A 72,089-nucleotide genomic window follows, 5' to 3' on the forward strand; every position below is an offset into this window, starting at 1 on the left:
TTGAGGTAGAATCCCTCCGAGAGAAGATCTCCAATGGGAAGGTTGAGAAGGGTTTGACGGTGTAGCCCGACCTGAGTGTGAGATACCGAGACCGTTTGTTCGTGCCGGAGTCTTGCCGAGAGGAAGTACTCCGAGAGTTCCATCATTCGCGCCTTGCGGTGCATCCGGGAGGTACTAAGATGTATCGGGATTTGGGTCGCCAGTTTTGGTGGCGGGGTATGAAGAGAGATGTGGCTATTTTCGTATCGAAGTGCCTTACTTGCCAGCAAGTGAAGGCCGAGCATCAGAGGCCGGCGGGTTTGTTGCAACCCTTGCCTATTGCCGAGTGGAAGTGAGAGCATGTTACCATGGACTTCGTTGTAGGTCTTCCGAGGACTCAGCGGGGTAGTGACGCTATTTGGGTGGTTGTAGACCGGTTGACTAAGTCGACGCACTTTATTCCTATGCGCGTGAGAGATTCGGTAGATCATCTTGCCGACTTGTATATTCGGGACATAGTGAGATTGCATGGGGTCCCAGTGACGATCGTCTCAGATAGAGATCCTCGTTTTACTGCTAGGTTGTGGCAGAGTTTGTAGAGTGCCTTGGGTACTAAGTTGACCTTTAGTACGGCTTATCATCCTCAGACTGACGGGCAGATCCTTGAGGATATGCTTCGAGGTTGTGTCCTTGACTTTAGTGGGACGTGGGAGAGGCACTTGCCATTGGTGGAGTTTGCCTACAACAACAGCTTTCAGTCTAGTATCGGTATGGCACCGTTTGAGGCCTTGTATGGCCGACCGTGTAGGTCTCCAATTTGTTGGGCCGAGGTGGGTGATGCACCTTTGTTGGGTCCGAAGTTAGTTAGGGAGACGACGGAGAAAGTTGAACTTATCCGTAGGAGGCTGGTTACAGCCCAGAGTCGTCAGAAATCTTATGCTGACCGTAGAAGGAGGCCTTTGGCGTTTGAGGTAGGTGATCATGTTTTCTTGAAAATATCACCTAGGCGAGATTTGATGAGGTTTGGGAAGAGTGGGAAGTTATCCCCTCGGTTCATTGGGCCTTTTGAGATCCTTGAGAGGATTGGCGAGGTTGCTTATCGGTTAGCCTTACCGCCGCAGTTATCCGGAGTGCATGACGTGTTTCATGTGAGTATGCTTCGGAAGTACGAGCCAGATCCATCGCATGTATTAGATTGGACCGACTTAGAGGTAGATGAGGATGCCTCGTATGAGGAGAGACCGGTTCGGGTCTTGGATAGACAGGATCAAGTCCTGCGTGGCAAGACCATTCCTTTGATAAAGGTTTTGTGGAAACATCACGGAGTGGAGGAGGCCACTTGGGAACGTGAGTTGGAGGTCCGCGAGAAATATCCGGACTTGTTTATTGATGAGTAATTTTGTAATGAAATTCTGTAATATTGTTGGACTTAAGAGCTTTAAATATGTCTTAAGTGTAAAACATTGGTAGTGTTTTGGTTTAATGGAAGTATGTTGTAGAACTTACCTTGATATGGGAATTTGATTATGATATTGCATATGTTGGCTATATTGTAGAACTGGAGTTGTATCATGTACATTGATTATGATATGAACTGTGAACCATGCATGTTGGGAATGGTTGGAAATGGACAAAAATTGCATGCTGAAAATGCACTTATGATATGTGTTGTGAAATGCCTCTTGAAAAGAGAAGGAATTGACCGGTAATGGGTCGAAATGTTTAAATATCGTGTCGTAATATTGTTGAGAATGGAGAAAACCTGTTTTTGAAAACTTGTGTTTAATTTCGGGGACGAAATTCTTTAAGGGGGGGAGGTTATAGCGATCCCGGGTTTACCCTTGTTGTACAGAGATCCGGACATGTGTCCGTGGATGATAGTAGTAGATTATTACCTGGTGTACATCCTTTCTTACTTTGTATTTGAGTTATAGGATGTGTTGGGCAGGTTTGGTACAGGTTGGTTGAGTTTAGAAACCAAAACTAGTTGCCCAGATTTTGACCTGTCCGCTCGAGCGGGGGCTTTGGCGCTCGAGCGGGAATTTCACCCATCCAGTATTTCCTGTGCAGTGTTGGACGGTCGAGCGTGGGATTGGCCGCTCGAGCGGGATTGTGTGAGTGCCGCTCGAGCGGGGAGTTGGACGCTCGAGCGGGAGACCCGTCTGCTTAAGTGCTGGGAGTGTGCATCCGGCGCTCGAGGGGGGGATTGGCCGCTCGAGCGGGAGTTTGTGAGTGCCGCTCGAGCGGGGAGTTTGACGCTCGAGCGGGGCGACTTTTATATAAACCCGAGATCCGACTTTTGGATCACTTTTTTAAGATCTTTTCTCTCTCTTACTTTTCCAAAAAGCCATTTTCAGAGCTTCTCACTCTAAAACCGGCCCTTCTCTCTTAGATTTGATCTAGTAGGAGTTGTTTGCTCACTTTTGGTCTTTACGAAAGTTGTGTTGATCGTCGAGGGCTACATTTTAATCTAAAAATTTTGGAATTCGGAGCATTTTGGTTTTGGTCTTCATCTCCATTGGAGCTCAAACTTTGAGGTAGGGATATCCTACTCCTCTCTATGGGTTTTGTCTTTAAATTTTAGTATTTTGAGATGTTGGGGTTGGCTTGGTAATTTTGTGAAAGTTTGGGGCCTTTGTGTAAATTTACAAAAGTTGGGGTTTTAGCTACATAAAGCCTAGATGCATGTTTGGCATGGAAAAAGTGAAATTAATGTTAAAACATTAATGAAAATGCAACCTAAGGGTTGTAATGTTAATTATGGAAAATGCCCTAATTACATTGATTGATTAATTTGTATAATTGATTGTTGGAAATGAGGAATTGAATTGAGAATATGGAAATTGGAAAGGGAAGGGATTAAAGAGTGTGGTTGGATTATTTGTCACTCACCTAGTTGAAATGTTGATTTAAATATCCATTTGTGCATTTATTTTCTGTTTAGAAATAACTGTTTTGGGCTATCGGTGGAGGATAGTCGTGATTGTTGTAGACAATGCATGATGATTAGGCAAACTAAAACTAATCGATTAAATGTGTCATAGAGCATGACGGTGGATTGAATACATTAATTTTTATGTATTGATTGATTGTGTATAGAACCTTTGTGTTTATATGCATTGTGTATAGAGGAGGAGATGGGGGATGTACTCCGCGGTTTAGGGGAAGATGGGGGATGTACCTCTAAACCGGATAGTGTTGAGAGGAGATGGGGGATGAACTCCGTAGATACAGCTCATATGCTTGTCTAGAGAAGTGAAGATACAGCTCATAGGCTTATCTTTGAGAAGTGTAGATACAGCTCATATGCTTGTCTAGTGAAGTGTGGATATAGCTCATATGCTTATCTGTTGATGCGTGATATGTTTATCTATTGATATGTGGATATAGCTCATATGCTTATCTGTTGATGCGTGATATGTTTATCTATTGATATGTTGATATAGCTAATATGCTTATCTACTGAATAAAGATGGAGAATGAAAACTAACATAGACTTGTATGTTATGAAACTGTGATGAGATATATGTGGATGTATCGGTATTGGCCATCTATCAATTGCTAATCTTTTAGTCATCGTTCATAGTTGGTTTAGTATATCTCTGCTGGGCTGTGGCTCACCCTATATGGGAATATCATTTTCAGGTACAGGTAGCATGCCACATCCAAGGACGTAGCTTGGGAGGCTAGAGGCAGGCGGACTTTTGTTGTTTTATTTCTTGATGTATTACATGTATATTCAAGCCAAGGGCTTAATGTGTAAATGAGTTAGCACTCTTTTGTTGTAACCAAGTGTTAACTTGGAAAGCTGTAAGCCCGTAGGGCATTTGCTTTTGTTGTTAACATGTAATACTTTTTTAAGAAACTACTCTGATGAATAGAAGAATGTTTATCTTTATTACCAATTCATGTCAATATTGATGGGTTTAATGTTATTATTTTGAGGGCGTGACAGGTTCCATGTCACCTCTTTTATAGTTTGTCATTTTTGCTACTTCAGATTGCTACTTTCATATTCCCATACCTAAGCCAAAAATTCAAGAGATGGGATAAGACCTTGTAGGCACCCTATTTTTGACCATTCTTAAGACTTGGACGTCATCATTTGAACACTCGATGATTATTTTTGTTTGTTTTCATTTTGAGCGCCCGGAGTTCTTAGCTGAGTGCCTTATCTTTGGAGTCTTTGAACCTATATGTTTTGTGCTTGGTTGTGGACCAAGAGCTTGTTGTTTCAAACCTGGAGGAGAGGGTGGCCTGTCGGCCATGACTTGTTCCTGTTGGCCACCATTGGTGGCCGGTCGGCCACATTGGTGGCCGGTCAGCTACTAATGGTGGCTGATGGCCTTTTGTCTCCTTTTTTCAAATATTTGTTTGCTAGCTGTTGCTTACTGAGCTGCATCTTCATACACGTGTATGATAGGATGAATACAAGCTCAAAGCTTGTTTTTCTATATATAGGGGGTGTCTTCCCCCATTTTTGAGGGTTAGACATTTTAGAACAAAAATTCTCCCTCTCTCTCTCTCTCTCGTCTTATTTTGTGCTCTGTAGTTAACTTTCTTTACACTTTTGCACGTAGACCCTTGATCAAACACTCTCACCTTTGAGCTGAGGTCCCTTGGAGCTTTGTTTGAGCCTTGGAAGGGGATTTGAGCTTGAGTTTGTGGTTGAATTGCTCTTTGCTTCAAAGGTATTGAACTCACCTTGTCTAAGCTTGTTGTGCATGTTTACTTTGCCATCCTTTTCAACTGTTTTGAGGTTGTTTTTAAGGTATAAAAAACTCTATTTTTAAGGCATAAAAATAGTAGTTTGAGTCTTTATGAGTTAGGGGGTTGTTTCCCCCTTTTGTTCCTTAGCTTGCGAAGCTTTTTGTGCCATCTTTTCTCACATTTAAATCAAACTTTTTGGGCCTTTTAACCACCGAAAATCAGAGTTATTTTAGTGACAAAAACCTTCTTTTGAAGTCCAAAATTGGAGGGGTTAGCCTCCCGTCCTTGTTGTCTTGTTTGCATGCCTAGTTGCCTTACATGTGAGCATGTTTTTCTAGCATTTTGTAGCCTAATCTCAGCATATTTTTGCCACTGTTTTGACTGGTTTTAGCTCTATTTTGAGCAGGTTAAGTCCCTTGAGCTTTGTATTGTATGGTTGTAGTGCAATTTCCTTTATTAGTTTGATGTTTTAATGCTTTGATCATCGTTTTTTTGAGTTGAAAGCATGTTTTAATGCTTTTTCATGCCTAATTCCAGCACATATAATATCTGCAACCTCCCTCATTTCATCACTTTTCATTTGCTTTGAGGGTTGGTTAACCTTCGGGTTGTGTTTAAGCTTGAGATAGAGTTTGTGCTTAATGGTTTTAATCCTCTTTCGAGGGTTTCTACTAACCAAAGTGTAGACACCCCATTTTTGACCGTCCTCAAGAGTTGGACGTCACCGCTTGAACACTCGGTGATTACTCATGTTTGTGTTTCGTTTTGAGTTCCCGGAAGTCTCGGCTACGCGCCTTGCCTCAGGATCTCTCAACTCGACTGTTCTCTGTTTGGTTTTGCACCAAACATTTGTGTTTTTGCTTCTGAGGGTAGAAAGTAGCTTGTTAGCTACCCCTGACACCCATCGGCCTTGGTTTGAGGCCACCGGCCATGTTTTGAGGCTACCGGCCATTGGTGAATTATACCATTGGCCGGTCGGCACTCAGTATGGCCGGTGTCCTCCTTTTCTGGCCGGTAGCACCTTTTTACCTTTTTCAGGCATGGTGCATGCCAGCTGTGCCAGCTGGAATGCACCAAACCTGCCCCGGGGCATACAGGCGGCTGTTGTGCCCTTTTTGCACCCTTTTGGTCAAAGCTTCTTGAGGAAGCTTGACCCTTTGCCAAAGCTTCCTCAAGAAGCTTGCCAGCTGTCCTAGCTTCCTCAGGAAGCCTTGCACCCTTAGCTTGGCTTCCCTTGTAAACCTTGACCCTTTTGAGTAGCTTTCCTTAGAAGCTTTGGCCAATTACCTTGCCTATATAAGAGCCCCTCCTCCTCCTTTGTTTGGTTCAGCAAAAAAATAGAGCTATACACATATATATCTGATATATATCATCCTCTCTCTTTATATCTCCCTCCCTCTCTTCATTTTGTGGGTGTTTGAGGGCCTAAAATGTGTGTTTGTACTTAGTTTTGCACTAAAACACATAGCATTACACCTTACTTCAACTTTGAGAGACATTGAGGGTTTGTTCTTGAGGTTTTGGACTGGTTTTGATCAAAAGAAGAAGGCTGCACTTGCTGTTCATCAAGGGTTCTTCAAGGGTAACTCTTTTACTTTAGATTCCCCAATCTTGCACTAGACTTTTGCCTATCTTGCTCTTTGTTTTAGACTTTGTGTATAACTGAAAAAAATCTTGTATTTGCATGCTTAAGATATCTCATTAAGGTTGTTTTGGCATTGGGGGTTGACCTCCCCCTCTTAGGCCTTCTTTGGCCCCTTTTTGTGCTTAATTTATTAAGTTTTGATTTCTTTGGTGTATTAGCCTTCTCACCACTGGAATCCAGTGGATTTTCAGTGGTGAAGAAGGGGGTTTGAGGTCTTGCATAGGGGAGGGACACCCCTCTCCCTTGGTCTCTCATTTTGTTCATGTTTTGGCTGATAAGGGTAACATGTATGCTTGGTTGTATTTGGCCCCATTTCAAAAGTTTTTGGATGTTATTTGGTCACTTATTGCCTCTGTTTTTGGTCAGATTTGTGGTCCCTTACATGCATAGTATACTTGCCTTGCATTTCCCCCATTTTGCCTAGAAGTAAGCCATGCATTTAGGCCATGATTCTTGCATGCTCTAGCTTAACTCCATGAAGGTCTTAGCATTATTTTGGCATGCTCAAGGACTGTTGGGGGCTGTTTTAGTCATATTTGCCATGTTTAGGGTAGCCTCTTTGCATTTTGGCTTGTAAGCCTTGAGCATGTGGGTCTCTAGCATGCTTAGCCTAGCTTATTCTCATGATTTGGAATCATTAGGGACCATGTTTTAGTCCATAAATCATGCTTGTATGCATACACCCATCATCTCTTTCATGCTTTAGGGGAGTTGTTTTGTTGTGCCTTGAAATGAGCATTGTACATGCCTATGTGTTTTAGGCTTTGAGTTGCCATAACAGTGGGTTTCGGGACTTATTTTGGTACATTAAAACTCTGTTTTTGGTTGCATGATGCATGTCATGAGTGTTTGGGGTAGTTGTAGTAGAATGCTCTTTGTTTTGGGCCTATTAGTATGCATGTTTGCGTGAACATTCATCCATCCTTTTTGGCATTTTTGGTTACTGTTTTAGGAGTGGGCTGAGGGCTGCCCTTTGTGTCTTAGGTCCACCATTGCATGATCATGTTGCATTAGTTTCATGTTTGCATTGTATCATACTTGCATGCTTGCATATTATTGGCTAGTTGCATTTCATGTCTAGCTTACATGTTTGATTGCATTGCATTGCATCTTACATGCCTAGTATTGTACATTTGCATATTTAGCTTGCATCACATTTGGCATGTTTTGCATCTTAGCCTCATGTTGCATCTTTGAGCCAAGTTTGTATACATACATTGCATTGTTTGGTTTGGGGTGTCAAACCAAACTTGAGGGGTGAGGAGTGTTCGTACTCCAAGTGACGAAACACATCTCAACCCTCGGTAGCCAATCCCCTTGACTTCAATATGATAGGGTGTTGGCACTCATCTCTTTTGTTGCATTCATTTACATTGAATTGCAAACTTGGCCTCTCAGGCCATCATGCGTCGAAATGCGCAATTGATGGCCCGAGGGTGAGCCACAGCCCAGTGGAAATATACTAAACCAACTATGAATAATGACTAAGAGATTAGCAACTGGTAGATGGTCAACACTTACACTTCCATTTACATCTTATTACAATTCCATGACGGTCAAGTCTAGGTTACAATTTACCTTCCATTTCTTATTCAACTTTGAGTTTGAAAACAAGGTTCAGTACTCTGGCCAAAACATTTGATGAGATTATAGTTCATCACTAGAACATTTTCGAAATTCAAGGTGGATACACATTTTGGTGTTGTATCAATAACACATAAACTACTTCCATACTTCACAAACGATGATGATATATATTTTAGTGCTATATCAAATCAAACAAACTTTTCAATAGATAAGCATATGAGCTATATCACTACTACAACAGATAAGCATATGAGCTATATCAATACTCCAACAGATAAGCATATGAGCTATATCAATACTACAACAGATAAGTATATGAGCTGTATCAACATTCCAATAGATAAACATATGAGCTATATCAATACTACAACAGATAAGCATATGAGCTATATCAATACTACAACAGATAAGCATATGAGCTGTATCAACATTCTAATAAATAAGCATATGAGCTGTATCAACACTTCAACAGATAAGCATATGAGCTGTATCATCACTACAATGGGAGAGCATATGAGCTGTATCCCTGGGTCCATCCCCCATATTCCCTTAACCATGAACCGGTTTAGAGGTACATCTCCCATCTTCCCCTAAACCGTGGAGTACATCCCCCATCTCCTCCCATACACAAGTAATGCATATAAACACAGAATCACATACGCAATCAATCAATACATAAAGTTAATGTATTCTATCAACTGTCTACACATAATGCATATAAACACATTGGCCATATGCACAATCAACCAACACATAAAGTTAATGTATTCTATCAACCGTCATACTCTATGACACATCCAATTGATTAGTTTTAGTTTGCCTAATCATCATTCATTGTCTACAACAATCAACACTACCCTCCACCGATAGCCCAAAGCAATTATTTCTAAGCAGGAAATAAATGCACAAGTGGATAATATATCAACTTTTCAACTAGATGAGCAATATAAGATTCGACTACACTCTTTAGTCCCATACATTCCCAATTTCAACATTCTCAATTCAATTCCTCGTTTTCTTCAATTAATCATATGCATTAATTAATTAAACCAATTAGGGCAAATTACCATAATTCACAAAAACAACCCTAAGGTTCCATTTCCATCAATGTCCCAACATTAATCTCATTTCTCTATGCCTAACATGCATATAGGTTTATATATATAAAACCCCAACTTTGGTAAAATTACACAAAGGCTCAAACTTTCTCAAAATTACCCAACAACCCCCAACATATCAAAATGCTAAAATTCAAAGACAAAGCTCATAAGATGGAGTAGCTTATCTCTACCTCGAATGATGGGACTCAACGACGGAGATGAAGCAACGGAAAAGCTCCAAATCCCGAAATTTTCAGATTAAAAGATAGCCCTCGACGATCAACACAACTTTTGTAAAGGCCCAAGGTGAGAAAACAACTCCTACTAGATCAATCCTAAGAGAGAAGTTAGGGTTTTAGTGAGAGGAACTCTCAAAATAGCTTTTTGGAAAAGTAAGAGAGAGAAAGGATGTTGAAAAGTGAACAAAAAGGTCAGATCTTGGCTTTATATAAAAGTCGCCCCGCTCGAGCGGCGGATGCACGCTCCTAGAACTTTTACAGACATGATGCCCGCTCGAGCGTCAAACTCCCCGCTCGAGCGTCAGACACAAACTCCCGCTCGAGCGGCCAATCCCCCGCTCGAGCGTCTACCACTGCAGACGAAATACTGGATGGGTGATTTCCCCGCTCGAGCTTCAACACCCCCGCTCGAGCGGACAAGCAACAACAGAGTCCCGCTCGAGCATCAAAAGCGCCGCTCGAGCGGAGAGACGAAAAACTGGGCAAAGATTTTACGTTTTAAAACACAACCAACTTATTCCCAACTTGCCCAACACAATCCGAAGCTCGAACACAAAGAGAAAGGGATAGAAAGAGGATAAGACAACAGCACCCTTACGAAACCGAATCTGGATTACAGTTAAGCACGAAAGGGAAAACTGGGATCGCTATAACCTCCCCCCCTTAAAGAATTTCGTCCCCGAAATTAAGGATACGCCAAAACACGAGGCCAATTGATCACAGAGCATTCAACAACCGAGCCCCAAGGAAAGAAATTACTTTCAAAACAAACCTCCGACTCACTCTTACCAAGGAAGAGACTAACCAAGGGAACACATTCTAAACGGCAACACCTTAGGTACGCAAGCCTCAACAAACCAAACCTCTCCCGAAACAACCGACTAGTGCTTCAAGTTAAGTCACTACTCAACAACACGACCAAAGCAAATCTTTAGAGTAGATAATAAGAAAACATTTTCTTGCTCAAGAGGCATTTCTCAAAGATGTTTAAATTTTCAACGTTAACGTTCTGGAATAAATCTTGCATTTTCCATACAAAAACTCAAAAGCTTTGGAAACATTTTTCACAATTACGGTGTTACCCAAAACGCAGAGTCACCCACAGTTTATTTCCCAAAAAGATTAATCTAGAATTCTTTAAAATCCTTGAATTAAATCAACTTTTCAACAACGCCCTCAGATGGCCCAAACACTGGGAAAATTTTGTTTTCCATTTCTTTCCAAAACAGCACTATCCACAACTATCATTCACATAGTGATGCCACAACCGACACAGAATATAACATTTCTATAATGATAGGTAATAGAAATAACAACAGTACTAACAACACATAAGGCATAAGAAAATCATGGTTTTGCAATTTCATCCCACCTCCCTTTACAAAAAAAAAAAATCATAAATACGGCTCAAAACCTGGCCAACAACCAAATGAGAGCACATCTCATCCCAACAATACCCCCCTTTAATACACAAATGATACACATTTTAGTGCTGTATCAATATCAAACCAAACATCATACATACATAATGTATAAAAAGCCAATCCTTCACAATGATCAATCAATACTCATATAAGATGTATTATTCCAACCGTTAGATTCAATGACAAAACATGTTCGATTAGTTTCAGTTTTCCCTAATCAACATACAAAGTCTACAATAAACGAGACTAAACTCAAGGTGATTAATGCCAACCCAAAACCCGATACCGGCAAGTCGCCTAATCAACTCAATAAACTCTACACCCAGTAATCCACACACTGATGTGCCACTCAAACCACTAACCCCAAACACGGAGTTCCCTACACAAACCACAAATTTTGAAATCTCACCGGATCTCCTAAAATTGAACCGCATCAACACTGCGTCTAAGGAAATCACCGTCCCCCACCATGACTGTCTAGCAAGCCTGCTCACTTCCTTGACTGAAGACCGACATGGTCAACCTCAATCACAACAACCCCAAACATGAAGGACCACTTTGACCAACGCTGTACTCATTACTCTAGAACACGAACTATTCTTCCTTCAAAGAATGCTACCGGCATCCACTCACAAACCCACACCCAACAATTGATAACCAATCACAATACGAACACTACCCCTATACAACCAATGGGGTCACCACGAACTCACTAACTAGCAAGGCCCAAAACACGAACCAACATACAGGTACCATTCCCACTAACTCGAGATACAAATCTCACATTCCCTCGAACATTCTCACATAGTCTTGCCAACACCGCACAACTCTCGAAACCATCACATCTAACACATTCAACCGTACTAGGCAAAACCTCCTTATTTTGCAAGCCCTCTTACTCCCACACCGAATCCCCCAATAACTCATAGGGTCCACTCGATACTCTACATCTTACTTGTCACTCATCTCGAGAGTACCATTAAGAGGCCCGGCCTCCGTGCTGAACCACTAGTCAAAACTACCGCTAGGCAACCATCATGAACCAAACCCCGACACCGTTACAAGTTGCCGACAAGGCTTTCAAAGATTCACTCTTCTAACTTTCCAGAGGAGTAAAAGTCCTCGCCTCCCTCGTCATTAACCCACATCTTCATCCGCAAACACCATACCACCGTGACTCCATCCACGGGTCACACTCTAACGACGGGCTATATACCCAATTAACCCTTCTGATAACATCCTCTGACCTGACCAGTGCTAAGGTACGAACCTATCACATTCGATCCAAATAAAGGAATTTGAAAACTTAGGGAAACACCCATTATACTATTGCCCGAGATATAGTACCAGCTACCCACAACACATCGCTCCCGATACAACAATCATAATCTTATATAGGGACTAACATCCCCTCACTTAAAACGGCCAATTAGTACACCTGCAATCTCGGCAATGTTACTTACCACGAAGGTACAAGTCCAACCTTAACAAAATTATGTGCTATGCCCCCGTAGGCCACCATATTAAACACGTGTTACATCTAGTATTAATCGCACACTTCATATCCTCTCAAGTTCACCCGACAGTAGACCAAAATCTATACCACGCACAAAATTTTAAATGGGTAATACCCATGAAATTCCACACACTCGGCAAGTAAAATAGTTCTCGCTCCAATATTGCCTTGGCTAGGACACGCACCCCTCGGTGGTTCTTCCAAATTTTGAAAACATGGCTCCTCAGCCCTCATCTTTCCCAAATCAAGTCACACGCATAATAAAAAAAAAAAGCATTAATACCAAAAATTTTATGGTTTTACAGCAACTTTATACATTAATAAAACTTTAGAGCTACAACATGCTCCAATTCACCCCCTCCAGGGAAATTAACAAACAAAGCATATATGTATATATATATATATATAGATAAACAAACAGTTTAGATGTTTCAACATTCCCAAAACACATTGGTTACACAACAAAACCCAATGATCACAAAACAATAATCCACTGATTACAAAATGGATTAGTCAAAACAAAACCATCCCATCGGTATTACCACCACTACCGTCCCTTGCTGGACCGCCGAAGTTGGTCATCCCCAAACATAAGATAACCTACGAGCTTACAAGCCACGGACAAGAACTACTGACGTGCCCCCTCTGTCCACACCTGGAACAACTACAAACTTCCCCAACTGAGGCTTGGGAACTCGACTCTACTGAGGCCCTCGCAATCTGGCCTGCTAGTCCCCCAAAACGATACTGTTCCTGCCCAGTCGAATGAAACTGAGCCTAGCTAGGTTGCAAAACCCCTAAAGAAGTCCCCAGCTGAGTACAGAAACGTCGAATATGACCTGGTTGATTACACATCCAACAAGTAGGCGGTGCCTGAGCACGAGACTGGTTCAGAATCTGGGCTGATGAAGACCCCAACAGCTGCCTCCCCACTGAGCATTTGATCGGCCCAAAACCCGGCTGGTTAGATGATCCTGGTGGTACAACTACTGGTTGAATTGCTAACCCTGCCCCCTTCCTCTGTAGGCAACCCGAAACCCTGTGGCCCAATAGACCACATTTGAAACAAAAGACACCCCTCTGTTTACGTTCTCCCGAACCCAAATCCGACACTGGAAGGGTAGTTCTAGCCCGACCTCCCTGTTGCGGGTTTAAACCCCTCTGCCTCTTAAAAGGCCTACTAACACCCTGAGTGACGGGAGTTGCTGAGATGGCTCCCTCCCCACTCTGCCCCATTGCTAGCACCGCAACCTCTACATGGGCAGCTGCCTCAACAAGCACACTATAACTTTTATGCCAAGACCCCGCTATCCTTACACGGATGTCGTCACGTAGCTTACTCTCAAACTCGAAACAACGCAAGTCCTCCGTCTCCACCAATTCTGGAGCAAACCTCGACAGGTTAGCAAACCATCTTTCAAACCGCACCAAAGGTGTAGTACCTTGGCGTAACTCCACAAACTGTTTCCGCAACTCTTCCCGAGCGGAAGGAGGAAAATCGTAACTTCCTCGCCTAGGCATCCTAGTAAAAGTAACAGAGACAAGTTAGCACACTCATACATGTGCCGAAGCTAAACACTCACGTCCTAATACATGGACAACTGTAATTCACTCCACGTAAGCACATAAACACATAGGCACTTATGGATTTCATTCCCGGATAATGATAGTCCCGAGACGTTACTAGAGTTCCGGTCAGAAACAGCATTGATCAAGTGCCTTTCCAACAGGACTCCCAGAAACCCAAGGATCCAATCAACATCCAAGAAACTACATCCCATACCCAAATAATCACATAAACATGTTATCACATAAGTACATAACATTACGTCTAAGTCTCTAACAAGCGAGACAAACCCATTGTGATACTAATCACTTCCCACGTACCCAAAGTATTCGAACCCGGTACGCTCTGATACCAAGTTGTAACACCCTCAAAATAATAACATTAAACCCATCCATATAGGGAAATGCATTGATACATAAAGGTCCACATTCATCTCTTCATCAGGGTATTTCATTACAACAGTATTACATGTTTACAACACAAAAGCAAATGCCCTACGGGCTTACAGCTTTCCAAGTTAACACTTGGTCACAAAAGAGAGTGCTAACTCAATTACACCTTAAGCCCTTGGCTTGAAACTATATGTAATACAATCAAGGAAAATAAGACAGCCAAAGTATGTCTGCCTCTAGCCTCCCAAGCTATGTCCTTAGAGGTGGCATGCTACCTGTACCTAAAAATGATGTCCCCATATAGGGTGAGCCACAGCCCAGTGGAAATATACTAAACCAACTATGAACAATGACTAAGAGATTAGCAACTGGTAGATGGTCAACACTTACACTTCCATTTACATCTTATTACAATTCCATGACGGTCAAGTCTAGGTTACAATTTACCTTCCATTTCTTATTCAACTTTGAGTTTGAAAACAAGGTTCAGTACTCTGGCCAAAACATTTGATGAGATTATAGTTCATCACTAGAACATTTTCGAAATTCAAGGTGGATACACATTTTGGTGTTGTATCAATAACACATAAACTACTTCCATACTTCACAAACGATGATGATATATATTTTAGTGCTATATCAAATCAAACAAACTTTTCAATAGATAAGCATATGAGCTATATCACTACTACAACAGATAAGCATATGAGCTATATCAATACTCCAACAGATAAGCATATGAGCTATATCAATACTACAATAGATAAGCATATGAGCTGTATCAACATTCCAATAGATAAGCATATGAGCTATATCAATACTACAATAGATAAGCATATGAGCTATATCAATACTATAACAGATAAGCATATGAGCTGTATCAACATTCCAATAGATAAGCATATGAGCTGTATCAACACTTCAACAGATAAGCATATGAGCTGTATCATCACTACAATGGGAGAGCATATGAGCTGCATCCCTGGGTCCATCCCCCATATTCCCTTAACCATTAACCGGTTTAGAGGTACATCCCCCATCTTCTCCTAAATCGTGGAGTACATCCCCCATCTCCTCCCATACACAAATAATGCATATAAACACAGAATCACATACGCAATCAATCAATACATAAAGTTAATGTATTCTATCAACTGTCTACACATAATGCATATAAACACATTGGCCATATGCACAATCAACCAACACATAAAGTTAATGTATTCTATCAACCGTCATACTCTATGACACATCCAATTGATTAGTTTTAGTTTGCCTAATCATCATGCATTGTCTACAACAATCAACACTACCCTCCACCGGTAGCCCAAAGCAATTATTTCTAAGCAGGAAATAAATGTACAAGTGGATAATATATCAACATTTCAACTAGATAAGCAATAAAAGATTCGACTACACTCTTTAGTCCCATACATTCCCAATTTCAACATTCTTAATTCAATTCCTCGTTTTCTTCAATTAATTATATGCATTAATTAATTAAACCAATTAGGGCAAGTTACCATAATTCACAAAAACAACCCTAAGGTTCCACTTCCATCAACGTCCCAACATTAATCTCATTTCTCTATGCCTAACATGCATATAGGTTTATATATATATAACCCCAACTTTGGTAAAATTACACAAAGGCCCAAACTTTCTCAAAATTACCCAACAACCCCCAACATATCAAAATGCTAAAATTCAAAGACAAAGCTCATAAGATGGAGTAGATTATCCCTACCTCGAATGATGGGACTCAACGATGGAGATGAAGAAACAGAAATGCTTCAAATCCCAAAATTTTCAGATTAAAAGATAGCCCTCCACGATCAACACAACTTTTGTAAAGGCCCAAGGTGAGAAAACATCTCCTACTAGATCAATCCTAAGAGAGAAGTTAGGGCTTTAGTGAGAGGAACTCTCAAAATAGCTTTTTGGAAAAGTAAGAGAGAGAAAGGATGTTGAAAAGTGAACAAAAAGGTCGAATCTCGGCTTTATATAAATGTTGCCCCGCTCGAGCGGCAAAATCCCCGCTCGAGCGTCAGTCATAGATCCCCGCTCGAGCATCCAATCCCCCGCTTGAGCGGCGGATGCACGCTCCCAGAACTTTTACAGGCATGATGCCCGCTCGAGCGCCAACACCTCCGCTCGAGCGAACAAGCAACAACAGAGTCCCGCTCGAGCGTCAAAAGCGCCGCTCGAGCGGAGAGACCAAAAACTGGGCAAAGATTTTACGTTTTAAAACACAACCAACTTATTCCCAACTTGCCCAACACAACCCAAAGCTCGAACACAAAGAGAAAGGGATAGAAAGAGGATAAGACAACAGCACCCTTATGAAACCGAATTCGGATTACAGTTAAGCACGAAAGGGAACACCGGGATCGCTATATACTCTTACCCATTTATGAATATACTAATTTCTAATTCTGTCTTTTCTAGTCTTGCCACACATCCACCTTAACATCCTCATATCAGCAACACTTATCTTATCAACATATTGTTTCTTAGTTGTCCATTATTCTGTCCCATACAACATTGTTGGCTTAATAATCATTCTATAGAACTTTCGTTTTAGTCTAATGGGTACTTGTTTATTACACAGTACTCCAGACACACTCCTTTATTTAAGCCACACTGCCTTAGTTCTATAGATCACATCCGCTCCAATCTCCCTAACCATTGTGACAATTGATCCTAAATAATGAAAATATTCACTCTTAGGTAGTTATTGGTTCTCAATCTTCACTTCTCATCTACTTCCATTGTTATTGTTACTAAAATTACATTCCATGTATTCGGTCTTAGCTCTTTTTATCCTAAATCCTTTAGATTCAAATGCTTCTCTCAAAGTCTCCAACTTAGTGTTAACTGCTTCTCTAATCTCATCCACTAACACAATATCATATACAAAAAGCATACAACATGGCACATCATTTTAAATATTTCTCGTTAACTCATCCACGGCTAAAAGCAAAAAGATAAGAACTTAAGGTTGATCCTTGGTGTAACCCCGCAACAATTGAAAATTCACTTGTCTCTCCAACATGAGATCTAATAGTGGTCATCACACATTCATACATGTCTCAAATGACATCAATGTACCCTTTTGTCACCCCTTTCTTCCTTAACACCCACAACATTATATCCCGAGGCATTCTATCATATGTTTTCTCAAGATCTATAAAAACTATATGAATGTCTCTTTTATTTTGTCTATACTTTTATATTGCTCTCATCAAAAGATAGATCGCTTCCATTATTGACCTACCCTATATAAATCCAAATTAATTCTTTAACACCTCTGTTCGAATTCGGAGCGTCCTTCGTGGATGTCACATTTGGGCCGAATAAGCCTCCAAATTTGGAGCGCCCTTCATGGATATCACGATTGGCTAACACAAAAAGACTTCGAATTTGGTGCGCCCTTTGTGGATGTCACGTTTAGGCTGAATAAGCCTCTGAATTCAGAGCACCGTTCGTGGATATCACGATTGGCCAACACAATAAGACTCCAAATTCGGAGTGCACTTCGTGGATGTCACGTTTGGGCCGAATAAGCCTCCAAATTCTTAACGCCCTTCATGGATATCACGATTGGCCAACACAAAAAGACTCACGTTTGGGCCGAATAAGCCTCTGAATTCGGAGTGCCCTTCAGGTTGTCACGTTTGGGCCGAATAAGCCTTTGAATTCAGAGCGCCCTTCGTGGATATCACGATTGGCTAACACAAAAAGACTCCGAATTTGGAGCACCCTTTGTGGATGTCATGATTGGCCAACACAAAAAGACTTCGAATTCGGAGCCCCATTTGTGGATGTCACGTTTAGGCCAAATAAGTCTCCGAATTCAGGGTGCTCTTCATTTATAACCACGAACGGCCAAGTTATTCTCTGAATTTAGAAGGACCAAATTTGGCAATAGGATGGCAAGGATCAGTATACGATTGTCACAAGTATATACAAACATTAATCGAAACAACATAGCAAATTATTTATTTCATTAAATAAGCACAAATACATGGCTTTGACGAATTCAAAAGTACAATAATGTGTATTGATATCTAAATCTATTCGGCACCCTCTTTATCATCGATTTTCTTGGCATCGTCAGTTTCAAAGGGAAATTTTTCACCGAATCGATACCCGCGGCCTACAGAGCCTTAATCCATCCATGCTTAAATCCACGATTTTCACACCGATAGACATCCGCAGCTAACTTTTCCTTCGTCTTTTCAATACCAATTTTTAGGTCGTCATGAAAACCTTGTTCGTAGGTGTAGACACCCCATTTTTGACCGTCCTCAAGACTTGGACTTCACCGTTTGAACACTCGGTGATCATCCATGTTCGTGTTCATTTTGAGTTCCTAGAGGTCTCGGCTACACGCCTTGCCTTAGGATCTCTCAACTCGGTTGTCTTGTGCATGGTTGGACCAAACACTTGTTGGTTTTTGCTTTGGAAGGTAGAGAATGGCTTGTTGGCCATCCCCACGCCTCACCGGCCATGGCTTGAGGCCACCAGCCGTGTCTTCTTGCCACCGGCCATTGGTGATGGCCGGTCGGCACTTTGTGTAGTCGGCCGACCATTTATTTGGCCGATGCACTCCTTTTCTAGCCGGTACCACCTTTTTGCCTTTTTCAGGCATTATGCATGCCAGTTGTGCCAGCTGGAGTGCACGGATTTGCCCTCCATACAGGTGTATGGAGGAATTGCACCCTTTGCACCCTTTTGGTCCTAGCTTCCTCAAGAAGCTTGGACCCTTTGCTCAAGCTTCTTGAGGAAGCTTGACCCTTTGTCTTAGCTTCCTCAAGAAGCTTGGACCTTTGGGTTAGGTTCCTTGAGAAGCTTGACCCCCTTGACCCTTTTGTTTAGCTTCCCTTAGAAGCTTCAAGCCTTCATCTTGCTCTATATAAGAGGACCTTCCTCTTCCTTTGAAGAGGTTTAGCAAAACTGGAGATAATACATATATATCTGATATATAAACCACTCTCTCTCTATATCCCCTCCTCTCTCTTCATTTGTGTGTGTTTGAGAGTTCAAAAGTGTGTTTTGTTCTTAGTTTTGCACTAGGACACATAGTATTACACCATACTTCGGTTCTTGAGGTGTTGAGAGATTGTTCTTGGAGGTTTTGGGTTGGTTTTGATCAGAAAAAGGGGTTGGACTTGCTGTTCTTCAAGTGTTCTTCAAGGGTGAGTATAGTTGCTTTATATTCCCCATTCTTGCACTAGTTTTTAACCTATCTTGCATACTGATTTAAGCTTTATGTATAATTGAAAAAAGTCTTGTATTTTCATGCTTAAAATCTTTTATTAAGGTCTCTTTTGTGTTTGGGGTTGACCTCCCCCTCTTAGGCCTTGTTTGGCCCCTTTTGTGCCTTTTTTTGTTAAGCTTTGGAACCTTTTGCGTATTGGACTTCTCACCACTGAAATCCAATGGATTTTTAGTGGTGGTGAAGGGGTCTTGAAGTCTTGCATAGGGGAGGGACACCCCTCTCCCTTGGTCTCTCATTTGTTCATTTTTTTGGCTCACAAGGGTAGCATGCATGCTTAGTTATTTTTGGCTCCATTTCAGAGGTTTTTGAATGTTATTTGGTCATGTTATATCACTATTTTTGGTCAGATTAATGGTCCATTTCATGCATTATATGCTTGCCTTGTAATCTCATGTTTTGGTCTAATATGTATTATGTTATGAGATGACATTCTAGCATGATTTTGGTTTGGTTCCGATAAGGTTTTAGCATTATTTTTCCATGCTTAAGGTCTGTTGGGTACTGATTTGGCCGTGCTTGCCATGATTTGTATAGCCTCCATGCATTTTGGCTTGTGAGCCTTGGGTGTGTGAGCCATAAGCATGCTTTAGTTGGGCTATTTCAGTGATTTGGAGTCACTTATTATGCCATTTCAGTTCATGTTTTATGCTTACAAAATTGCATTTGTTACCCTTTTAATGCCTTGAAGAGATGTGGTCTTATGCTCCATGTTTGGGGCTTTTGTGCATGCCTATGTATTTGAGGCTTTGGGCTGCCATATCAGAGGTTTTTGGGGCTCATTTTTGCATGATAAAACTCTATTTTGCATTGAAAAATCCATGCCATGTTTGCTTGGGGTAGGTGTTGAGTAATGCTTTCTTTGTGGCCTTGAATGTCTTCTATCTCGCACCCATTCCCTAGCATATTTTGGCATCATCCTTTGCATGCCTTTCAGAGTTTAACATGAGTGCTTAATGTCCATTTTTGTCACCTTTGAGTGTTCTTGAGAGTTGCCTTTCATGCCTTAGTCTTAGGCCCTTCGGTTGGCATGTTTATTTTGCATGATTGGCACCATTATTTTAGTATTCTTGGCCACTATTTTGGGATGGGTTGAGGCCTTCCCATCTCGATTTAAGTCCATCTTTGTATATAATCGCATGTTTGATGTGTTGTATTGCTTTGGTATCAGGCTTGCATTGTATCATGTTTGCACATTTGCATATTGTTTAGCTAGTTGCATTTCATATCCTAGCTTGCATGATAGATTGCATGGCATTGCATCTTGCATGTTTGGCACATTATATTTGGCATGTTCATTACCTTAGTCCCATATGGCATACTTGAGCTACTTTGCATGTTTGAGCCATGTTGCATACATGCATTACATTTTGCTTGGTTTGGGGTGTCAAACCAAGCAAGATGGGTGAGGTGTGTTCGTACTCCAAGTGACGAAACACGTCTCAACCCTCGGTCGCCGATGCCCTTGATCTCAACATGATAGGGCATGAGGCATTCATTTGTTTTGTCGCATGCATTTAAATTGATTTGCAAGCTTGGTGCCTTTGGTCATCATGCATCGAAATGCGTAATTGGTGGCCCGAGGACAAAGGGCCACACTCCCTTGAGTCCATAGCATGATTGGGAGAGTGACCATGCACACATTGCTTTGAAATTTCCATGCCATGCACTGTCTATCCTCTACTGCTGTCAAAACAGGATTTTGCAGGAAGGAATGGCCGACCGGCCACATACAGTGCTGATCGGCTACCAAAGTCTAGCCGGTGGTTCAATTTTTGGCCGATGGCCACATTCTCATAGCCGGTAATGCTCTATCATGGCCGGTGGCATCCCACAACACTCACAGAGTTATTCAGAAGGGTCCTGGAAACTTTCATAATTTTCAGAGGAGTAAGGCAGTGTAAACAAAGGCAACAGTGGCATGGTACCGGGTTTCCGAGCAAGGCGAGTCAAGCATGCATCATCCACGCATTTCGAGGCAGAGCTGCGGTAGTCTCTTTAGTTTCATATTTAGGCTTTTTTTTTGTAATTAATTTGTTAATTAATTAGAAGTTTTGTAATAATGAATTAGCTAGGATAGTTAATTCATTATTCGGCCTGTATTATTATTTCGAACCCTCCTAGCGAGGGCAATTGTGTAATAAGTGTGCGTGCGTGTGTGCATGTCTTCCAACCCCACGTCTTTTTCCCTTTTATTTACTAGCTTACGATGGTTAGATTAGGGCATGTTTCAATTAGCATACTTATGCTCGCATGTTTGCATCCATTCATTTGTCTTGCATGCACCAAGCTCGGTGCATCATACTAATTACATCGTATTTCAATTCCAAGTTGAATACGTGTTAGCTGTAGCATCATCACATGCCATCTTAGAATAGCCGAGCCTAGCTTAGTTTCATCTTACATGTGTTGCATTAGCATCCTTGCATGCGTGTGAGTGTTTCCATGATAGTATGCTTACGATGAGGCTACGTGCTTATGTGATATATCTGCCTGAATGCCTGTGGGTGAATGTCGGATTATCTAAATTGGAATAATGCATTAACTGTGAGTTTTAAGCCCACTAGATAGTGGCAAAATCATGTTTTCTAAGCCCACCCGAGGGTGGCAAAATCTGTATTTTTAGCCTACTTGCGAGTAGCAAACCGCTTTAAAAAACAAACATGAAACGTTTTGTTCCAATTCAGGCGATCCAATCTATACTTGTTTTGCTGCGCGCATCACATAGTAATTCTAGGCTAATAACTGGAATAAGAACGCGTAATGTTTTCAAAACTCGATATCATGGTTAGTAGAGGTCGATCTTCGGATCGGGCGAGTGGGGGTGCTCATAGCTGACCTTCCCCAATCGTACGCAAGTTCCCGAGCCGAGACAACTTTGGTGATGACAGACACGTGGCCTTAGGCAAACGAGTCAGGGTTTCCTAAATTCCCCCAAAATAAAATATTTAGGTGGCGACTTTGTATCTGGCAAAGCAGTCCATGTTTGACACTTCTTTTTAAAAAATCTGTTTTCCAAAAATGATTTTCCGGATTTGGACTCCTTGATGATTCATCGGTCTTGCATTGCACTCTGCGAGATTAGATACAGGACCGTGACAATTTGAGTACGAACTGTAGTGAGCGCAATATGAACAGAACGGGATTTTCCTCCCGGGAGGTTCAGGGACGATATTACAGTAGGCCATCATTCTTCTTACTTCTCTTGCGAACATGCTCTCTGTATCTCGGTTGGCAATCGCATGATCTAGAAGATGCTGATTTTGTAATAACCCGACTCTCGCACATGTTCCTGGTATACTTCCAGTCCCTTATTATGTGCATTTAAATGCTTAATGTGAAATTTCATGTGAAATTAAGTTTAAGCAAATGGATCTTATGATTAGAGACCTATGTCTGTCTAATAAGAAAATATCTGTTACAATTAGAATGTTTGGCTCAGAAATTGAGAGCCTTAGAGGCTTGATAATCTGAAATCGATTTTACATTTGAAATCAGTACAATTTTTAAGTCATAATATGATTTTCTGTGAAATTTTAATTTGGAATGATTAAACTATTGAGTTTTGTCCTATTCAACTTTTTTTTATATTATGTATATATATATACCTCTTTGATCATTGATATGGAAACAACCCAAATATCTCCTGAGTGCAAATTGGAAGAGGAAAGTTAGAGAGGTAGAAAGGAAGTCTAGCAAGAAAGGAAGAGTGGGTAAATTAAGAGGGTCTATAGAGATTTTAAGCTCCAGGTATGAATTCCTTACTTTTACTAAGCCCTCTTGAAGATTGATTGAGTAATTTTCTATAATAGTAAGTTGAGGTTGTAATTGAAATCAAGAGTGTATGTGTGTTCTTGTCTAATTGTATTTGTGGTTGTAGTGGTAATCTCAAGCTTGTGTTAGGAATCTTATCTTTTCTTCTTGATCTTACTTGTTGTGTAGAATTTATTTACATACCTAGATGATTATAAATATATATATATATATATATATATATAGTTGGGACCAAGCATGATTTAATCATGAAGAGAGTGGGTGTGCATGTGTAAGGGAAGGTGATGATCTTAATTGCACTTATAATGCATGTTATAGTGATGCTAAATTATCGTATGGCACTAAATTTACTTACTTTGAGCCTTGCCTTAAGTGTACCAAGTGAGGGACTTTGTTGAATTTCGGATTGCACTAACAGGGGAAATCGCCGCACGTGCGGGGGTCATGGCCGCACGTGCGGGAGCACTGCCGCACGTATGGAAGTCATGGCCGCACGTGAGGAGAATGAAGGATTCTGGAATTTTGGTTACTGCTAAAAAGGCATGTGCAGGGCTTCCCAGCTGCACGTGTGGGAACCTTTGCCGCACGAGCGGGGCTCACAGCCGCTTGTGCGGCCCATGCTGGAAAACTTCGCCCGCTCCGTTTTACATGTTTGACCCTCTGGGATGGTTAAAATTAATATTTGAAACCTTTAAAATGCTTGTTAATTTACTAAGAGTTATCGAATCAAATGTGAATTTAAGAAAGCGTTGGACTAATTTGTGAGTTGTATGTGTGCGTAGGTCACATACCGGAAGGAGCTGTAGCACCATCAACGCACTGTGAGTATTAGTACCCTTTATTTATCGCTAATAGTTCCTATTAGCACTCTGTTAATCACAAAGTACCTGTGTTAACTGATATGAACGATTGGAAAAATATGTGTACCTCTGTATAACTCTGAGACTCTGTATGACTCTGAAACTAATCTGCTCTGTTGCTATTTGGGCCTATGGCCAATCTGTGAAATCTGTTAGGCCGATGGCCAATCTGTGAAACCTATTCAGTCTAAGGCCGTTCTGTATATCTCTGGGCTTGAAGCCGCTCTGAATAAAATCTGGGCTTGAGGCTGTTCTGAAAATGTTTACCGAATGGAATTGAACATATGCTCTCCGCATTTATATGCATTATTCGAGTTTATCTGATGTTAAGTTGAAGTACTATTATTCACTGAGTTTAGCTCACTTTGTGTTATGTCTGCTTCTGTAGGTAATCAACCTGGAGGTCAGCCTTAATCGATAACGCTCGCTTCTCTTTTGACAACCTCAGTGTGTCCAAGTACTTGGGTGAAGCCTACTCATTTTAGTGGAGTTTTGCTAAGTTTTTGGCTTGTACTCTAATTGTCTATTTAAGGTTGAGGTTTCCAATGCTTTTGTTATACACCCAATCTTGGGGCGGGGTCTGTATATGTGTATGTACATAATTACCTATCTGATGCACTGTTTGTGATCCTGGCATAATAGTGATCGCTCAATGGATGTAGTTTCTTTTTGTTTTATGTTACTTTATGATATTTAATGCTTCCGTTCAGGCCCCATATTTCATGTAAATAGAATTTTTCCATTTCTGAATAGGTCATGCCCAAACTCTTAGGGGCGGGTTTGGGGCGTGACGGATTTACTCTTTCTGCCACAATCGTGTTCATTTGACTCGCCAAATGCGTTTCAGAAGCCTTAGTTTTTTTCAGCTCGCTCTCGGCTTTCTCTGTGCTATGTTCCAAGCTCCGAATGTGGCCGTCTTTCTGCTTTATCTCTATTTGCGCAATACAAAGACGTATGCTGATTTCATAAGAGGTGTATAGTCCCTTTATCGCTCCATGGATGCCCTCCCGAAAAACTTCGCAATCAGGCTGACCGACCATTAATTGCTGGACTTCAGGCGGAAAAATCTGTCGAGTAAACTCTACTGCCACATTTGGATCGCAGATAATTGAATCCGCTTCAGTCATCAGTTTATTCCTAATGAAAACTGAAAAACTCAATGGGCGTAGTAGCCTGCTGGTTTCATTTCGCGAACAGAGGTCGCTACTGTCTCTCTTTCCTGGGTGACTTCTCTACTCCGCCCCCTCTTAGGGACCTACTTCGACGACGGGGGTAGCAATGCCTCTCACGCTCCTCTAACGTCCTGTTTCCCATTCGCGCAGGTTCGCCAGCTCGATTAATCTCTAAGTCCAGTTTAGCTAGTGTCCTACCCTCCCCTCTGTTGTTGAAGAATATTCTTTCTGACATCCAAATTTCATAAGTTCGACACAACGCTCTTTTCCCTCTCACAGTCTGTTGAATTTAAGCATTTTATATCTATCGACAACATAGAACCCATGCGTGCGTAGTCTCTACCTTGCTTATTAATTACGAGTGGAGCATTCCCAAAGTGATCGCTTCAATGCATTTTGCCGAATAATTACTGTGCCCCACCCAATACATGAACTACACATATTTAGCGGTTCGATTCATTAATCAATTGGGGCAAGGGCAGATTCATTAATCTATTTTGCCTACTTGCAATGCATTGCACCGACAAGTTACTATGCCCCACCCAATCCATGAACTACACATATTCGGCGGTTCGGTTCATTAATTAGTTGGGGCAAGGGCAAGTCATTAATTTATTCGGCCTACTTGCAATGCATTGCACTGACAAGTTACTGTGCCCCATCCAATCCATGAACTACACATATTCGACGATTCGGTTCATTAATTAGCTAAGGCAAGGGCAGATTCAGTATTCTATTCGGCCTCTATTTATAAATATATTGACAAACTACAATGCCCCATCTAATTGGCACATTTTATTCAATGTGACGTTGCAAGCCATATGTTTTATTCAGCTCTTCAATGTTCAAATTGGCACAATTGGCACAAAACATATGATCATTCGGCTTTGGAACAACTTGTCCAAATAGGGCAAGGGAAAATATACCATTATACTTGGCATATGATGTTATAGCCGAATTACAATACATCACCCACTTGGCCAGTCGAGTTTGGCATTAAAATATATACGTAATTCGGCAGATTATGTTATAGTCGAATTGTGCTACTTCTCACACCGTCTTGGCCATTAATTTTATCACCAAATTAAGTTATATCACCCTACTTATCTATTAATAAGCACATGCAAAAGACAGACAAAAAGGCGAGTTTCATTAATAAATTGAGTACAAACAGTCGTCATTTTACACATGAAAATTGCCCTCTATTTGACTTCTAAACAAAATAAATAAGCAAAAATCTACAAAAACTACGTACAAAAAATACCAAGCAAAAAGCAAAAGTACATTGACACTACTCATTCTTCTGGGTCAGACTCTAACGACTCAACCTCTAGCTGCCCGTATGGAATTGGCTGCTCAAATGTCACATTAGCGGCAGCTAGGGCTTTGAACCAGCCATGTTTGAAGCCCCGATTTTCAAACTTTGGTACATCATCCACGTATTTTTCCAAGGCCGCGTTTTCTCTAGCTTCGAACGCCTTGGAGATCTCGGAGTCTGCAATTTCATTTGTCTTTTTCAATTCCTCTAAATCGGCTTCCAGTTTGGTAAACACGTCCTCGGTCAACTTGAGCGCATTATCACTCGCGTTCACTCTCTCTTCAGCGGCCAGCCTAAGTTGATCGGAGCATTTGGCCTTCTCTTCCTCATCACTCACTCTCACTCACTCTTTCACCAATTCGGCTAACGCCTCTTTAGCCTTGCATTTTTCAGTTTCGACTTCGGCTTTGAGCAAGCCGATTTGCTCGATAACGTCATAGTGACGGCAGCCAATTTCTGCGATCTTGCCCACCGCCTGAAACAAAAGATTAATAAGATAGCTGGCATAAAAAGGAAAATATTTTTCAAGTCAGTTACGTACCAATATCACCGATTGAGTGGCTAGTGCTATCGACACTACATCCGACTCTGCACGGAATGCTGCCCTGTCAATCGGTAAAGAAATTGACGAGGACGCACTTAGGGCCATGGCGGCGTCCTTCAAAGCCAACGCATTGGAAGCAACTGTCACGTTCTTTATTCTGGGTTGTATGATAAACGACATAGCCAAGTCCTACGACTCTTCTATGCTCGGCCGTTTATCAATTAAGTTTTTAGAAAAGTCAGCCTCGTGCTCAGCGGGGTGTTTCTCCCCCCTTTGTTTGGCCACCAGATCGTTCGATTGTTCAATGAAAATTTGCTCTATTTCGGCCATAACAATTTGCTCCGTTTCCTCCACAAGAGCAGGCGGAGAAGACTCAGCCCCAACAGGAGTAGGTGGGGGCTCAGATCTGGCGGCTTCGGCCCTCCTTCGGGCTGCCATCTTCTTGGTATTTTTTCTTCTGGCCATCTGTGCGAGCAACTCCCGAGCCATGTTCTCAGGATCTATGCCGGGAAAGTCTCCTAAACTGGTGAAAATATCGTCTTCTAATAATGTGTCAACTTGGCCTGAAATGGATGGAAGGTTGAAGCCGGCTTCCTCGAAGGCCAAATTAAGAGCTGCGTCGACCTTCTCCCCTAGACTCTCAGATCTGTCCAAGTTGGATTGATTCGGCTGTTCAACGACTTGTTCGACGACCTGCTCGGCAACTAGCTCTGAATTCGAAACTTCAAGAACAATATCCCTATGGCTCTGGAAATTTGGAAAAATGAGTACCGTAAGCTGATGTTTGCCCTTTCGAGTTGGAATGTGATCTGTAGTCAAAAAAGTACCGCACGTTGGTTCGTATCGCAATAGCACGTAAGCGGCCCTCCCTTGCTTTTAGAGGTTTGGACAACCGAGAAATTGGAGCGCAGTTTTGATTTGCTCAAGCACAGCATCGTCAGCCGAGATAAGTACTTTTTTCAAATCGTTACTTGCACAAATAAAATGGTAAGTACATGGAATCTTTGCCGAATAAACATATAACAAATGCGCGTAGAAATGGGACTATATAGCCACTTGGTTCACTTTTTTGTCTAGGCACAGGATCTAGGCGATCTTCGCCTTCACTAAATTCCTAGTTGCCTCGGACAACGACCATGACGTCGTCAACATGCTTACCAAAGCTGGCAAGCATAGTCACCAAATGGTGATCAGTGTCCTTAGCCCTGAGAAAGTAGTGTCCCTGCTGACCAGATGATTTCGCCAAGGCATAACAATGCCGAATAGCAAGGATTCCAAGATTAATCCTAAGTCGGCGATTTAATTCTACTATTCCCATTATGATTCGGTAAAAGTTTACGTTAGGTTGTGAAAGGAGAAGTCCCCAGTAACGAAGGACGGCCCTCAAAAATGGATGAAGGAGGAAACGGACTCCGCCCTCAGCGATTGACAGGAGAGGAAAGATGATTGTACTCGCATCAGTCGTCTCCATGTCGAGTACGTTATTTGCCACAAGTGACAGATGGGCGTCATCTGGAATGGAAAAGTGGCGTCAAAAAGCGGAAACACGGTCCGCGAAAAGAAGAGTTTTCAAATGTTTCACCATCTGAATCAGAATAGAAAATACGCTAAACTAAAAACAAACAAGAAAATGGGAGTTGGAATGAGGAAGAAATGCAAAGAAGAGAAGAACTTACAGGGCAGAGAAAGAAGCACAACGAGGAGCAGATGGAAGTTGCAGAGGTCGTGAAGTGAAAGAGAAATGCTGAAAGGCAACCAAAGAGCCTTGCAAATTCAAAAAATATTCGAAGGGACAGCGTGGTTTGATATCGCATTAAATGAACAACACGTATGAAAGGGCAAAAAATTGTAATGATTTCTAAACCGTGGTCATTCTGACGCTTCGGTATTGGAAAGAGTGCAAGCGCCGTATTTTTGACTTTCCATATATTAAAACCAAACATGCCGACTAATTGACGTTAGTCAGATGGTTGGGGGCCAATTGTCGGGGCCAAATAATTACATATGAAGGAAGGCCAAGACATAAAGACATCAGGCCAAAGGCAAATCGGCTATAATCTAAGGGCTCTTGAAGCCCAATATACGGATCGGCCATATGAAGAGCCGACTGGGAACCAACACGCAACAGGAAGGCCGAGTAAGCAATCAAGTGCGAGATTAAGAGTGGGCCCGACCCATGGGCCCAAAGGGTAATATAAAAAGAGGAACGTCAACCAAAGAAAGGTATGTGAGAATAGAAAAAATAACTTGAGATAAAGTAAACTAGAGAGAATATTAACTTGTCCATCGGAGTGCTAATTCCGGCAATCCCAGCCTGAGTGTTCATCTCTTTTTCAGGTAGCAATAAGAGGATCAAGGATGTCTGACTAGATCCTGGGGTATTTCAAAACCACTTCTCCACAACACTAATTGGTGTTCCTCCCATTCTATTATGGCCCAATTTCTTTTATGAACTTTTTTTTTTTGGGTGAATAAATTGTTCTTTTATTATTTATTATTTTTTGTTTATGAACGTTGCTATATTTCCTTGTAGTATCATGACATTCCTCCTTCAACTTCCATCATTAAACATACGAGGCAATTAAAAAAAATAAAAAATGGTTCACAAGTTTGCATATTGCTTATCTAAAATGGCAACTGAGAGGATCATTTCTTGCCCAATTTGGCAATAACCTAATGAAATGATTCAATTGTAAATACCTCCCAAAATGGCATTTTATAGTCTCATAATACCATATATCATTATTATTATACAAACACAAAACGCACTCTGTGAGTCGTCCTTTATCTTCTTTCATCATCTTGTTGTTGTTGTTGTTCTTCTTCTTCCTCATTGCTCTTTTCCCTCTGCCTCTTTCAAGATGGAATTAGGAGGTTTTGATCTGTTCCTGCTTGCATAGTGCTAGATTTCGTTGTATTAAATAGATTTTTTCGGACCACATGCTGCCAAATATTCTTCACTTCTTCCAATTGAACTGGCTTTATCAGGTAGTCTCGAGCTCCATGCGATACCCCCTTCATCACCGATTCTTTGTCATCGTTTGCACACATCATTGCAATTCCAAATTTATGTTCAAGATTTAATCTCATCCAAGTTGATGTATACTGATTAAGAAATGATGAGCTTACGTATTACTAAACAAGCAACAATAAAAGCAACAATACAATGACATCAAACAATAAAAGCAAAGGATGCCGAAAACATCATAGCAAAGATACAACAAAAATGCTATAACTCCATTATGTTCACAACCCCAAACCTAGCAAAATCATTTCAAAAAAAGAAAAGAAAAATCACTAGCAACCTAATAAGATGTCCACAATTAATTTATAAATTCTGCAATTCGAAATTATCAATTTATGTAACTATTGTAATTATGTTACGTACAATGTATACGTTTAAAATTAGGAATCACATGTATACATTTAAAATTCAAAGAAAAAAGTATGACATTCCTTCTTCAGTTTCCAGCATTAAACATATGAGGCAATTAAAAAAAATAAAAAATGATTCACAAGTTTGCATATTGATTATTTAAAATGGCAATTGAGAGGATTATCTTATCACGACCCAATTCCGCCCCTAGTAGAATGGTGTCGTGATGGCCAGTAATTCGAGATTACCAAAAGTCAACTTACAAAAATTCACACACAATCAGAGTATACATATGGGGCTTACATGTGCGGAAGCATAAATTTAAATCTAAGTGGTCCATAAGAGCTGTGCATAGATCAAATGAAATAACATACATCTTAACATGGTTTACAATTTGGATACAAATAAAATAAAGTACATGTTGCATCTTGATCAAAAGGCTTCTTAAGCCTACATATACAAAAGAAATGAGTTACAAACTAAGAAGCAAAATCTTCAAGATGCTAGCAAAACAAGAATCCGAAAACAACTTGCACATAACACCTTAGGTGTCACTGCTTTCTTGCTCGTCACCTACATATATATAAGGAGAGGGTGAGCTTGGATACTCAGTGAATGATATTAGTAATAAAGGTTTGAATGAATGATATCCGAGATCTTTATCAAAAAAATACATATCATAACTTGTAACAAAACATGGGATGAATCAAGTTCATCAATCAAATTCTTTCAAAGTTTCTTGGATGTTTAATAACATCTACATAATACCAAGGGATGACATTCTGGACAAAACAAGGGAATAACCGTCCTGGAGTCGAAGCACACCCGTTCACGACCGTTGGTGGCCGACCCAGAATCTGTTAGACAACCTACGCGGAAAACCGTCGATGGCAAAACAAGGGAATAATCGTCTCGGAATCGAAGCACACCCGTTCACAACCGTCGATGGCCGACCCGAAATCGATTAGACAAACCCACCCGTGCAAGACCGTCGGTGGCAAAAGAGATATCTCAACAAGGGTACTAGTTGCATTATAGTCCCCTAGCACTAAGGACTTTCCAAGAATGTCATCAAAACAAACATAATACTTGATACAAAAATTAGAGGATAATCATTCATACTTGTTCAAATACTTTTCCAAAACAAAGCAAAGCAAAGCTTTTATCAAAACATTATGACATAGCATTATTAGAAATATCGCTCACTTAGCTCTTCGGGTGTAGGGATTAAGGCAAGGAACCAAGACCTACAAATACATAATAAAAGTCCACTGAATGCACTTCAAGAAGACAAGAAGGAATGCTCAAAGATGGTTATGAAATACACGTTCCAAATAAGCTTTACATGAGGGAAAAGATCCCGACATTTTTTTCCAAAACCAAGTCAAGACAAAGCAAAACATGTGCTGGGAGTTAAAACACTATTTTTCTTCTAGGGAAAACATGCGGGGTAACAACCAGGTCTTGGAATGGATGCACAGAGATGATCTAGGCAAAAATGGCCTAGCTAGGTGAACTCAGGGAGTCTTGGCCGAGGTCCCACACCTCTTGGCCGAGGTGTGGTCTCCTAGGCCTAGGTGTGCAGTGGTCGGCCTAGGCGTGCATGCAAGATAGACTAAAGTGCAAGTGATCATGCAAGGTAGGCCAAGGTGAGATACGATGTTTGGCCTAGGTGTGGGATCTAGGCAAGAGTGGTCTCGGTGACCACACTTAGGCAAATGAAGTCTGGAAATCTGGGTTTCCCCCTTGAAGAACAAGAAGAACATGAACATAAAGAACATGAATGCTAAATTCATAACTCCTTATTCAAAATATGAGATTTCATGATATGAGATTTCATGATATGAGTTCAAAACATGGACCTGGGTACCCATATTTGAAGATTTCATGAAAACAAATACAAAAACATAGATCGTGATACAAACTTTCGGATCAAAACATGATTTTTCTTGAAGAACACAAGAACATTATTTTCTCTTTCTAAAACCAAACTTTAAATCAATGCATGGCTCATGAATCATGCTAGATCATGCAATGTGATCATATCAACGTAAAGAGCAACAAGAGTAGATTAAGAATCTAACCTCAAAATACGAAACTAACGGTTCAAGGTATGAAGATTAAGCTTGGAAATCTAGTTCTCTCTCTAAGAACTCCTTTTTATCTTCCTAGAGCTTCTCTCTTCTAGGGAAAAGATATAGCAAATGATATGTTTTCTCTACTGCCAGCTGACTTAACCCTTTGCTGGGACACGTAGCAACGTCTGGCTGGATCTCCTAAAAAAGGTACCAGAATGAAAAGACAAGAGTATGACAAAGTGTGTATAATAAGTAAGGTGGCATGGGCACTCTGACAAGGCAATGATCTCGGATTAGGACATAGTCTTCAGACAAGAAGGTTTCAATGATCTCGGCTAGGAAGGATAACACTTGACCTAGCTGTGCCACACCTCGGCCTAGATGTGCCACACCTCGGTCTAGGTCATACCAATCTAGGAACAAGATCACTAGGTGCAAGGATCAAAGATCTAGGATGCCTAGATGATAACATCTTGGCCTAGATGATACATATCTCGGCCTAGGTGATGCACACCTCAGCCTAGATGATAATATCTCAGCCAATATGCCAGGGTGAAGGTGGAGGTCAACCAAAGTAGTTCAAAGATGGTCCTAGGTGTTGGAGTGCAATGGCCTAGTTGTAAAAGGCTCAAAGGTGTGACCTAGGCTTTGAGACAGCAAGGATAGATGACCTAGGCTTGAGATGACCTAGGCTTAAGACAGCACCAAGCGAGGAACAAAGCATGCACATAACACTTAGGTAAAACACATAAACACAAAACAAGACATGGACCTTTAATTAGGCAAACAAGTCAAAGTCTACGAATGCAAGCTTAATAAGACAAAATCATGCAAATGCACATGAACGTGGCTAAGACAAGAATGAGGGTTATTACATATCTCTTACCCAATTTGGCAACAACCTAACGAAATGATTCAATTATAAATGCCTCCCAAAATGGCATTTATATAGTCTCACAATACCATATATCATTATTTTTATACGAACTACAAAACGCACTATGTGAGTCGTCCTTTATCTCCTTTCATCATCTTGCTGTTGTTGTTCTTCTTCTTCTTCTTCCTCATTGCACTTTTCCCTCTGCCTCTTTGAAGATGGAATTTGGAGGTTTTGATCTGTTCCTGCTTGCATGGTGCCAAATTTCGTTGTATTAAATAGATTTTTCCAAACCACATGCTGCCAAATATTCTTCACTTTTTCCAAGTGAACTGGCTTTATCAGGTAGTCTCGAGCTCCATGCGATACCCCCTTTATCACCGATTTTTTGTCATCATTTGCACACATCATTGTAAATCCAAACTTATGTTTAAGATTTAATCTCATCCTAGTCAATGTATACTGATTAAGAAATGATGAGCTTACTTATTACTAAACAAGCAACAATAAAAGAAACAATACAATGACATCAAACAATAAAAGCAAAAGATGCCGAAAATATCATAGCAAAGATACAACAAAAATGCTATAACTCCATTATGTTCACAACCCGAAAACTAGCAAAATCATTTCAAAAAAGAAAAAAAAAAATCACAACCAACCTAATAAGATGTACACAAATAATTTATAAATTCTACAATTCGAAATTATCAATTTATGTAACTATTGTAGTTATATTACGTACAATGTATACATTTAAAATTAGGAATCACATGTATACATTTAGAATTCAAAGAAAAAAGTATGACATTCCTCCTTCAGCTTCCAACATTAAACATACGAGGCAATTAAAAAGAATAAAATATGATTCACAAGTTTGCATACTGATAATCTAAAATGGCAAATGAGAGGATCATATCTTGCCCAATTTGGCAACAACCTAATGAAATGATTCACTTATAAATACCTCCTAAAATGGAATTATACAGTCTCATAATACCATATAGCATTATTTTTATACGAACTACAAAGCACACTATGTGAGTTGTCCTTTATCTCCTTTCATCATCTTGTTTTTGTTGTTGTTGTTCTTCTTCTTCCTCATTTCTCTTTTCCTTCTACCTCTTTAAAAATGGAATTTGGGGGTTTTGATCTGTTCCTGCTTGCAGGATGCCAGATTTCGTTGTATTAAATAGATTTTTCCGGACTAGATGCTGCCAAATATTCTTCACTTCTTTCAACCGAACTGGCTTTCTCAGGTAGTCTCGAGCTCCATGCGATACCCCCTTCATCACCGATTCTTTGTCATCGTTTGCACACATCACTGTAATTCCAAACTTATGTTTAAGATTTAATCTCATCCAAGTTAATGTATACTGATTATGAAATGATGAGCTTACTTATTACTAAACAAGCAACAATAAAAGCAACAATACAATGATATCAAACAATAAAGCAAAGGATGATGAAAACATCATAGCAAATATACAACCAAAATGCTATAACTCCATTATGTTCACAACCCGAAAACTAGCAAAATCATTTCAAAAAAAGAAAGGAAAAATCACAAGAAACCTACTCAGATGTCCACAATTATTTATAAATTCTACAATTTGAAATTATAAATTTATGTAACTATTGTGGTTATGCTACGTACAATTTACACATTTAAGATTAGGAATCACATGTATACATTTGAAATTCAAAGAAGAAAGTATGACATTCCTCCTTCAATTTGTAGCATTAAACATACGAGGCAATTAAAAAAAATAAAATATGATTAATAAGTTTACATGTTGATTATCTAAAATGGCAATTGAGAGGATCATCTCTTGCCCAATTTGGCAACAACCTAATGAAATGCTTCAATAATAAATACCTCCCAAAATGGCATTATATAGTCTCATAATACCTTGTATCATTATTTTTATACGAACTACAAAATGCATTATATGAGTCATCCTTTATCACCTTTTATCATCTTGTTGTTGTTGTTCTTCTTCTTTTTCCTCATTACTCTTTCCCTCTGCCTTTTTGAAGAGGGAATTTGGGGGTTTTGATCTGTTCCTGCTTGCATGGTGACAGATTTAGTTGTATTAAATAGATTTTTTCGGACCACATGCTGCCAAATATTCTTCATTTCTTCCAACCAAACTGGCTTATCAGGTAGTCTCAAGCTCCATGCGATACCCCCTTCATCACCGATTCTTTGTCATCGTTTGCACACATCACTATAATTCCAAACTTATGTTTAAGATTTAATCTCATCCAAGTTAATGTATACTAATTAGGAAATGATGAGCTTACTTATTACTAAACAAGCAACAATAAAAACAACAATACAATGACACCAAACAATCAAAAGCAAAGGATGCCGAAAACATTATAGCAAAGATACAACAAAAATACTATAACTCCATTATGTTCACAACCCCAAAACAAGCAAAATCATTTGAAAAAAAAAGAAAAGAAAAAATCATAAGCAACCTAATAAGATGTCCACCATTAATTTATAAATTCTACAATTCGAAATTATCAATTTATGTAACTATTGTAGTAATGTTACGTACAATGTATACATTTAAAATTGGTAATCACATGTATGTATTTAAAATTCAAAGGAAAAGTTTGACATTCCTCCTTCAGCTTCCAGCATTAAACATGCGAGGCAATTAAAAAAAGTAAAAAAGGATTCATAAGTTTTCATATTGATTATCTAAAATGACAACAGAGAGGATCATCTCTTGCCTAATTTGGCAACAACCTAATGAAAAGATTCAATTATAAATGCCTCCCAAAATGGCATTATATAGTCTCATAATACCATATGTCATTATTTTTATACGAACTACAAAACGCACTATATGAGTCGTCCTTTATCTCCTTTCATCATCTTGTTGTTATTGTTGTTTTTCTTCTTCCTCATTGCTCTTTTCCCACTGCCTCTTTGAAGATGGATTTGGGGGGTTTTGATCGGTTCCTGCTTGCATGGTGTGAAATTTCGTTGTATTAAATAGATTTTTCCGGACCACATGCTGCCAAATATTCTTCACTTCTTCTAACCGAACTGGCTTTATTAGGTAGTCTCGAGCTCCATGCGATACCCCTACATCACCGATTCATTGTTATCGTTTGCACACATTACTGCAATTCCAAACTTATGTTTAAGATTTAATCTCATCCAAGTTAATGTATACTGATTAAGAAATGATGAGCCTACTTATTACTAAACACGCAACAATAAAAGCAACAATACAACGACATCAAACAATAAAATCAAAGGATGCCGAAAATATCATAGCAAAGATAACAAAAAAGTGTTACAACTCCATTATGTTCACAACCCGAAAACTAGAAAAATCATTTCAAAAAGAGAAAAGAAAAATCACAAGCAACCTAATAAGTTGTACACAATTAATTTATAAATTCTACAATTTGAAATTATCAATATATGTAACTATTGTAGTTATGTTACGTTTAATGTATACATTTAAAATTAGTAATCACATGTATACATTTAAAATTCAAAGAAAAAAGTATGACATTCCTCCTTCAGCTTCCAGCATTAAATATAAGAGGCAATTAAAAAGAATAAACTATGAGTCACAAGTTTGCATACTGATTATCTAAAATGGCAATTGAGAGGATCATCTTTTGTCCAATTTGGCAACAACCTATTGAAATGATTCAATTATGAATACCTCCCGAAATGGCATTATACAGTCTCAAAATACCATACATAATTATTTTTATACGAACTACAAAACGCACTATTTGAGTCGTCCTTTATCTCATTTCATCATCTTGTTTTTGTTGTTGTTCTTCTTCCTCATTGCACTTTTCCCTCTGTTTCTTTGAAGATGGAATTTGGGGGTTTTGATCTGTTCCTGCTTACAGGATGCCAGATTTCGTTGTATTAAATAGATTTTTCCAGACCAAATGCTGCCAAATATTCTTCACTTCTTTCAACCGAACTGGCTTTCTCAGGTAGTCTCGAGCTCCATGCGATACCCCCTTCATCACCGATTCTTTGTCATCGTTTGCACATATCACTGCAATTCCAAACTTATGTTTAAGATTTAATCTCATCCAAGTTAATGTGTACTGATTAAGAAATGATGAGCTTACTTATTACTAAACAAGCAACAATAAAAACAACAATACAATGACATCAAACAATAAAAGCAAAGGATGCCGAAAATATCATAGCAAAGATACAACAAAAATGCTATAACTCCATTATGTTCACAACCCGAAAAATAGCAAATTCATTTCAGAAAAAGAAAAAAAAAATCACAAGCAACCTAATAAGATGTACACAATTAACTTATAAATTCTACAATTTGAAATTATCAATTTATGTAACTATTGTAGTTATATTACGTACAACGTATACATTTAAAATTAGTAATCACATGTATACATTTAAAATTCAAAGAAAAAAGTATGACATTCCTCCTTCAGCTTTCAGCATTAAACATACAAGGCAATTAAAAAGAATAAAATATGATTCACAAGTTTGCATACTGATTATCTAAAATGGCAAATGAGAGGATATAGCAATTCCGGTTGTCCCTTTACTGTTCTGTTGTATTCCGGACTCGGTTCCGTGGAGTTGGTAGTTGTATCTATCTTGTTGTCGTCCTTTAATTCCATCTGTTTGAGTTTTAGGATGTGTTGGGCATGTTTCGAACAGGTGGGTTGAACCTTGGTCTAAAATCTTGTTGCCAGGTTTTTGGTCGTTCCACTCGAGCAGGCCTTGTTGCGCTCGAGCGGAGATTGCACACTCCCAGTATTTCGTGTCCCTGCAAAACTTCTACAGGTGTGATTTTTACGCTCGAGCAGGTTTCTTTACGCTCAAGCGGTTGCGGTTGCGGTCGCGCTCGAGCAGGTAGTACTTTTTGGTGTAAGTTCTGGGAGGGGGAAATCTACGCTCGAGCGGACTGGTTTTCGCGCTCGAGCGGATGTACTTTATTCTTGTGTCTTGGCGCTCGAGCGGGCCTTCTTGTGCTCGAGCGTACCTAGTTTTTTGTTCTTGACGCTCGAGCGTTGTGTTCTCCGCTCGAGCGGGAATGTCGTAACGAACACAAACATGGATAATCACCGGGTGTTCAAACGGTGACGTCCAAGTCTTGAGGACGGTCAAAAATGGGGTGTCTATAGTTGCCCCTCTTTGACAGAACTCGAAACTCATAACAATGACGGGAGTGAATGTCAAAGCCCAGAGACGACCCATTTTTGATGAGGCCGAAGACTTAGACAAACATGCAAGACAAACAAGGTATGCGCCCGAAGGCAGGGGCAAAATGCAAGACAATGCACGAAGCCGAGCATAACTTATGATCATGCAAAGAAAAGCTGTAACGAAGCATAACATGCGACAGTTTTAAGCTAGCATACACCAAACTACATTACAATGCAAAAAAGATGTAAGAGAATTATGTAATTCTCGATACGTCCCACTCGGAGGATACAATACCTGTGCGGCTCGTCTGGTCGCACTAACCTCAAATGAACCGTACATATAATATCGTGCCTGCAAAGAAAACAAACTTAACAGGTACAATATCGTTAGCAAAATGCATAATAGTGTACTCGAAATGCGTGACAACGTAAAGCAAGTGGGAAGCATAACAATGCTGTGAAGGCATAATGAAATTGATTACAAACATGCGGTCTACGCAATCAAAACATGCGGTCTACGCAAGCGAAACATGCGGTCTACGCAAGGAAAACATGCGGTCTACACAAGCAAAACATGCGGTCTACGCAGGTAATGAAATTGATTACAAACATGCGATCTACGCAAGCAAAACATGCGGTCTATGCAAGTGAAACATGCGGTCTACGCAAGCAAAACATGCGGTCTACGCAAGCAAAACATGCGGTCTATGCAGGTAATGAAATTGATGACAAACATGCAGTCTACGCAAGCGAAACATGCGGTCTACGCAAGGAAACCATGCGGTCTACGCAAGCAATGAAATTGAATGCAAACATGCGGTCTAAGCAAGCAAAACATGCGGTCTACGCAAGTAGTGAATTTGAACAAACATGCGGTCTACGCAAGTAATGAAATTGATCAATCATGCGGTCTACGCAAGCAAAACATGCGGTCTATGCAAGTAATGAATTTGAACAAACATGCGGTCTACGCAAACAAAACATGCGGTCTACGCAAGTAATGAAATTGATCAATCATGCGGTCTACGCAAGCAAAACATGCGGTCTACGCAAGTAATGAATTTGAACAAACATGCGGTCTACGCAAACAAAACATGCGGTCTACGCAAACAAAACATGCGGTTTATGCAAGTAATGAAATTGATCAATCATGTGGTCTACGCAAGCAAAACATGCGGTCTACGCAGGTAATGAAATTGAACAAACATGCGGTCTACGCAAGCAAAACATGCGATCTACGCAAAGAAAGCATTGCGGTCTACGCAAGTAGTGTGTATGAGAAGAATTGAATGTACACATGTAAGTAAAAACATGTCATTCACGATACTGGAATGTAAAGTACTGTAACACAGCATACTTGAAACGATTTGTGGAATTCACAAGACAGGAAAAGGATACGGGACGGGACGTTCTTCGTACGTATCGAGCATCGCTCGCAGAAGTTGTGGCCTGAGGTCAACTCGAAGGTCCGCATTTCAAAAGTGTGCTTTCCCGCATTGTCTTGAGTGACGAAGGTGCCAAACCATGTAGTTGACCCGAACAAAGGTGCGGAAGGTGTGTTGACCGCAAGGGGAGTTTTATTGGTATCAATTCCGACACTTTGCTACCCTGCCATTCTATGCTTTACTTTACTTTTTACTGGTAGTTTAAGCACATTGCACTGCCTCAGGCAGGTTTTATTTTTTCTCAAAATTACAAATTTTGCAAAACATGTGACGGGAATGAAACAACCATTTTGTTCAAAAGATGTTGCATTTGTAAACTTTCTATGCATCGCATCGCAAGGTATCACACCACAACGTGAACGAAATTGAACCTATTTTGAACACTGAACATTTGCATCGTAATAATCAGGTAGTGAACCGACTTACAACTCGATAAGAAAAACAAAGACATGATATAACCAAACAAGTGTGAGTACAACTCGATAAACAAATCAAAAACTCAAAGAGAGTGAAGTACAACTCGATAAGCAAATGTTCAATGACTTGATAAACAGACAGGTGTGACTTCGCAAGAATCGATCACTGGGGGAGGGATCGGAGGTGGTGGAGTTCCCCAATCCCTAGCATAAACAGCTCAGGGAACCATGAGGAAGCCCATCGGCCAGGGGTAGAGGCCATCGGCCAGAAATTTGTTCGGTCGGAAAAATATAATGGCCGGTTGGCAGAATATTTGGCCGGCCGGCTATGAATGAGGGAATCACCAGAATGTTGACACCTGTCCTCCACCCAACCTTATCTCCTACAAAAGACCCCAGCTTCGTAGTTTTTCTCAATTCCACACTGATTTGCTCTAATGGAAGAGTTTCTTGCTCAAAATCTCATAGCTTGGATTGCTAGCTTGGATGGCTTGGAAAAGTTGAATTTCTAGGGTTTCGGCATAAATGCACTATTCACTCTGGGTCGTACCACATTGCACCTCCCGTTTCTCCATGCCGCGGCAAGGTTTTGGAATCCGGTGACGCATGTCTTTAGCTTCGCTGGGCAAGAGATGTGTCCTACCTTTGAAGATTTCCGAGCCTTAATGGAGTCCGAGCGCGACGAGGAGCGCTTGCCCCAACTTAATTTTGGCCATGCCCAATCCTTAGGGCGAATGTGTGGACTCAGTATGCGTGATGCTCGGTCTCTGATTTGTGACGAGATGCTGGACATTTCGAGTTTGACCGATCGGTTTTTTGATGCTGGTGATCGCAACAACCATCACTGGCAAGGCTTCCGGCGACACGCCCTCTGTTTGTGCATACTATCTCATTTTCTATTTGTCTCAGGCTCCGGAGGGTCTAGTGTCCGGCTGACCGAGGTTGCCCAAGGCTTAAAGGAGGGCAAGAGCTGTATTGCCATGACTCTGGCTGAGACGTTGATGGGCTTAGATGCCTTTTATCGTCATGAGACGACCAGATTAGCAGGGAGTCCATTATTACTACAGGTAATGTTTCCCACCCAATCTCACATTTGCATTGCTCACATCACTCGGCCCTCAAGCTCGGTCTTTTCTCACAAAACCCTATTCTCACTTTTCTCTCCTCATACATCTCTCTATTCTTTATTCTCTCATTTTTCATCCCTTCCCAGGTATGGTTGATGGACAAACTACAGGTTGTGGACTCTTGCCCAGCATATTCAGCTCGCGGCTACTTCTTCCGACACCGTCTAGTCAACGCCCTGGATGAGAGATGGTGGTTCGCTTGGATGTGCCGCTTGTCCGCAGACCGTATTGCTTGGCGGTGCCCTTGGCTGAGCCTTCCGGCAATGAGTTCCAATATGCCCCAGCAGACTAGGATTCAATTGATTGGTCTTACTCACTGTGTGTTCTACTTCCCATTTCGGATTCAACGCCAATTCGGCCATGATCAGACCTGCCTGCCAGAGGGGATAGAGTATCCTGCTGCATTCCCAGCCCGAGGCGCACAGCTTGCTTGGCAGGCCACCGCGTGGAGGACGAGAGAACTCCTGGCCCCCGCTCCCACTTTCAGTTGCACTTTGTCTGATGAGTGCTTGGATTGGCTTAATGAGAAGGCACAGGTCGGGCCCATCTTGGCGTCAGAGGCTTCGACCAGCTTTGGGAGGGGGCGCAGGAACACCTGACTTGACTATACCCCGGATTTATTGCTTTATTAGTACTTTCAAGTTTTCTTTATGAACGTAATAAAAAGCAACTTCGATTGTATGCAAAAGCAGGAGAACTCTGTTTTGAAATCAATGAAATTGAAGGTTGTGGCACTGAAAATTTTCCGCTTTGGTCCAAAAATGGTCTTAGTCGTAAAAAGATTAATTTGAACAAAGTCAGCTTTTATTAAAACTTTTCAAAAACATTTTCAATGTGGATCAGAACTGGACACGCCTGAGATCTGTCACTGAGATGCACAACCCCGGATCTCTGCAACTGGAAAGTTGCCCCTAGTCTGAAGAGCACTGCACCGGAGATCATAACCGAACCCTTGAATGCTGAATAGACAAAGATGGCCGAGATGATCAAATGGACAAAGTTGTTCGGGGAAAAGGGTTATGGCTGAACTCCAGGATGAAGTTGCCTACGTATCCCAAAGATGGGAATCAAGCCTTACGTAGTTCAGGCTTAGGTTCACTCGAGTATTTTCACTCTCCTTTTACGCTCTAACTTTTGCCAAGGTCGCCCTTTGCGGGTTTTCAACCTTGCGAGCTCAGTTTTTATATTTTCCAATTTTCTATGCTCTAACTTTTGCCTAGGTCGCCCTTTCGGGTTTTCGGCCTAGCGAGCCTCTCAAGGGTAATATTTCTTCAACTTGTCCATGTTGATCGGTTGGGAAAATTCCAGGCCATCTAGGTCCATCAGAACCACAGCTCCACCTGACCAGATAGCTTTGATAATGTAGGGACCAGTCCAATTAGGTCTGAACTTGCCCCTTGGGTCATGGATGGGAGCTCGGTTGTCCTTGAGCACCAAATCTCCTTCCTTTAGATTCCTAGACTTAACTTTCTTATCGAAAGCCCGGGCAATTCTGATCTGATAACCTTGAACATGGTACAGTGCTTTCAGTCTTCTCTCATCAAAGAGCATGAGTTCCTCAAACCTGCTCTGCTGTCAATCTGCTTCGGCTATTTGACACTCAGCCAATACTCGTAATGACGGAACCTCAACTTCGATAAGTAGAACGGCCTCCATCCCATAAACTAATGAATACGGAGTCGCTCCGGTAGAAGTTCTAATTGAAGTCCTGTAGCCCCACAGAGCAAATGGCAGCTTATCTGGCCAATCCCGGTAGGTTTCCACCATCTTCTGTAGTATGTGTTTGATATTCTTATTGGCGGCCTCAACTGCTCCGTTGGTTTGCGGCCGGTATGTGGATGGCTTATGAAAAGCCACATTATATTTCTCCAACAAGTCAATCACTTCCTTCTTAAAAGCGGCAGATGATGTTGTTTCTAATGAACTTTGCGACGTGCGACGCCTTCAATACCGCGTATGATTGGGCCTCGACCCACTTCATGAAATAATCTATCGCAACCAAAATAAACTCGTGCCCATTCGACCCTTTTGGAGTAACAGCCCCGATCACATCAATTCCCCAAACTGAAAATGACCATGGTGAAGTCATGTTGTACAGCTTCGACGGCGGGATATTCATGCGATTCGCATGGATTTGACATTTGTGGCATCGCCGAACGAAGCTGATACAATCCTTCTCCATGGTGGACCAGTAGTAACGCTGTCGAAGGATCTTCCATGCTAGCATTACTCCGCTCATGTGTGCACCGCAGTCTCCTCCATGGATGGCCTCCATCAGGCGTTTCGATTCTTCGGCTTCGACGCACAGCTTGTGCATTCCCAGATGACCTCTCTTATACAGCTTACCCCCACAGATGATGAACTGAACGGCCATTCTTCTGATCGCCCTTTTATCCTTGGCATTTGCCCCTGGTGGATACGTCTTTTTCTCCAAGAAGTTCCAAATGTCGTAATACCAGGGGTTGTCGTCCTGAGCCTCATCTATGGCGGAAATTGACTCATATGCTGGAGCAAACTTCTGGTCAATAATGACTGGACGCATCCGGACTCCAGACGGGATGTCTATCATGGAAGATAGAGTTGCTAGTGAATCTGCGAACTTGTTGTTCTCTCTCACTAGGTGAGTGAAATTTAGCTTCTCAAACCGAGGAATTAACAAGTCCAAGGTCTGATGGTAAATTATCATCTTCTCTTCTTTGACTTTCCAGTCTCCTTTTTCCTAAGACACAACAAGGTTTGAGTCCCCAATGACGTCCAACCGCCTTGCCCCTAGTTCTAGGGCTGCTTCTAGGCCGGCAATACATGCCTCATATTCTGCTTCATTATTCGAGACTTTGAACCGGAGCTTGAATGCTAAAGGCATACGGGAATCGTCAGGCGCTATCAACAACACTCCTATCCCATACCCATACTGGTTTGACACTCCGTCAAAGTACATCGTCCAAGTTTCATCTTTGACGTGCAGAATGGCTTCATCTGGGAATAGGTACTCAACCGCCTCATCCCCTTCAACCGGTTGGTCGGCAAGGAACTCCGCTACCGCTCTTCCTTTTACTGACTTGCGTGTCATATACTTCAGATCAAATTCAGAAAGCAACAGCAGCCAACGAGCTAGCCTACCCGTAAGTACTGGTTTCTCAAAAAGATATTTGATGGGATCCAAGCGGGAAACCAACATTACAGAGTGAGCTAACAGGTAGTGCCGTAGTTTCCTGGTAGCCCATACCAAGGCCAAACAAGCCTTCTCCAGCGGAGTGTAGCGGGTCTCGTAATCCAGCATCTTCTTGCATAGATAGTAGATGGCCCTTTCCACTATGTCCTCTGACTCTTGTGCGAGCATGCAGCCCATGGTAGTCTCAGTTACTGAAAGGTACAATATCAACGGTCTTCCCTGCTCTGGCGGCGATAACACAGGCGGGTTCTGTAAATATTCTTTGATCTGTTCAAAAGCGGCCTGGCATCGGCCGTCCCATTGAAATTTCTTGCCTTTCTTCAGGAGACCAAAGAGTGGTTCACAAGTCAAGGTTAATTTTGAGATAAACCGTCTTATGAATTGCACTTTACCCAGAAAGCCTCGCACCTCCTTTTCAGTCCTTGGGGTTGGCATTTCTAAGATGGCCTTGATTTTTGAAGGGTCGACCTCGATGCCCCTTTGTGTAATCAGAAACCCTAGCATTTTTCCCGCTGTAACACCGAACGTACACTTCTGAGGATTTAGCCGCAACCGAAATTCTCTGATCCTTTGGAAAAACTTTTGCAAGGCGGTGTAGTGGCCTTCTCTTTCTTTGGACTTGACAATCATGTCATCTACGTACACCTCAACCTCTTTGTGGATTATATCATGCAATATTGTGGTTGCAGCCCGTTGATATGTGGCCCCAGCATTCTTCAACCCAAACGGCATCACTCTGTAATAGTATGTCCCCCACGGGGTGGTGAAAGCAGTCTTCTCCCGATCTTCGGGTGCCATTACTATCTGATTGTAGCCTGAGAAACCATCCATAAACGAAAGCAAAGCATGCCCCGCCGTAAAATCCACCAACTCATCAATATGTGGCAAGAGGAAGTCGTCCTTCGGACTAGCTCTATTCAAATCCCTGAAATCCACGCATACTCGGATCCTTCCATCCTTCTTTGGCACTGGAACAATGTTGGCCAACCAAGTCGGGTATTCGGATACCAACAGGAAGCCTGTATCAATTTGCTTGGTGACCTCTTCCTTAATTTTGATGGCCCAGTCCGGACGAATCCTTCTGAGCTTCTGTTTGATCGGTCGGGCCTTGGGGTCGAGAGAGATCCGGTGCTGTACAATCTCAGGATCGATTCCAGGCATGTCTTCGTAGGACCACGCAAAAACGTCTTTGAAATCTTTTAATAAAGCAACTAAGCGCTCGCGTTCCTCTGAAGACAACGTGGACCCGATCTGGACCAGCCACGGGTCCTTCTCAGTACCAACATTCACAGTAATGATTTCATCCATTAAGGGTTTAACAAATCTTTCTTGCTCTTGATCAATTAATCGTTGCAAAACCGGAGGAATTTTTTCCTCGTCGTTTTCATCAAAATTTTGAAAATCCTGATTTAAGCAATAAATCAAAGGCACAGAAAAATACTCAAAAACCACATCCACATCATTCTCATTAAATACTTCCAAGCCGTCCGATTCTTCTGTTACAACAGACTCAAAAGAGAAAGAAAATGACAACCTAGACAGGACTGTGGCATCTGGGTTATCACCCCCAGGAATACCGGACTCAGACTTAGTTGAGCTGGAACCTGATTCCGACTCACAAGATTCGGTGGAATCAGATTCCGGCTCACTACCTGACCCGATGCTGCTTGATAAAAATCCCTCTTCATATTGCCAAACGAGAGAGGGTGCGATGGATGCATCCAAAATAGTTGATGGTAGGCCCGCAGCCGTTTCATTCCTGATCATGCATACCGAGGAGTTATCCCCCAAGCACTTCTGTTTGATCGGAGGATCTGAAAGTAGACATGCCAATGCTACCCCTATTTCATTTTCAGCGTCCTCAGACTGCACTTCCTTACATTGCTCAGCCTTGGCTAATGGGTCTGTCTGCTCTTCAGCAATGTCATCCCCAGGTAACTGTAGGTCAAAGAAAATCTCAAACCCTGGCACGCGCTTCCTTTCCGCGTTCAGCCACGGCTCTGGGAAGCCACAGAACGGAAAGTCCTCCCCCTCCCGGACGAAGCGTCCGTTTAGGGTACCCTGAATGGGCCGATGCATCAGGTCAAAGGGCTTCCCCATCTGTTTCGCTCTAGCTCTTCTGGCCATTTCCTTTCCTTTCCTTACCCAGTCCTCTTTGGTGGGTAGATAACCCAATCCAAAGGTATGAGGGTTGTGTGGCACTTCGGCCAATGCTGCGACGCCCTTCCGGCCGCTCTTTCCCAATCCCATCCCGGGGATGTGTTGGAGCTTGTTCATGAGGTAGACTGCTTAAGCACTGACATATACCCCTTCATTAGCTGCCATGATGTCCTGTACGACCCGAGCCTCAGCCAAGGTAAAACCCGATATGAACAAATCTTCCATACCGTGCTCGATTTCTTGAACAGGCGTAGGTACCTCCGGCGGCGGATGAATTGATGAGTTTCTGAAAACAATGGCTACTCCCTTCCCATAGGGGTATTTCACCGCTTGATGTAGGGTGGAGGAGACCGCCTTTACCTGATGCAGCCACGGCCGCCCCAAAAGCAGGTTGAACGTTGCAAGAACCTCCAAGACATGGAAATCTATCTCATGCTACCCTGGCCCAACCTTTGTTTGAATCTTAACAGTTCCCATTACTTCCCGGCTTGTGTTGTCATACGCCCAAATCACCTGGGACGTTGGCACAAAGTCTGCGATTTTCAAACCGATCGCGTAGGTTATCTTTGCCGGACAGACGTTGATGGCGGACCCTGTGTCGACAAGCACCACGGGTATCCATTTATCTCTGCACTCCACGGAGATGTAGAGTGGCTTGTTATGGTTCGCACCCTCGGGTGGCAGTTCTTTGTCAGAAAAGGTCAACATCAGGGTAGCTCCTCCCGAAAAGACTAGGCCCACCAGCTGTTCAGGCGTGGTGTCTATAGAAAGCTTGGCTTTGTCCATGGCTGAAAGGACAGCCTGTCTATGTACTCGAGAAGCCATAAGCAGCCCCCAGATGGAGATATCTGCTTGTATCTTTTTCATTTGTCTCAATACAGCCTCATCCTCGAGTTGCTTTTCTTTTTGGCTCTCTGCCTCCCTATCTTTTCCAGACACCTCTGGTTGATCTAGGTGTGGAGGCTTGAAATACCGTCCACTCCTGGTCATGTGATCGACTTCGCTGATATACCAGGTATCATCTGGTTGGTTACTCCCTTAATCTTCGTCTTTGTGTGCAAGACATAGATCATCGTCTTCCCACCACATTCCATCTGCAGCCGACAGGCACCTGTCCGGTTCCGGCATGACTGTTCTCATACTCGCAGTACCTTCTACCCTTATGCTCGCGGCATTTTCCATTTCTGTGTTTATAGCAGTCTCAGTCCCCACATGGGCTTTTGCCTTCCTGATTCTCTCGTAATCTTCGAATCTTTCCTGTTCCGACTGTGTCAATGCAGCCGACTGTTCAATAATCCCCGTACTCGAAATGCTACAATCCCGAGTGAAATTCTTGACACCGGCGCCCTCCGGCGATGCACTCTGTTCTCCAACCCTTCCGGCTGTCACTGATATTCTTGTCCCTGCCGGGCCTTGTTGTGACTGAGACTCTTCCACCACATCTGGTTGATCGTCCAACCATCCCGTAGCCTCTGTTGATTCCTCATAATCGAACCAGTTGACGGCTAAGTCCCCTGGATCTTGGTTACTGTAAAACTGGAGCTTGGCAAGGTCCTCTTCCACAGTCGTTACATCATCCGTTCCCTGTCCCAGACTGTCCCCTTGGATCACACACAGCTCCCCCTCTGTTGGTAGTTCCGTATCTGGCCTGTCCTGACCTACTGACAAAATGTAGTCACTCGGACTATAAGCATTCCCAACACCACTCCCAGATTCCGCAGACTCTGGCTCAACAACCCCCTTCTCCTTTGGAGTCTTCTCTCTCCTGTTCTCAATAGTCACCGCTGTTGGCTTAGGTTGGGTTATGGAGATGTCCATCATGCACAAATCGGTGCAATCGGGAAGGAACACTTCCGGCTTAGGCAGGTGGGAAGGAGTGATATAGATGCTAGGATCGTAAGGCACGACCCCAGCTTGGATGAAGTTGACTCTTTTGGATGGTAGAGTTTGGTTATGTGTGGGGAGAGGGTTTGTAGTAACGTTGGGTTTCTCGGGAGGCAAAATCACCCCGTTATCGATGAGATCTTGAATCTCATGACATAATCGGAAGCACAGATCGGTGTCATGACCGTGCTGTTGGTGAAACGCACAATATTTGGCTGGGTTGTAGGTAGCGGGGAGTCTTTCTGGTAAGGGCCGCGGCTCTAGGGGCTTCAGATGCCCTTTTCTGATTAAGACCCCCAAAGCTTTGGACAGGGGCATGTAAAGTGGAGCGAAGGTTCTGGTGTTTTTGGGTGGGTATTTGACTGTTTGTGGGTTGCTTCTGGACGCACCGGAGAATGGTGCGGCTGCCATAGTTCTTGGGGGAGGGTTGGTGGTGACCATACTCACTTCGGAGGTCCTGGTAGTTGTAGCGCCACTCGGGCCTGCATTGGTGTTACGATTGAAAGTTCTGCGGGGTTGCTCCCGGTCATTATCAATTAAGCCTTGCTTCAGTGCATCCTCAATCTGCACCCCCATTTCATGTAGATCAGAAAAGGTAGGGAAGGGGAGTACAATCATCTTTTGCATCAACTTCGGCTGAAGATTGCGCACAATCATCCGAATTTGGTCTTTGTCTGTGGGCCTTAAAGTCATCATCGAAGCCTTAGCCCGCTATCTAGTTACAAATTTTGAGAAGCTCTCTTTAGGTTCTTACCTCGTTGTCTCGAGATCCCGGGTCGTAATCTCGATCTGTGTATTGTATGAGTACTGCAAGATGAAGGCCTCAGCCATCTCATCCCAACTTCTCTAGACGTCATCCTCCAATTTGGCATACCATATGGCCGTTACACCCGACAGGGTCCGGCCAAATAGAGACAGCTTCTGCAGTCTAGTGAGGCCCATTGGCCTTAGGATGTCTGAAAACAATCTTAGGTGCACCATGGGGTCTCCAGACCCATCAAATCGATCAATGTGCGGCATTTTGAATCTGTCAGGCAGCGTCACGGCTGCGTCGGTATACCCATCTTCGATGTCAGGGATGGTCTTGATTCCCTGGGATCTTTTGAAAAGCTTTTCGAGCTTGCTTAGCTTTAATGCTGTGGGATCTGTCTCGAACTCGAAAGGAGAGTCCGGTGGGTTGGTGGGTGTTTTGGATAACTGGGGTTGGATTTGGGGTAGGATCGGGGGTGGAGGTGGTCCAATGAGAATGTCCGTGTCATTCTGAACATTAGCTGTCTCCCCGAGGGTAGGAATCCCTGGCGGGGGAGGAACTTGTTGCGAAGCAGATGCTCCGTTTTGCTGTTGTAACCTTACGATTAACTCTGCTTGTTCATTCATAACCGTGGCCTGCTGCTTGGCGAACTCTGCCTGCTGGACAGCATCCTGCTGCATCATTTTCATGCTCTCTTGGAGTTGGCGCACCATCTCCTCTAAACTAGCCATACTCTTTTGTTCTGACTGAATTATCGGTATATGTTCCCTCTCTGTGGGTGAAACAGAACCCTGATCCCTACTGTACACAGGTGGGGTAGATAAAGCCCTCTGTACTGACTGTCGAACTGATGCCCTCTGCCTAGCTGTCCTCCGTCTAGTAACCGGGGGTAGAGAGTGGTACACTGGTTGTCCGTCTACCAGATCCTCATATCGATGGTGCTGACGACCTCTAATCCAGAGTGCTTGGGGAATATCTTCCGGGTTGGAAGCAATGGTGCTAAACTACCTAACAAAAAGATAAATAAAGCAGTAAATAAATAAACAATCGGACAGCACAACGGCGTAAAATAAACACATACAACGCACAGTTGGGTATTCATAACACACAGTTGGTAAGCCGAACACACTGTTCCTCGATACTGATCACTGTTCCCCAGAATCACTGTTCCCAAAACTGAACCTGATACCCGCAGATAACTGATTCTCATAAACTGATACTGATGCCCTCAGGTCTAGTACTCAATCTTGCAAATTGTCATGTACGTTCCTGTACAGATACACTCTAAAAGCACATAGCAAGTAAAGAGAGCCAAAACACCCCTATGTTGGGGTAGGGTTTCGCTGTCCTATTTTGTCAAGAACTAGGGTTTCACTACGCACGCAGCGGTTTCAAACAACCTGTAATCGGGTAAGCAGCCTGTCCTAACTTGGAATGGTCACTATGGATCCGAATATGCACTAGGTCGAATGATCGAAAACGGTGCCCCGGTAAAACCGGGGTTTGTGTTCCCATGCTGTCAGAGCCCATAACCGGTCAGCCTTATGGTCATGCCTTGACAAGACAAGCGTCCCGCAAACCGTTCAGGAATAGCAGATGGCAAACACGGTGTCCTAGGCGCACCAATGCACATGCAATGTAAAGAGGCACATAAATGAAATCAAAACAAGATATCACGAGTTCGAGTCAAGCTCTCTAAACTCCCCAGCAGAGTCGCCAGAAACTGTAGACGCGCCCGCGTGCCTCACTACAGTTCGGACTCGATTAGTGTCACGGTTCTTAGTCTGAACCAAAGAGTCTAAATCCGGCAAATCGTTTTGAGAAACAGATTTTTGAAAAGAAGTGCCAAACATGGACTGCTTTGCCAGATACAGAGTCGCCACCTAAATATTTTATTTTGGGGGAATTTAGGAAACCCTGACTCGGTGCCAAAGGCCACGTGTCCGTCATCACCAGAGTTGCCTTGGCTCGGGAACTTGGGTACGATCGGGGAAGGTCAGCTATGAGCACCCCCTCTCGCCCGATCCGAAGATCGGCCTCTACTAACCGTGATATCCAGTTTTGAAAACGTTATGTGTTCTTAATCCATTTATTAGCCTAGAATTACTATGTTATGCGCACAGCACACAAGTATAGACTAGATTGCCTAATTTGGAAATAAGCATTGCATATCCGTTTATCTTTGAAAAACACTTTGGAATTTGCTACTCGCAAGTAGGCTAAAATACGGATTTCAACGAGTTTTTCCCACTCAGACAATCCAACCTTCACCCACAGGCATCCAAACAGTTTATCACACATAAGCACCTAGCCTCATGGTAAACATGCCGTCATGTTAACATTCACACTCATGCGAGATGCTGAAGCATAAATACTTACATCGTACTCCGTGCCAAAACAAAAACTTCGTTAGCAATCAATGCATGATCCAAGTCCATGTTTAAATGCCTAATGCAACGCATACGGAATGTCACTAGAGTAGGCTCGGCTAGTCTATGAATGACATGTGAAAAATGCACAGGTAGCATGTATTCAAGTTAGCTTTGAAATACTAATGCAGTTAGCATGATGCGCCGAGCCTGGTGCATGCAAGACAAATGTATGGATGCATGCATGCATAGCATAAGGTATACTAATTTAAATATGCCCTAGTCTACCATCATAAGCGGGTAAATAAAAGGGAAGAAAGACGTGGGGTTGGAAGACATACACACACTCACGCACACTTATTACACAATTGCCCTCGCTTGGAGGGTCCAAATAAATATTACAGTCCGAATAATAGACACATAAATTATTACAGAATTTCTAATTACTTAACAGAATGAATGCAAAAAGAAGAAATGTGGCCACAGCCCCTGCCTCGGGATGCGCGAATGATGCATGCTCGAACCCGTCTCGCCCAGAAAGTCCGTACCATACCACTACTGCCTCTGTTTACACTACCCTGCTTCTCTGAAAATTGTCAAAATTCTGGGACAGGTCCCCTGAACACTGTGGAGCACCATCGGCTGGAGGAAATGTCCACCGATCATTGAAAATATCCCTCGGCTTATGATGAAACTATCGGCCCAGGAAAGATTGCCGGTCGGCATTGAACACTGCTGGTCGGCAGAAAGTCCCTGCAGAATCTGGTTTTTGACAGCAACAAGGACAGACAGTGTATGTCATAGAATTTCAAGCAAGTGTATGCATGGCTACTCTCCCAATCATGTAACAGACTCAAGGGAGTATGGCCCTTAACCCTCGGGCTATCAATCGCGCATTTGATGCATGATAGTCTAAGGAGCCAAGGTTGCAATTCAATGTAAAAATGCATGCAACACACAAATGAGGACCAAGATCCTATCATGCCAAAGTCAAGGGCCTCGGTGACCGAGGGTTGAGGTGTGTTTTGTCACTCGAAGTACAAACGCCCCTCATCCCTCACACTTGGTTTGACACCCCAAACCAAGCAATGCAATGCATGTTATGCAAACATGGCTCAAAATGTAACATGATACTAAGATGCAAAACATGTCAAATGTGATGCAATCTATCATGTTAAGTATGCAAAATGCTAGTCATATGGGATGCAAATGTGATGCAAACATGGACCAATATGCCATAAGGCTAGCATGGGACAACATGTGATGAACCAAATAAGCAACAAGCATATGATAAGCATGCAATGGTGGACTTAAACCATAAATGGCAGACCTCAACCTTGCCATAAACAGTGGCCAAAATGATGCACAAGAGCACAAATGATGCATGCAAGCATGCACACATCAAGGTCCATCACCTAAGCATGAAAGGGGACAACTCTAAGCATACTTAAAGGCGATATAAAAGGGCATTAAACCAACATGCTAGGCTCTGAAAATGAATAGAGGATGATGCCAAATCGAACAAATCATGCAAGTAAGGCATGCAATAATGACCACTACTTGAAGCCAACAAAGGGGGTCAAACCAAAGCTATGTCAACCAAACCTTAAAGGACCAAAATGACCTAAAACAGTCCCAAGGGACTCCAAAACAAGACTAAAGTATGCATAGATCATGGTCAAAACATGCCAAAGAATGAGTCCAAAACAAGGGCATTCAAGGCCACCAAAAGGGAGCATCACTCAATACTTATCCCAAGCAAACATGGCATGAATTTTTCAATACAAAACAGAGTTCTAACATGCAAAAGGGCCCTCAAAACCCACTGATATGGCAGCCTAAATGCTTAAGCATGGTAGCATACACAATGACCACCCTTTAAGGCGCAAAACTACAACACTTCAAGGCAATGAATGAGACACAGATGATAATGTAAGGCCACATTATATGGACTGAAATACGATCTCAACTAATGCCAAATGATGATAATGGGCTAAGCTAGGCATGTTAATGATCCATATACTCAAGGTTCATGATCCAAAATGCAAAGCAACTATATCAAGCATGCTAAACAAGTCCAAATCAGTGGCCAACAAACCTCATGCATGACAAAATATGGCCAAGAACTTCACAAAGTAAAGTCAAAACATGAGAGCATGTTGATCAAAAGTCAAGACGCATTTCTAGGCACAAACAAGGGAATACAAAGCAAGTATGTTAAGCATGCAAAAGACCACAAACCCAACCAAAGATAGAGATATATTATGATCAAGAGACACCTAAAAACCTCTGAAATAGGGCAAAAATCAGTCAAGCATGCATGTTGCCCTTTAAGCCAAAACAAGGATAAAAGAGAGACAAAAGGGGAGAGGGGTGTCCCTCCCTATGCAAGACCTCAAACCATCTTCTTCACCACTGAAAATCCATTGGATTTCAGTGGTGAAAAAAGCAATACACCAAAGGTCAACAAGGCTTGAAGAAAAGGCACCAAAAGAGGCCAAAAGAGGCCTAAGAGGGAGAGTTCGACCCCCAATGCCAAAACGACCTCAATGAGATGTCTTAAGCATGAAAATACAAAGCTTTTTTCAGTTATACACAAAGCCTAAAACAGAAAGCAAGATAGGTCAAAAGCCAATGCAAGATTGGGGAAACTAAAGTAAAGTGATTACCCTTGAAGAACCTTTGAAGAACAGTTGGTCCAACCACCCTCTATTGACCAAAACTAGTCCAAAACTTCAACAAACAACCCTCAAAGTCCCTCAAAGTCGAAGTAAGGTGTGGTAGTGTGTGTGTTAGTGCAAAACTAAGGTAAAAATGCACTTTTAGGCCACAAAACACACACAAGGGAGGAGAGAGAGGGAAATATAGAGAGAGAGTGTGTATGTATATGTATAAGCTCTGGTTTTTCTTCCAAAATTGCCAACCTAGAAGAAGGAGGAGAGCTCTCCTCTTATAGAAGTCCCCCTTGCAAAGCTTACCAAACAAGCTTGCTTAGAGGGAAATCCCTCCATACACGTGTATGGAGGGGAACAGAGTGGGTGCCAGCTATCACAGCTGGCACAAAATATCTACTAAAAGTAGATGAACAGTAGTCGGCTGCTCAAAATTTCCATTTTGACAAAATGGACTGCCGACCGGCAACAAAGAATGCCGACCGTCAATATATATTGCCGATGGCACAAAATCACTGGCCGGTGGCCTCAAGCCATGGCCGGTGATGTGTGGGGATGCCTCACAAGGCATTCCCTGCCCCTTCAAGGCAAAACACAAGTGTTTGGTGCAAAACCAGACACTAAACAGTCGAGTTCGGGGATCCTGAGGCAAGGCGCGTAGCCGAGACCTCCGGGAACTCCAAACGAACACAAACATGGATAATCACCGGGTGTTCAAACGGTGACGTCCAAGTCTTAAGGACGGTCAAAAATGGGGTGTCTAAACACCCCCGCTCGCCCGATCAAAGGATCAGCCTTTACTAACATGATATGTTGTTGTTGAAAACACATGCGTTCTTATTCCGGTTTATTAGCTAGCTTACTATGTGACGTGCACAGCATACAAGTATTGACTGGATCGCCTAAGTTGGAACAAAACATTGCATATTCGTTTGTTTTAAAACAGTTTAAAGTTTGCAATCGCAAGTAGGCTAAGTCGCGGATTTCAATGAATTGTTCCAATTCAAGCAATCCAACCTTCATCCACAGGCATTCATGTAGTTAAACACTTAAGCAATTAGCCTCATCATAAGCATGCTATCATGGCAGCTCTTACACATATGCAGTACGCTAAAGCGTAAACACTCACAATGTACTCCGAGCCAAAACAGAGAATTAGTTAGAAATCACGCATAATCCTAGCTCATGTTAAGATGGCTAATGCAACACATGCAAAAATGCAACTAAGATAGGCTCGGCTATTCTAAGATGTCATGTGAATGCAACTTGGTAACATGTATTCAAATTGGTATTGAAATACAATGCAGTTAGTATGATGTGCCGAGCTTGGTACATGCAAGACAAATGAATGGATGAACGCATGCGAAGCATAAGTATGCTAATCGAAATATGCCCTAAAACTAACAATCGTAAGCAATTAAGTAAAAAGGAGAAAGAAATGGGGGTTGGAAGACATGCATCACACACACACACACACACACACACACACACACTTATTACAACAGTTGGCCCTCTCGACGAAGGGTCCGAATAATAAGCTAACTAGCTAATCGAAGCTAATTAAACTAATTATTACAAAACAAAGCTAATTAACTAACAAGTTAACTAACTAGTTATTACCACACAAATTGAATAGCTAAGCAAAGCATTAACTACTTAAGTACAAAACCAAATAGCTAACTAAGCTAAGCAACTAAGTAAAGCAAATAGAAGGGGCCTCAGAGCGAGAAGCGCATGCATGCTCAGTCGCCTCATTGGAAAATCCAACGCGATGCCCCGAATTGCCTCTGTTTGCAACTGTTCTCAGAACCTTGCACAAACTCCCAGATAGCTTCTACCTCACTTTGGGGACTTGTAGCAGCATGGCCGACCACTTTTTGGGGGTGCCAACCACCTGCCGACCAGTTACCATTGCTACAGACCAGAAAAAGTGGTCGGCCAGTTAGTTTTTCTGGTCTGCCGACCACTTGTTGCTGCACTTCTCCAGTTTGCTGCAACAGAGAGCAAGAAAAGGCATGGCAATGTATTTGCAAGGTATGTGTGCCCAACCACCCTCCCTATCATTTCATAAGCTCAAGGAAGTGCGGTTCTCAACCCTCGGGCCACCAATCGCGCATTTTAATGCATGATGGCCGAGAAGCCAAATTGCACAATTCAATATGAAATGAATGCACACATAAACACATAAAGCCTTGACCTCTATCATGTATGATCAAGAGGGTCGGCGACTGAGAATTGAGGCACGTTTCATCACTTCAAGTATGAAACATCCCTCGTTTCCCGTGTTTGGACTAACACCTAATCGAAACACAATGCAAGCAACATCATGCATAACACAATGCAATTAACAACATGGCATACACAATGAAAAGAATAACATGGCATACATAATGCAAAGAACAACATGGCATACGCAATGCAATGTAACATAAGCATGCAAGCAACATGCAAATAAACATGCTAAATGGACTTAAATCAAATGTGGACAGACCTCATCCATGCCCAAATCAGTGGCCAAAATACTAAGAAATGAAGGCACAAAAGCATATACAAGCATGCACATGCATTGGCCTATCAACTAGGCCTAAGCACACAACCCTCAAGAGTGCTCAAGGAGTGATAAATATGGAAGTGTAACAACACTAAATGCACTGAAATAAGGTATGAAATGATGCCAAATCATTCGAACAACACAAGCGAAGCATGCAAGGGTCCTTAAGCATTAAAGCTAGCAAAGAGGACTACTCTAAGGACATGCAATACATGGTACGAAGGCATAAACCAATCATGGACAGAGCTCAAATAGGTCTAAACAAAGACCAAAACATGCTAAGATGGAAGCTCAAAAGTCTAGGCATGCAAGCATACAACCTAGGCCTTATGGCAACAATGTACAACCCTTAAAGGCATTCAAAGCATGAAAGAAGTGGGAACATAGGAATGCTATAAGCTTTGAAATATCATGATAAATGATGTCAAATCATACACATGATACAAATGAAGCATGCTATGGTGCTCAAAACTCAAAGCTAGCATAGGCACTTGCATTATAGCTATACAAAACATGAAGCATATGGTCGAGGCAACCCAAAACAGTCCTAGAACATGCCAAAATGAATCTAAAACATGCATGTAAGGAAGCCAAAACAAGCTAGCATGAAGGGCATAATGCATGATGCATACAAGGCCAAAAGGAAGGATAACCCTACACTTATCAAGACCAAGCATGAGATGACTTAACCAACAAAAATCAGAGTTATATCATGGAAAAATAACCCCAAAAACACACTGAAATGATAGCTCGCAAGCTTAGGCATGAAGGCATACACAATGGCTCATGTTAAAGGCACAAAGCATGAACCTTCCAAAGCATGGAAAGAGTGACAAATGTGAGTGCATGAACATGAAACTTGAACTGAAATCACATAAAAAATGATTCCAAATCATATAAATAGCCCAAGCAATGCATGCTAGTGGACTTGATACACAAAGCTAACAAGCTAGAATGCATTATAGCTATACAAAGCATGGCATGCATGACCAAAAAAACACAAATCAGAGCTAGAGCATGCTAAAACATGGACAAAAGCTTCTTAGAGTTAAGCCAAAATCATGCTAGAATGACAGTCTAAAGCATGATACACATTAGGCTAATTCATAGAATTGCACTACAAGTGCATGGAGCATGCATGAGCCAACCAAACCAAGTCAAAATAGAGGTATGACATGGAAAAAAAACACCAAAAACCTACTGAAATAGCCCCAAAACAAGCTACAAAGGCATGCTACTTCATGAAGCACACAAAGCTAGTTTGTAAGATTTACACTACAAGTGTGCTAAGTATGCATGAGGTGACAAAACCAAGTCAAAAAAGTGGTATGCCATGCCAAAATAAGCCCAAATACATGCTAAGATGGAGCCAACATAAGCTTAACAAACATGCTCAAACATGAGGCAAATGAAGCAAGCATTCAAGAACACAAGAAGAAGGGATGACCCTCTCCTATTTGGGACCTCAAAACACCATTTCCACCACTGAAATTTCTCTGAGTTTCAATGGTGAGAAGGCCAAAACAAGGTGATCCCAATAGCTTAAAAGGAAGGTTCAAAACAAGGCCTAATAAGGCACAAGAGGGGGTAGACTACCCCCAACACAAAAGAGACCTCAACCAAACATGTTAAGCACGCAAAATCAGAACTTTTTGTAGTTTAAAGTTAGGCCTAAAACAACATGCAAGTAGGGCCAAAAGCTTAAAAAAAACAAGGGGATTAAGAGGTTAGAAGCTCACCCTTGTAGAACCACTTTAGAGCAACAACTCCAGCAACTATTTTGGATCAAAACCAGTCCAAAAACTCCAAAACCAACTTCAAGAAGCCTCAGCAACAAAAGGATGGTGTTTGAGTGTGTGTTTTTGTGCAATAGTATGAAGAATAAGCACTTTTAAGCACAAAAATGAAGAGAAGGTGCAAGATAGATACAAAGATGTATGTATAACTCTCAACCCTTTTTTTCTAAACCTAAGGCATGAAGGAGGAAGCTCCCTTATATAGAAAAATATGCAACAAGCTTGTTGGACAAGCTTTAGGCCTAAAGCCATCCCTCCATACACGTGTATGGAGGATGGCTTCTGTGCCCTCCAGCTGTTACAGCTGGCTAAAAAATATCTCCAAAAAGGTACTGAAAAGCTGCCGAACACTTGAAGTGAGCTACTTCTACTGGTCGACCGACCAGTGGAAGTGGTCAGCCAGGGAAGAAAGTGGTCAGCCATGGGGAGAAGATGGTCCGCAGCATGAAAACAAGGCAATGGTGTGGTGGCCGACCAGAAAAGGTGGTCCAAAGACCAAGAAAACAAGTTGGCCGACCAGAAAAACTTGCTGGCAGGAAGGAAAGTGGTCTCCAAGGGAAAGAATTGGTCTCCCACCCATATACCACCTTCCAAACAAGGAAAACAAAGGTTTGCACAAAAAACAAACCAAAAAGGATGCATGACAAGAGTCCGGGAGGCAAGGCGCGCAGCCGGGAGCCTCAAAAACTAGTCTATGGGCACCAAAAGTGGTCTCCTACACCATAGTGGCCCTCTAGGCCAAGGCAACAAGGCAGGGTTCGAAAACCAAGCCAAACGGAGAACGTTAAACGGTCCCGAGACAAGGCGCGCGGCCGAAGGCTCCGAAAACTAGAAACTAGTCTCCAAGTAGGAAAAGTGGTCTACAACCACATAAGGATGATCTACAAGACCTCTCCCTCCCACCAGGGAAGAGAAAACAAGGTTCAGTCCACAAACCGAGACAAAGCACAAAGAGTACAGATGCCCGGAGGCAAGGCTCTCAGCCAAAAACTCCAGAAACTCGAAACGAGCTCAAACATGCACGATCATCGAGGGCTCAATCGATGACATCTGAGTCTTAAGATCGGTCAACAATGGGGTTTCTACACCCCTTCATCACTGATTCCTTGTCATTGTTTGCATACATCACTGCAATCCCAAACTTATGTTTAAGATTTAATCTCATCCAAGTTAGTGTATACTAATTAAGAAACGATGAGCTTACTAATTACTAAACAAACAACAATAAAAACAACAATACAATGACATCAAACAATCAAAAGCAAAAGATGCCGAAAACATCATAGCAAATATACAACAAAAATGCTATAACTCCATTATGTTCACAACCTCAAAACTAACAAAATCATTTCAAAAAAAGAAAAAAAAATCACAAGCAACCTAATAAGATGTCCATAATTAATTTATAAATTCTACAATTCGAAATTATCAATTTATGTAACTATCGTAGTTATGTTATGTACAATGTATAAATTTAAAATTAGTAATCGCATGTATACATTTAAAATTCAAAGAAAAAAGTATGACTTTCCCCTTCAGCTTACATCATTAAACATACAAGGCAATTAAAAAAAATAAAAAATGATTCACAAGTTTGCATATTGATTATCTAAAATGGCAACTAAGAGGAACATGTCTTGCCTAATTTGACAACAACCTAGTGAAATGATTCAATTATAAATGCCCCCCAAAATGGCATTATATAGTCTTATAATACCATATATCATTATTTTTAAACGAACTACAAAACGCACTATGTGAGTCATCCTTTATCTCTTTTCGTCATCTTTTTGTTGTTGTTCTTCTTCTTCTTCCTCATTGCACTTTTCTCTCTCCCTCTTTGAAGTTGGAATTAGGGGGTTTTGATCCGTTTCGGCTTGCATGGTGCCAGATTTCGTTGTATTAAATAGATTTTTCCAGACCACATGCTGCCAAATATTCTTCACTTTTTCCAACCGAACTGGCTTTATTAGGTAGTCTCGAGCTTTATGCTGTAACGCCCTAAAAATTAACCCATTATATATATCAATGACTTGCATTATTTAAAGAAAACACTTCAATAATTCATTATAATATTCATCAGAGTCTTACTAAACAAAAGCATTACATGTAACATCAAATTAAATGCCCTAACGGCTTACATCTTTCCAAGCCAACACTTGGACACAAAAGTATGAGTTCTAACTCAAATATAAATAAAGCCCTCGGCTTGAGTGTTTACATGTAATAACAATGATAAACAAATAACTAGAAATAGTCTTCAAAATCCAAGTCCTTCCAAGCTAAGTCATTGAAGGTAGCTTATCACCTAAACCTGAAAATGATGTTCCCATAAAGGGTGAGCCACAGCCCAGTAGAAATATACTAAACCACATATAAGCAATGAATAAAGCAATAGCATTCAACAGATGGTTAACCAAGATAATCAATTACTTCATTTTACAGTCTCATGACACTATTGTCTAATACACGTTTTACTTTCCAATTTTATCAACATGGCTCAGAACCTGGCCAAACTTACAACAGTGAATTACATATATCATATTCACGTCCTTCCAATATCAACAAAGAAATGAGACTCAAGCTCAAATCAAAACACTTCATACTTCCAGATTGATACACATTTTAGTGCTGTATCAATAAAACACTTCTATATAAATAAGCACACATAAAAGTGATGCTAATGGAGTCCATCCCCTATCTCCTCCCAAACAAAATCCGGTTTAGAGGTCCATCCCCTATCTTCCCCTAAACCGTGGAGTACATCCCCTATCTCCTCCCACACAAAACAATGTATGCAAATGCAATGCTCAATCAATACACGTATTTTCTGTATCAATGCAATAATCAAAATTAATGACTCAACCAATGTGATTAGTTTCAGTTATTCCTAATCCACATGCAATAGCTACAACAATCACGACTATCCTCCACCGATAGCCCAAAACAGTTATTTCTAGACTGGAAATAAATATATAAACAATTCAATGGGCGAGTGATTTACATTATCCAACTACACCATTTAAGCAATAAATTTCCCAATTTCATGAATTTAACCAAATTCCCAATTCCCTTAAATTAATTATACAAATTAATTAATTTAAACAACTAGGGTTTTTCCCAAAATTATCAAAGTAACCCCAACTTATCAAAATACCAAAACTTAGAACAAAACCTATAAAATGGAGTAGGAAATCCCTACCTCGAAGAAAATAACCCAAATGGAGAAGACAGAGATGAATACCCAAATACCAATGTGCTCCAAACCGCCAAATGTTCAGATTAAATGAAAGCCCTCGACTCCCTCTATCTTTTTAATAAAGCAACTAGGGTAGAAACACACTCTAAATAGATCAAACCTAAGAGAGAAGGTGAGTAGGGAGAGAGAGAAGTCAGACCTTAGGGTTTGGAATCTAAAAAGATGATGGAAACTGATTAAAAAACCCGCTGCTGTCTAATTAAACTGGACAGGTTCGCTCGAGCGAAGACTTGGTCGCTCGAGCGACCAGACACAAAAAACCACGCTCGAGCCAAGGAGGCCTTGCTCGAGCCAACAACCCAAAATCTCGCTCGAGCGAAAGAAATCTCGCTCGAGCGAAGAACTCAAACCCTCAGGTCTGAAACCAGACACACGCTCGAGCGAAGGAACTCCCGCTCGAACGAAGAACGAACTAACTCGCTCGAGCGAAAAAAAGCTCGCTCGAGCCAAAAACCTCAGCTCTCAGGTCTTACTACAAAATGCAATCCTCGCTCGATCGAAGAAACCCTGGCTCGAGCGACGGATCAAAACAAAGAGTTCGCTCGAGCGAAGAACTGCTCGCTCGAGCGAAGGGGTCAAAATTCTGGGTAGCAACCCTTTGCTCCCAAGCCCAACCAACCTGCTACAAACCTACCCATTGCATCCCCCAACTCAGAAATAGGAAAAAAAAAGGACGGTGACAATCATAATACAATGGCAGGAGCTACGGAACCTAAGTCCGGATACAATAAACAAATGGGAAAAGACCGGGGTCGCTATATATGCGATACCCCCTTCATCACCGATTCGAAATTAGGTAGTCTCGAGCTTTATGTGAACAATACAACGACATCAAACAATAAAAGCAAAGGATACCGAAAACGTCATTGCAAACATACAGAAAAAGTACTATAACTCCATTATGTTCACAACCCCAAAACTAGCAAAATCATTTCAAAAAAAGAAAAGAAAAATCACAAGCATCCTAATAAGATGTTCACAATTCATTCACAAATTCTACAATTCGAAATTATCGATTTATGTAACTATTGTTGTTATGTTACGTACAATGTATACATTTAAAATTAGGAATCACATGTATACATTTAAAATTTAAAGAAAAAAGTATGACATTCCTCCTTCAGCTTCCAGCATTAAACATACGAGGCAATTAAAAAGAATAAAATATGATTCACAAGTTTGTATATTGATTATCTAAAATGGCAAATGAGAGGATCATCTCTTGCCGAATTTGGCAACAACCTAATGAAATGATTCAATTATAAATATTTCCCAAAATGGCATTATATAGTTTAATCATACCATATATCACTATTTCTGTACGAACAACAAAACGTACTATGTGAGTCGTCCTTTATCTCTTTTCATCATCTTGCTACTGTTGTTGTTCTCCTTCTTCCTTATTGATCTTTTCCCTCTGCCACTTTGAAGATGGAATGAAGGTGTTTTGATCTGTTCCTACTTGCATGGTGCCAAATTTCGTTGTATTAAATAGATTTTTCTGAACCACATGCTGCCAAATATTCTTCACTTCTTCCAACCGAACTGGCTTTATCAGGGAGTCTCGAGCTCCATGTGATACCCCCTTCATCATCGATTCTTCGTCATCGTTTGCACACATCACTGCAATTCCAAACTTATGTTTAAGATTTAATCTCATCCAAGTTAATGTATACTGATTAAGAAATGATGAGCATACTTATTACTAAACAAGCAATAATACAATGACATCAAACAATAAAAGCAAAAGATGCGGAAAATATCATAGCAATGATACAACAAAAATGCTACTACTCCATTATGTTCACAACCCCAAAACTAGCAAAATCATTTCAAAAAAAGAAAGGAAAAATCACAAGCAACCTAAGAAGATGTACACAATTAATTTATAAATTCTAAAATTCGAAATTATCAATTTATGTAACTATTGTAGTTGTATTACGTACAATGTATACATTTAAAATTAGGAAACACATGTATACATTTAAAATTCAAAGAAAAAGTATGACATTCCTCCTTCAGCTTCCAGCATTAGACATACGAGGCAATTAAAAAGAATAAAATATGATTCACAAGTTTGCATATTGATTATCTAAAATGGCAAATGAGAGGATCGTCTCTTGCCCAATTTGGCAACAACCTAATGAAATGATTCAATTATAAATACCTCCCAAAATGGCATTATATTATCTCATAATACCATATATCATTATTTTTATACGAACTACAAAACACACTATGTGAGTCATCCTTATCTCCTTTCATTATCTTGTTTTTGTTGTTATTTTTCTTCTTCCTCATTGCTCTTTTCCCTCTGCCTCTTTGAAGATGGAATTTGGGGGTTTTGATCTATTCCTGCTTGCAGGGTGCCAGATTTCATTGTATTAAAAGGATTTTTCTGGACCACATGCTGCCAAATATTCTTCACTTTTTCGAACTGAACTAGCTTTATCAGGTAGTCTCGAGCTCCATGTGATACCCCCTTCATCACCGATTAATTGTCATCGTTTGCACACATCACTGCAATTCCAAACTTATGCTTAAGATTTAATCTCATCCAAGTTAATGTATACTAATTATGAAATGATGAGCTTACTTATTACTTAACAAGCAACAGTAATAGCAACAATACAATGACATCAAACAATAAAAGCAAAGGATGCCGAAAACATCATAGCAAGGATACAACAAAAATTCTATAACTCCATTATGTTCACAACCCGAAAACAAGCAAAATCATTTCAAAAAAAGAAAAGAAAAATCACAAACAACCTACTCAGATGTCCACAATTAATTTATAAATTCTACAATTTGAATTTATCAATTTATGTAACTATTATAGTTATGTTACATACAATGTACACATTTAAAATTATGAATCACATGTATACATTTAAAATTCAAAGAAAAATGTATGACATTCCTCCTTTGGCTTCCAGCATTAAACATACGAGGCAATTAAAAAAAATAAAATATGATTCAAAAGTTTACATGTTGATTATCTAAATTGGCAATTGAGAGGATCAACTCTTGCCCAATTTGGCAACAACCTAATGAAACGATTCAATAATAAATACCTCCCAAAATGGCATTATATAGTCTCATAATACCATATATCATTATTTTTAAACGAACTACAAAACGCACTATGTGAGTCGTCCTTTATCTCCTTTTATCATCTTGTTGTTGTTGTTCTTCTTCTTCTTTCACATTGCTCTTTTCCCTCCGCCTTTTTGAAGATGGAATTTGGGGGTTTTGATCAGTTCCTGCATGCATGGTGCCAGATTTCGTTGTACTAAATAGATTTTTCTGGTCCGTATGCTGCCAAATATTCTTCACTTCTTCCAACGAAACTGCCTTTATCAGGTAGTCTCGAGCTCCATGTGATACCCCCTTCATCACCAATTTCTTTTTCATCGTTTGCACACATCACTGCAATTCCAAACTTATGTTTAAGATTTAATCTCATCAAAGTTAATGTATACTGACTAAGAAATGATAAGCTTACTTTTTACTAAACAAGCAACAATAAAAGCAACAATACAATGACATCAAATAATCAAAAGCAAAGGATGCCGAAAACATCATAGCAAAGATACAACAAAAATGTTATAACTCCATTATGTTCACAACCCGAAAACTAGCAAAATCATTTCAAAAAAAGAAAAGCAAAATCACAAGCAACCTAATAAGATGTCCACATTTCATTTATAAATTCTACAATTCTAAATTATCAATTTATGTAACTATTGTAGTTATGTTATGTACAATGTATACATTTAAAATTAGGAATCACATTTACAAATTTAAAATTCAAAGAAAAAAATATGACATTTCTCCTTCAGCTTCCAGCATTCAACATATGAGGCAATTAAAAAAAAAATGATTCACAACTTTGTACATTGATGGTTTGAAATGGCAACTAAGAGGTTCTTCTCGTGCCCAATTTGCCAACAACCTAATGAAATGATTCAATTATAAATACCTTCCAAAATAGCGTTATATAGTCTCTTAATACCATATATAGTGTCATAATACCAACTATCATTATTTTTATACGAACTACAAAACGCACTATGTGAGTCGCCCTTTATCTCCTTTGATCATCTTGTTGTTGTTGTTGTTCTTCTTCTTTTTCCTCATTGCTCTTTTCCCACTATCTCTTCGAAGATGGAATTTGGGGGTTTTGATCTGTTCTCGCTTGCGTGGTGCCAGATTTCATTGTATTGAATAGATTTTTCCAAACCACATGCTGTCAAATATTCTTCAATTCCTCCAACCAAATTGGCTTTATCAGGTAGTCTCATGCTCCATGCGATACGCCCTTCATCACCGATTTCTTTGTCATCGTTTGCACACATCACTGCAATTCCAAACTTATGTTTAAGATTTAATCTCATCCAAGCTAATGTATATTAATTAGGAAATGATGAGCTTATTTATTACTAAACAAGCAACAATAAAAGCAACAATACAATGACATCAAACAATCAAAAGCAAAGGATGCCGAAAACATCATAGCAAAGATACAACAAAAATGCTATAGCTCAATTATGTTCACAACCCCAAAACTAGCAAAATCATTTCAACAAAAGAAAAGAAAAATACCAAGCAACCTAATAAGATGTCCACAACTAATTCATAAATTCTACAATTAGAAATTATCAATTTATGTAACTATTGTAGTTATGTTACGTACAATGTATACATTTAAAATTAGGAATCACATGTATACATTTAAAATTTAAAAAAAAAGTATGATATTCCTCCTTCAGCTTGCAGCATTAAACATACGAGGCAATTAAAAAAAAATAAAAAATGATTCCCAAGTTTGCATATTGATTATCTAAAATGGCAACTGAGGGGATCATATCTTGCTCAATTTGACAACAACCTAACAAAATGATTCAATTATAAATACCTCCCAAAATGGCGTTATATAGTCTCATAATACCATATATCATTATTTTTATACGAAAAACAAAACGCGCTATGTGAGTCATCCTTTATCTCCTTTCATCATCTTGTTGTTGTTGGTCTTCTTCTTCTTCCTCATTGCTCTTTTCCCTCAACCTCTTTGAAGATGGAATTGGGGGTTTTGATTTGTTCCTGCTAGCATGGTGCCAGATTTCGTTGTATTAAATAGATTTTCCCAGACCACATGCTGCCAAATATTCTTCACTTCTTCCAATCGAACTGGCTTTATCAAGTAGCCTCGAGCTCCATGCGATACCCCCTTCATCAACGATTCTTTTTCATCGTTTCCACACATCACTGCAATTCCAAACATAAGTTTAACATTTAATCTCATCCAAGTTAATGTATACTGATAAAGAAATGATGAGCTTACTTATTACTAAACAAGCAACAATAAAAGCAACAATACAATGACATCAAACAATAAAAGCAAAGGATGCTGAAAACATCATAGCGAAGATACAACAAAAATGATATAACTCCATTATGTTCACAACCCCAAAACTAGCAAAATCATTTCAAAAAAAGAAAGGAAAAATCACAAGCAACCTAAGAAGATGTACACAATTAATTTATAAATTCTAAAATTCGAAATTATCAATTTATGTAACTATTGTAGTTATATTACGTACAATGTATACATTTAAAATTAGGAAACACATGTATACATTTAAAATTCAAAGAAAAAAGTATGACATTCCTTCTTCAGCTTCCAGCATTAGACATACGAGGCAATTAAAAAGAATAAAATATGATTCACAAGTTTGCATATTGATTATCTAAAATGGCAAATGAGAGGATTGTCTCTTGCCCAATTTGGCAACAACCTAATGAAATGATTCAATTATAAAGACCTCCCAAAATGGCATTCTATAGTCTCATAGTACCATATATCATTATTTTTATACGAACTACAAAATGCACTATGTGAGTCGTCCTTTATCTCCTTTCATTATCTTGTTTTTGTTGTTCTTCTTCTTCTTCCTCATTGCTCTTTTCCCTCTGCCTCTTTGAAGATTGAATCGGGATGTTTTGATCTGTTCTTGCTTGCATGGTGCCAGATTTCGTTGTATTAAATAGATTTTTTGGGACCACATGCTGCCAAATATTCTTCACTTTTTCCAGCCGAACTGACTTTATTAGGTTGTCTCGAGCTCCATGTGATACCCCCTTCCTCACTGATTCTTTGTCATCGTTTCCACACATCACGGCAATTCCAAACTTATGTTTAACATTTAATCTCATCCAAGTTAATGTATACTAATTAAGAAATGATGTGCTTACTTATTACTAAACAAGCAATAATACAACGACATCAAACAATAAAAGCAAAGGATGCCGAAAACATCATAGCAAAGATACAAAAAAAGTGCTATAACTCCATTATGTTCACAACTCCAAAACTAGCAAAATCATTTCAAAAAAAGAAAAGAAAAATCACAAGCATCCTAATAAAATGTCCACAATTCATTTATAAATTCTACAATTCGAAATTATCAATTTATGTAACTATTGTTGTTATGTTACGTACAATGTATACATTTAAAATTAGGAATCACATGTATACATTTAAAATTTAAAGAAAAAAGTATGACATTCCTCCTTCAGATTACAGCATTAAATAGATGAGGCAATTAAAAAAAATAAAAAATGACTCATAAGTTTGCATATTGATTATCTAAAATGGCAACTGAGAAGATTATCTCTTGCCCAATTTGGCAACAACCTAATGAAATTATTAAAATATAAATACCTCGCAAAATGGCATTATATAGTCTTATAATACCATAAATCATTATTTTTATACGAACTACAAAACGCACTATGTGAGTCGTCCTTTATCTCCTTTCATCATCATGTCGGCGTTGTTGTTGTTCTTCATCTTCGTTGCTCTTTTCCCTCTACCTTTTTCAAGATGGAATTGAGGGGCTTTGACCTGTTCCTGTTTGCATGGTGCCAGATTTCGTTGTGCTAAATAGATTTTTTCGGACCACATGCCGCCAAATATTCTTCACTTCCTTCAACCGAACTGGATTTATCAGGTAGTGTCAAGATCCATGCGATACCCCTTTCATCACCGATTCTTTGTCATCGTTTGCATACATCATTGTAATTCCAAACTTATGTTTAAAATTTAATCTCATCTAAGCTGATGTATACTGATTAATAAATGATGAGCTTACTTATTACTAAACAAGCAACAACAAAAGCAACAATACAATGACATCAAACAATAAAAGCAAAGGATGCCAAAAATATAATAGCAAAGGTACAACAAAAATGCTATAACTCCATTATGGTCACAACCCCAAAACTAACAAAATCATTTCAAAAAAAGAAAAGAAAAATCACAAGCAACCAAATAAGATGTTCGCAATTAATTTATAAATTCTACAATTCGAAATTATCAATTTATGTTACTATTGTAGTTATGTTACGTATAATGTATACATTTAAAATTAGTAATCACATGTATACATTTAAAATTCAAAGAAAAAAGTATGACATTCCGCCTTCAGCTTCTAGCATTAAACATACCAGGCAATTAAAAAAAATAAAAAATGATTCACAAGTTTGCATATTGATTTTCTAAAATGGCAACTGAGAGGATCATCTCTTACCCAATTTGGCGACAACCTAATGAAATGATTCAATTATAAATATCTCCCAAAATGGCATTATATAGTCTCACAATACCATATATCATTATTTTTATACGAACCTCAAAACGCACTATGTGAGTTGTCCTTTATCTCCTTTCATCATCTCGTTGTTGTTCTTCTTCTTCTTCTTCCTCATTGCTCTTTCCTCTCTGCCTCTTTGAAGATGGAATTAGGGGGTTTTGATCTGTTCCTGCTTGCATGGTGGCGATTTCGTTGTATAAAATAGATTTTTTCGGACCACATGCTGCCAAATGTTCTTCGCTTCTTCCAACCGAGCTGGCTTTATCAGGTAGTCTCGAGCTCCATGCGATACCCCTTTCATCGCCGATTCTTTGTCATCGTTTGCACACATCACTGCAATTCCAAACTTATGTTTAACATTTAATCTCATCCAAGTTAATATATACTGATTAAGAAATGATGAGCTTACTTATTACTAAACAAGCAACAATAAAAACAACAATACAATGACACAAACAATAAAAGCAAAGGATGCTAAAAATATCATAGCAAAGGTACAACAAAAATGCTATAACTCCATTATGTTCACAACCCAAAAACTAGCAAAATCATTTCAAAAAAAGAAAAGAAAAATCTCAAGCAACCTAATAAGATGTCCACAATTAATTTATAAATTCTACAATTCGATATTATCAATTTATGTACCTATTGTAGTTATGTTATGTACAATGTACACATTTGAAAATAGGAATCACTTGTATACATTTAAAATTCAAAGAAAAAAGTATGACATTCCTCCATCAGCTTTCTGCATTAAACATACGAGGCAATTAAAAAAAATAAAACATGATTCACAGGTTTACATATTGATTATCTAAAATGGCAACTGAGAGAATCATCTCTTGCCCAATTTGGCAACAACCTAATGAAATGATTCAATTATAAATACTTCCCAAAATAGCATTATATAGTCTTATAATACCATTTATCAATATTTTTATACAAACTACAAAAATGCACTATGTGAGTCATTCTTTATCTCCTTTCATCATTTTGTTGTTGTTATTGTTTTTCTTCTTCCTCATTGATCTTTTCCCATTGCCTCTTTGAAGATGGAATTGGAGGGTTTTGATCTCTTCTTCCTTGCATGGTGTCAGATTTCGTTGTATTAAATAGATTTTTCCGGACCACGTGCTACCAAATATTCTTCACTTCTTCCAACCGAATAGGCTTTATCAACTAGTCTCGAGCTCCATGCGATACCCCCTTCACCACTGATTCTTTGTCGTCGTTTGCATACATCACTGCAATTCCAAACTTATGTTTAACATTTAATCTCATCCAAGTTAATGTATACTGATTAAGAAATGATGAGCTTACTTATTACAAAACAGGCAACAATAAAAGCAATAATACAATGACATCAAACAATAAAAACAAAGGATGCCGAAAACATCATAGCAAAGATACAACAAAAATGCTATAACTCCATTATGTTCACAACTCCAAAACTAGCAAAATCATTTCAAAAAAAGAAAAGAAAAATCATAAGCAGCCGAATAAGATGTACACAATGAATTTAGAAATTCAACAATTCGAAATTATCAATTTATGTAACTATCGTAGTTATGTTACGTACAATGTATACATTTAAAATTAGTAATCACATGTATACATCAAAAATTCAAAGAAAAAAGTATGACATTCCTCCTTCAGCTTCCAACATTAAACATACGAAGCAATTAAAAAAAATAAAATATGATTACAGGTTTGCATATTGATGATCTAAAATGGCAACTAAGAGGTTCATCTCTTGCCTAATTTGGCAACAACCTAATGAAATTATTCAATTATAAATACCTCCCAAAATGGCATTATATAGTCTCATAATACCATATATCATTATTTTTATACGAACTACAAATTGCACTATTTGAGTCGTCCTTTATCTTCTTTCATCGTTTTGTAGCTGTTGTTTTTCTTTTTCTTCCTCATTGCTCTTTTCCCTCTACCTCTTTGAAGATGGAATTGGGGGGTTTTGATCTGTTCCTACTTGCATGGTGCCAGATTTCGTTGTATTAAATAAATCTTTCCGAACCACATGTTTCCAAATATTGTTCACTTTTTCCAACTGAACTGGCTTTATCAGCTAGTCTCGAGCTCCATGTGATACCCCCTTCATCACCGATTCTTTGTCATCGTTTGCACATATCACTGCAATTCCAAACTTATGTTTAACATTTAATCTCATCCAAGTTAATGT

This window comes from Camellia sinensis, chromosome 13 (assembly GCF_055761805.1).
Source record: "Camellia sinensis isolate YWXY chromosome 13, ASM5576180v1, whole genome shotgun sequence".
Lineage (NCBI taxonomy): Eukaryota > Viridiplantae > Streptophyta > Magnoliopsida > Ericales > Theaceae > Camellia > Camellia sinensis.